The sequence below is a fragment of the Sitophilus oryzae genome, unplaced genomic scaffold, assembly GCF_002938485.1.
Source record: "Sitophilus oryzae breed Bouriz unplaced genomic scaffold, Soryzae_2.0 scaffold_649_pilon_pilon, whole genome shotgun sequence".
Lineage (NCBI taxonomy): Eukaryota > Metazoa > Arthropoda > Insecta > Coleoptera > Curculionidae > Sitophilus > Sitophilus oryzae.
In genome coordinates this window covers 77,424-149,512 of record NW_022147250.1, presented here as the reverse complement: position 1 = coordinate 149,512, position 72,089 = coordinate 77,424, and the positions used below count along the sequence as shown (strand labels likewise).

Here is a 72,089-nt window from a genome sequence, read left to right as displayed (position 1 = left end):
GTAATATGGCAACATAGGTAGAAGATTAAATTTACAAGAAAGAGAAAATCCAGAAAAGATCCAGTGGTTCTCAAAATTTTAGCAAAAAATACATTTTTTTGGGAATTTTTCAAAGTGAAATAACTCAATTATTTTGGATTTATTTGAAAATCTGAAATACAAACACTTACTTTGTTAATGTCACTAAAAATTTAGTGAACACTATAACTCCTTCCAGGGCCGGCGGAAGGGAAATATCGAGACCGGGCGAGTACCCTATCTGGCGCCCCCCCTAATAGTCATTATAACTTCTTTCTATTTCCTTCATTACTATACTTTAACTACAACTAAGCATATATATGCTACTTGAACAATAAATTTTCACTTAAAGATACTTCAAAATTCTTCTCTTGGTTCAATCGAGTCTGCGGTTGTTGTTTTTCTATACCAGAGGTGCGTTTCGAAAGTCTCAAAAGTGACACGCCCCTAAAACATGTTTATTTTTTTAGATAAAAACGAGATTCGGTATGTTAGTATATGACATAAATTAGGATTGATTGACGTAATCAATTGTTTTTGGTAACTTTCTGTTTCATCGGAAATTACTACAACTTTTGATTTTTAAATGATATCCTAGGTATATTTCTATTTTATTCGATAGAAAAGGACTCTGAGTACAATGACATATCGTATGTCAACTTTTGACATATTCGCGCTTAAAAAATTGTATTTTTTAAATTTCAATCTAGAGTGCCGTTGCTGTGTTAAAAACACTAATTTTTAAACAAGGAGATGTGAGAGATTTTTAAACATTTTTTTCAAATGGAACAAGGGTTGCTCATTAGCATATTTGGAAAAAGCATTTTTTATGAATAATATGGTACCACAAACTTGGTATTTCAAGTCAAATTGTTGTTATGAACCGCATTTTACAATTTTAAATAAACCATATGCGAAAATGTTAAAAGTATGTATATGATTACTGTGATATGATACTAATATGATACCTAAGTAATTCTATTCAGAGTGTCATTTTCTATCGCGAGCGCCATTTAAAAATCAAAAATTGTAGTAAAATTTGCGGTGAAACATAAAGTGACCAAAAACAATTGACTACGTCAGTTAATCCTAATTTATGTTGTATACTAATATACCAAATCTCGATTTTTCATCTGAAAAAATAAACAAGTTATAGCGTGCCACTTTTGAAACCCACCCGGTATATAGAGCTATAAGAACAGAATTCCAACTTCGGCACTCTCGTTCTGGTATAAGTGATCTTTGAAAACATTAATATTTAATTGCAAGTAGTTGCATTATTTTTCTATAAGAGTTTAAGAAAATTATAAGCGATTGCTTGAAACATAAACCTTCCGGATAGGTAAGTTGGAAAAATAATATATCTTCATACGAATTCAAATTGCCCATGTTCAAGCAAAAATATCACCAACTTACCTTACTTTACCCTATATGATCAGATACGGTTTTGTCGACTTCAAAATGAAGATCAGCCAGTGTTTGAGATGCATTCCTTTGTCTTGTTCTTATGAGAAAATTCTACGATTCTGCTACGTTTTTTTGGTGTATTACTTACTACATATTCAATCCGGAGCAATCAAAACCACCAAAAGATTGATATATTTTCCCACTACTGTTAATAAATTAATTTAATTAATGAGGCAAACTTATAAGTTTTTTTTTGATAATAAGGATATCGGGATCCTCTTCAGCTTCTTGCGAATAAATATTTGCCTCGTATAATTTTAGAGCATATCAGAGTCATAAAGTGCGATTTTGAGCGGTCTGTCTAAAATTGTCAATTTTGCTAGCTCTTGACCCAAAACAGTTTGTTTAGAGAAAAATTATAAAAACAATTATTTACAAAAAGTTGATAGCTTTTGAGTTATAAGTAAAATACCACAAAAAAATCAGATTTATAATTTTTTATTCTATTTTGTTTAAGATTCTTCCACAAAAATGTATTCGCAAATTCCAGTTTCGAATAGAGCACCCAGAAATCATATACCTACATAGAATAGGAGAAATCAAACCTATCGCAAAACTTTGGTAGGATTTTTTGAGTATAATTTCAGTAAACTATAATAGGATAGGCCTAGGATATAGTAGTGCTTATAATAATTAGGCAGATATTTTTCCCTATGTGGTGTAGTATTTGCTAATAATTTAATAGGGAAATTGATAGTACCGATTAATTATTGATCTGGCTATTCGTTACTATTTGTTTAGGTTACTGTTTTTAAATACCTTAGTTGTTGCCGTGGCGCCCCTCGCATAAGGCGCCCCGGGCGACCGCCCGGGTCGACCGGCCCTTCCGCTGGCCCTGACTCCTTCCCATGAAACACTTTCATATCTCCCTAAAGCAAATGAGAATTTACACAGTTCCTTCTTCACACCCGTAGCATTAGATGAGCTCCGTAGTACAATTAAAAGTATTAATAACAAATCCTCATCTGGGACTGATGATCTTACTCTCAAAATGTTCCCTGAACTTCCGGAATGCACATTAATCCATGTTACTATTTTAATTAACGAGTCATTCCAAAAAGGAGTTTTTCCAAACTGCCTTAAGACAGCAATAATTATTCCTCTATGTAAAGGAGGAGATAAAGATCAAGCTTCGAACTATCGCCCAATTGCACTCCTGCCCACGTTATCTCAGATAATTGAAAGATTGGTTAAAAAAAGGCTTCTATCTTTTCTCCTTAAATAGCAGGTTGTTAGTCGTGACTGACTAAGTTAAAAAAAAACTCAAAATTTAAGTGAGTCAAACAGTGACTGAGCCAGTCACTGTTTGATCGAGCTCGAAATAGCAATGTAGAAATTAGTTTAGTAAATTTAAATAAAATCTTTTTTGTTTTGTGTTTAAAAGAAAAGTAATGTCGTTGGATATGTATTTTAATATTTTATAAAGGAAATATCTTTGTATTCCAATGTCATACGATGCTAGTTTTTAAGGACTTTTTGTGCAGAGGATGTTTTTTTTTGCTAATTGACTCAGTCTCGATGATGGGAATAAAATTCTCGAAAGCTTGACAAATTTGAAAAAGTAGTTTTATTAGCCTATGTGGTGATTATTGACTGCATCCTCACTTAAATTTTGAGTTTTTTTTTCTCCTTAAATATAAAGTACTTAATACCCATCAATTTGGATTTCTAAGTAACAGTTACACAACTGATGCTATGTTCGACCTTATTAACAATGTATACTCTAGCCTGAACAACCATCACTATACAGCTCCAATTTTCTGTGATTTCTCTTAGGCTCTCGACTGTGTAAATCATAATATCTTGATAGTCTAGGTATATCTGTTATCTACAATATAGGTAATATAGTAAGAATTATAAATATGATTTTTATTTAATAATAATTACACAAGGGCGCTATTCTAAAGAGCCCGACATACTATTGTGTACTAATATAAAGAAATCTTTTCTTCAATACATATGTAGTATATTGGATTTAAAGACTTAATCCCTTATAAAGAATATTAAAGGCTTTTCATCTTTAGATTTTTTTTTATTAAAGTATGATGAATATGACGGTTGGAGAGAATTTTTCATTTTTACAATCATTATACGAATATAAGTTAAGCTCTGAATGGAATAAAAAGCAGCATCTTTGTTAGATTTTGAACGAATTAGTAATGCTATAGCGATTGGTAAAGATGAACTTATCATTTAATCCATGGTATTTTTAAAGCATTCTGCTCGAAAATCAAATTTTAGACAATGTCAAGGCAACACTGACAATTTTTCCATGGGTTGGTTGGTTGAAGTAGCGAATGTGACCGCTTGTCGAACTCCAATTAGCAGAATTGCCGTTTTGATACCACACACTATGAGTCCCTATCCCTAGGGATGGTTAAGTTGGATTTTTAACTGTTTATAACCATTTGGTGGCACTTTGATAGTAAGCAGGACTGTTTCTTTTTCCTTCGAGTCCTTGCAGCTTCGGCAAACTTCGTTAAAAGGGATTTATTCTCGCCGTATATACCGCCGTTCAGCCTAGTGATGGTTTACGTGACCAAAGACGTGATAGTTTTGAGGTGTTCAAGTGTACAAGGTGTTTAAGGTGAGCTGTTCTGCAGGTGCTTAAATTTTTCCATCTACTATTCACCATAGACAGGAAATGAGGGTAAATGTCTTTTTTATGGTAAAAAATGTTCCCTGAACTTCCGGAATGCACATTAATCCATGTTACTATTTTAATTAACGAGTCATTCCAAAAAGGAGTTTTTCCAAATTGCCTTAAGACAGCAATTATCATTTCTCTGCATAAAGGAGGAGATAAAGATCAAGCTTCGAACTATCGCCCAATTGCACTCCTGCCCACATTATCTCAGATAATTGAAAGATTGGTTAAAAAAAGGCTTCTATCTTTTCTCCTTAAATAGCAGGTTGTTAGTCGTGACTGACTAAGTTAAAAAAAAACTCAAAATTTAAGTGACTAGCTGAGCCAGTCACTGTTTGATCGAGCTCGAAATAACAATGTAGAAATTAGTTTAGTAAATTTAATCCGAGTATCGACGGGAATAAAAACTTCTTCTGATGCATCTAGCCCAAAGCACGTTTCTCGCCTTGCAAGTTTATCAGCGCGTTCGTTCCCTTCGATGTTTCTGTGGCCTGGAACCCAAAGAAAGGTTATATCATACTTGCTACCTAGGATAACTTGTACTTTTTTTACTATTTTGGACGATATGATAGATGAATTCCGCGCCGACATGGTTGCTTGGCTGCCAGTGATTATTGCACTTTCATCAATGAATCAAATCAAAAAATCGTCCTATTTAAATGTAATTTGATATGTCGATAGATTGGACCAAGGCCGTATAAGACACCTGTTATTGTGACAGTTAGTTTTGATGTAAGAAACGTCAAACGGGTGGGTTGCTATGCGAAACGACGGTGCACAGGGTCCCACCCTGCAAAGTTGGATACGACCTTTTGTTTACATCTTCATCAGGGTGGGAGTAAGGATTTGATATTGAAGAAAAATGTGGGTCGATTTCGGCATAATTGGGAACGGGCTACAGGTTGTTGCCCTCGACGTTTCGAACCGATGCCTCTTAATGGAAGAAATCATCAGGATTTTTCTTAATTATGGATCGATTGGAACCAAACTCTGCATGTGGATAGAGGTACCTGAATGGAGTTCTTAGAGGGACATACGGACGGAAGTAAGAAGAAGTTTCAGTTCAAATATGCGCATATAGTGCACACACAATTTTTTTTAAAAAACATAAGTTTTATCCAAACATTACGAAATTATTTTATTTCGTTGTTTGTAATTCGTCCACAATAAACTTAAAAACCGCATAAAAAATTTCGCATAAACATCTCACTCATACTGTAAAAGTTGATTTACTCTACTTATAACTTATAACGTAAATATCTATTCTGAAATAAGCTATATACAGGCCGTAAGTGATTATACGCCATAATACTTGATCGTCGTCAAGCATATATCACCGATATTACTCTTCGCATTATTTGCAGACGCACACCGCCAGGCAGCGGTGGCATATAAATATGAAAGGACGACAGGTATCGCGCCTCAAACGAGAATGATTCGTTTTTACGACAATACCCGATCTTCTCCATAGCCCCTTCCACCTCTCCCGCCCTCTTTTGACGTCTGGCACCCTCTTCGAAATCAATCACTCGCAAGATATATCCTGCACATTGAATTCTTGCAAGGATTAAATTACCAGCGGGTCGCGAGCGGCCTTTGAAAAACGGAGCCGCATTCAGCGGCTTGAATGAGACCCAATAAACTACCCGCTATACGTTTTTCGGATAGGGACTTCTGGATGGCGGGTGATTTTGGCGATATTTTGGGTGAGAATATATGCGCGCTGTCATTATGAAATAGGTATCTATCTGTTGTCGAGGATAAGAGAGGTGTTTTACTTATGGTTTCTGTACTGTTTGACTGATTTATTTTAAGTTAAAATATATTTGGATGGACGTATAAAAATACATAAAGTAATCGCAAAACAATTTCCGATGCACGTAATCAACTTCGAGTGACAAGCGATCGCGACAGCGCTGCCAGATTGTAATGGATTTATGAGACGAATATTAATTTAAAAGTGACCAACAATATCTTATTTGTATAATGTTTTAAAGATTTTTACATTTTATTTTTAATTTAATAATTACCCTAATATTTTAGTAATTAATTGATTTATTTGTTTTATAGATTATTTTACTTATTACATATTGGCAAAAACTATTCCATTATGAAGAATTATCTAAGCGTTATTATGGGTTATTTATTTATTTATTGATGTACATCTTGGAGAATGTAGAATGTTTAGGAGAGGAGTTAATCACCGCGACCTTATAGATCTATTGTGTGTTCCCCTTTCTTGAGTTATAACGAGTTATAACTTATCATACAGTCTCTGGACTTTAACAAAAGCCATTATCTGAGACGGCTCCACAGAGGCCAGCTCCCCATTCTCGACATCAGACGTACCAAGGTTCATGGCACGAATGGTCGTCGTCTCGGCGTACTCAGTGATAAGGTGTTTTGGTGTTTCCCCATTTTCCCCACAAAATCTGTCTTCGCCGTTGTTTCTCAGTTTCAGCCTACTGAGGGGTTCGTTGAGGAGACAGTGTCCTGTTAGAAACCCCGTGACAATCCGAAGATTGTTTTTACTTAAATCAAGGAAAACCTTTGATTTTTCTCGGTCGTAAGTTCTGAGGAACTTTTTCGAGTGTCTTAGACCGTTGGAGGACACCCATTCCAAGTTACGGATGGAGTCCTCCAAATTCTTCAGTTCTGCTTTCAGTTGGTTCCCGTTTGGAAAACAGAACGGTTCTGGTCCAGTTAGTGGAGTGTTCGCTCCTTTTCTAGCTAGATCGTTTGCTTTTTCATTGCCTTCTATCCCTTGAGGAGCAGGCACCCAGAGTAGGAGGACTTTATTTTCTTTGCCTAATTTGTTGAGCTTCTCTAGGCATTCTTTGACCAACTTCGAATTGATGGTTACTGAGTTGATCGCGTTAAGTACTGCTTGACTATGTATGTACATCTTACAACGCCATAACAAGTAAGAGGGTGCGTAAGTGGGAAAGTTTATCTCTTTCCGTCGTCGGAAACAAAAAAATAAAAAGAATAAAGAAAAAAAAACTATTTAAAATATTTAAATTCAGCTATTCGAGAAAACTTTAGTTTTTAAAACAGATAGGTATACAAAAACCGTTGACGTTCTGTTAAAATGACATTATATCAAGTTAAACTTCAAAATTAACAATTACTACCTGATAACAATTACTTAATAAAGTAAAACCAAAAAGCCCCAAACTTTCTGTATGTTTATTTTATTTTGTTTTTGTAAATATTAAGAATAATCATACAGAAAGTTTGGGGCTTTATTTTTTTTGTAAAACATTCCCATACTTGACAACACCGCTTTTATCTATGTTATGTATAGAATTTCAGGTTCATGGCTCTCTCTCGGCGGTATTAGAACCTTACCCAAGTCACGAGAACTTGTTTATGTGTAATTTTAGTTCGAGGTTGGGCTGCACGTTTCTTTTATGGTATTCTCGGAGCCTTTCATATATTCTCCTCATCTTACCATACAGGGCAATCGAAAGTAAATATGTACAGGGTGGGTCAAATTGGTCGCTTTTAAAAACGCCCTTTTCTATAGGAGATAGATGAAAATTAATATCGGTGTGTGGAGCTCAATTTTTATCAAAAACATGATGGTGAAAACCGCACAACGATATCTGTTACAGTTTGGGAGTTACGGGGTGTTCTTAAAAATGTACATTTTTAACAAATCGCTGTAACTTTTTTTCTATGGAAAATTTTGTATTTTTATGAAAAAATTTCCAAAGCACCTTTTTACGTAGAATTTAATGGTTTAAGTATATATTTTTTAAAATTTATCATTTAAGAATTATCAAAAGAAAAATTTTATTTTTTATATGGGACACCTGTATATTTTTAATTAATTGAAAACAAAAATAAAATTGTCTTTCCAAAAATATAGCATACTTGATATTTTGTTTCATTACTCTTCGATATATAGATTTTTTTAAAAGTTCGCTTACTTTGAATAAGTAGGCTTTGAACGGCGCCGGCTGTAATGCAAAGAAATTGTAGCTGTGAGCAGCAATTAAAACGAAAATAATATTTGCAATAAGAGGTGCAGAATTTTATAACAATTTAAACTATATTTCACAACATCAATACATTTAAACTATATCAATAACAATAAATATTAATATCAAACGAAGACATGAGATTTTGCTACAGATGTTCGGCATGTCGACCGTTTTCTGTTATGGAGAGACAGCACCATTTTTGAACATTTCTCGCGGAATTCATAAACTTGCTGGGAGTGAACGATAACCTGGCATAACCGCTAAGTACTTCTAATTCTTGTTTAGATTATATTTTAGGACAATAATTGCAATAATTGGGCAATAATTGAAATTATAATAGAATAAAAGTTCATATTTTTAAATTATTTAAAAACATGAACTTTTATTCTTCAGCAAAGATAAAAATCTATTGGCACTAAGTCCGGAGGCCTCGATGGCCGACGGCTGAGATTTTGGTTAGCTTCAATTATTCTCGAAATTGGCTGCAAAAATTTGCTGATAACTTCAGCGTTCTGAGACGATGCCTTGTCTTGCTGGAAAAATATGCTTTCCAGTTCTATTTTAGGGGCATTATCATCAATAAGGGGTCCAAAGCCTACTAATTACTAGTTGGTGGTGAAGGTTTTTAAAAGTAGTAAACTTTTAAAAATTCTCTATTTCGAATTAGACCGTAACAAAATATCAAGTGTGCTATATTTTTGGAAAGGTAATTTTAAGTTCTTTTCATCTAATTAAAAATACACAGGGTGTCCCAAATAAAAAATCATTTTTTTTATTGATAACTATTAAATTATTAATTAAAAAAAAATATACTTAAACCATTAAATTCTACGTAAAAAGGTGCTTTGGAAATGTTTTCATAAAAATACCAAATTTTCCATAGCAAAAAAGTTACAGCGATTTGTCAAAAATGCACATGATGATATCGATGTGCGGTTTTCACCATCATGTTTTTGATAAAAATTGAGTTCCAGACAACGATATTGGTTTTCGTCTATCTCCTATAGAAAAGGGTGTTTCCTTTTAAAGCATCGAATTTGACCCACCCTGTACAGATTATTTCCCTTAAAAATTATTATTCCGTTATTAATTATAATCCGTTGTTAACTATATATTAGTATATCAGCAATATGTTTCTATAGAATATACCGGGTGCGTCTCAAAAGTGGCTCACCCCTATAACATTTTTTATTTTTTTCAGACAAAAAACGAGATTTGGTATGTTTAGTATATGACATAAATTAGGATTGATTGACGTATTCAATTGATTTCGGTCACTTCCTGTTTCATATCCGAGGTCCGTATTAAAAAAAAAATAAGTTGGCCTCTGTATCTCACAAATTAGCAGCTAATTTGAAAATCTAAAAATACTCATCAATATCAGGCAATTAGTTTTTTGATTTTCTAAAAAGTAACGACAGGAAAAAATAAAATTGGTTTTCAAAAAATCCGTTCTTTCTCAATTCAGCAACCCCTGAAACTTTTTTGATGGTATCTTGATGAACATCCTAAAGCGCAACTTTGCCCCCTTTAACCATGTTCGTATCTGTTACAGTTATGGAGATCTAACCTAACCTAACCTAACCTAAAAACCTTCTAACCTGTACCTTCTCTGAAAACAGTTCTTCCTCCGAAGGTACACACCCTTCCACGGTTGGAGTTTAGCTCTCCGTGCCGCTCTTCACAGTCGAGGAGCTTGCCTCCGGCTGGGGAACCCGTGAGGTGGAGACTGGAGGATCTGTCTCCATTTTCTCCACCTCTTTAACTTGGTCTCTCCTTAGACCTGATACCGGTGTTGTCCCGTATCTATAATAGAGGATATGTCTCTCTTTCTCTATTGCCTTTTTGGATTTGAGGTCAATTCCTATTGTGAGGACATGACCATGACCCTCCTCCCTCGAGTTGATGACTCGCCAACTCGATGTCCTTACATTGAAGTTCTGACCTTGGATAAGGCTCAGCAGGTTCACAGAAAGACCGTTATGGCCTCCACTTTAGGGATGTTTTCTCACTTATGTTTATATTATTATCTATTTATTTTCCATTATCTAAAATCTCAGCAAAAGAGAGTACCTATTATAAAAAATGTAGCTTTTAGAAAATGACAAAAATAAGCAGGGTATCGGGTACGGAAATTCTGGAACTAAGGCGTATTATTTTAAATTAATGTTATTATTTTTTGATGTAAAACTCGGAGAAAGAACGCAATAAAGACGGAAATTAAAATTGAAATTTTCGAGTATACGTCTGACTGAGCCTGCGGAAAAACGCCTTTTACCCCTAGGGGACTCTCTCCTTCGTCAGTTTTTTTTTATTTTATTTTGAAGACAAGTTTTGAAATTTAATTTTGACAAATTTAATAAAAGCAAAATATACAATCAATTTTCATTATTAGGAATCGCTTTTATTGTACCTTTTAAAGACCAAGGGTGTGAGGAGATATTTTTCAATCTATATAAAAACTTGATTTACGAATTGAGTGTTGTCAGTCCTTGGATAAATTCCAACAATAGCACAGTCAGATTAGATTCTAAAAAATATACTGTGTAAATAATAATATCTCAATTAACAAATTGCAATATTATGGATTCAAGGGAGTGCTGCTTGAATGGCTTAAGTCATATCTTGGCAACAGAAGGCAGCTTCTGAGGATTGATGCGTCTATGTCTTCTTGTAAGCCTATAGAATGTGGTGTCCCTCAGGGTTCAGTACTTGGCCCTATTTTGTTTTTGGCGTTTATCAACGACATTGCAAATCTAGACATTAGCGGTAAAATCTGCCTCTTTGCTGACGATACTAGTTTCACTTGGAGCGGCCCAGATGTTACGGCACTATACAGGGTGAGTTTCCTACGATGTTCTCTATGGGTATCTTGGAAACTACTAGAGATAGAGAGTCGGTTAAATGGGGAAAGAATTGCAGTTTTATGGGGTCATAAATATGCGCCTTTCAGATTTATGAAAAAGTTCATGGCTTACTAGATATTTTGAAAAAAACAAATTTCGGCTATTTTAAAAATTGTCCCTAATTCTATTATAAGCTATTTTAGACAAAGTTTGCAGATAAAAGTTGTAGATAATCACATCCTTAATGAGATCGTGTCCTCTGTTTTTTTCTAAAGCCTGTCATTTTTGACATATCACACAAACATATGTTTTTTTAAATGGAAACCATAGTTGGCCATGACTTCATAAAAAGCGGCATTTTTTAAGCTTTTTAGCGATATAAGCTATAATATGTTTTCTTCGAAAAATTACTGAGTTATAGCCAATTCTTTTGTTTACTTTAATTTACAAAGTTTGGATGTGTTTACTTTAATTACAAAGTTGGAACATATTATAGCTTATATCGCTGAAAAGCTTAAAAAATTGCACTTTTTATAAAGTCATGGCCAACTATGGTTTCCATTTAAAAAAACATATGTTTGTGTCAAATGTCAAAAATGACAGGCTTTAGAAAAAAAACGGAGGACGCAATCTCATTAAGGATGTGATGACAGACAACATCTAAAATTTGTCAGAAACCAATTAACTTGTTTAAGTACTTATGAATATGAAAGATAACAAATTATAAAATATTATTTCGTATTAATATCTGGTTTGTGTTTTTCAAGTAGCACGAGGATCATTATACATAACAAGAATTTTTTTTGCGTCCGTGCTGGGATATTAAAAAGAATCCATCTTTGAAGAAAGATGCATTACCTACTCTAGATGGAAAGGAAATACTGCCATCACAGGAAGTCAAATATCTGGGGATAATCCTGGGTAGTAAACATCTATGGAACAGGGACATTAAGAGCATTACCAGCAAAGCCACACAGGGTCTCATGATATGTAGAAGACTGGTAGGAAATAGAAGAGGCTGCGCCCCTGATATTTTGTGCTGGATATGTCATCTGTCTATCTATTCAGCCTCTTCGGTCCATCGTTGGACATAGGCCTCCCCCAATCTCTTCCACTCTTCCCACTCTGTCGTCGTGCTCATCCATCTTGTGCCTGCATCTTTCCTCAGATCGTCCGCCCATTTCATCTGAGGTCTTCCTCTACTTCTTCTATTCTCCCAGGGCCTCCAGCCGGATATATACCATGATAGTAAGACTTCTAGATTACCTATGGAGCAGTTGCTTGGTATACAAAACTAGAGGAACGTACAGCAAGGCAAAATCTGTGCAAAGTTCAGAGACTAACATTAAACGGGATTTGGTTTAAGTATTTAATACTCATTTCCAACTACAGCCTATTGCTGCCTTCCCGTTACCCTACGCCACACATTTCGATTTAGAGTGTCATCAGCTTCTAGGTTACGAGCTTCCATTGCTTCTGTAGCCGTTCCGTTCCAGGATTTTCTAGGTCTACCTCTCTTTCTTCTCCCTGGGGAGCCCATTGTAAAACTTTTTTTGGCCACCTGTTCTCCGGCATATGCAGAACATATCCAAACCATTTTAAGCTGGCTTTTTCAATAGATCTAGTACTGTTTCCTCCGATGCATTCATGATACGCCTGAACTCGATGTTTGTCTTTTTTTCCATCCTAGATATACCTGCACTTCTTCTAAGGTAGTCCATTTCAACAACTTGGATTTTGCACTTCGCATCTGCACTCAGAGTCCATACCTCTGAACCATAGCAAAGAACTGACTCCACCAATGTTCTTCCAAGTCTCTTTTTAGTTGTTGCAGACAAGTTTCGGTCCCACCAGAGGCTATTAAGACATCCAATAACTTGTTTGCTCTTCTCAATTCGGGTTTGTATTTCTTCTTTGCCCAAACCCTCGTTGTTGATAGTAGCACCCAGGTATTTAAATTTGTCTACTTGTTGAATCTGGATGTATATTAAGAGCATTTGGTCTTCTTCTAGGTCTTATAAGACAACAATAAAGGATTATACTATATCCGTATTGTAGCACAATTTTAGACAATCTATTTATTTTTAAGATTTTGATGATCAAACATCAACAAACCTTCCTCCAAAAATTCCCTCTCTTTGGACTAAATTTTATCGAAAATAAAGACATAATTTAAAATTCCGTTACAAAGTAAAGATTTGAAGTTAACGTCTCCTTTTTGCTGCCAGGGCTAATCTGGACGGGGCCTACTTTGTTTACGCGGAATCCGAACCGCGGTCCTCGGCCATATCATGGTCAATGGCCTACCGACTTGGCAAGTGTCTAAATCGACTCTTACTCACAAGATATCCTATCACATCCGGCCTCGAACCGGCGTAAATGAGCAGTGTGTGTCAATAGATTTTACACTTTTGCCTTTACTGGACAACAGCACGATACAGAGTTTCGAACCGGTCACCCGTCCATCCACTAGTATCGCCTTACGTCGCTTAACTTCGATGTTCTAATGGGAACCGGTGTTTCGACGTAGCTGGGCCGTTGCCAGTTAAAGCTTTAAAATCAGTAAAATAAAATAAATTGCCATAAGTAAAAGTTGCAGTTGGGACAAACCATGGACTACAACTATTTATTGCCATAGATACATTACAAAAAATCCAGATATTCCCAAATGTAATTTTTACCTTCTGTTACAAAATATCTCTCGTATGTCAAACGCCATACCGGAAACGTTATTGGCTACTAATTTTTACACCCCCATAATAATGGAGTAACAAATACGCATTGCGTCGGAATGACGATATTACGTGTTCAATAATCATCAGTCTAACGACTGATGAGCGTCGTTCCAGAGGCGGCGTTGCCGTCTAGTTACTGGGCTTATTAGACCGGATAAGCCAGTAAAATTTATGCTCTATTATAAATGAGAGCGTAAAATTATTCGGGCGGTTTGCGACAATGTTAGATGTCAGCGACTGGTGTGTTCATTAGAGTAGTTTGGAAGCTGGCCAAGTTACCATTAACATGATAAAAACATATTTATTTTTTCGCTTTTGTTTGCGAAAATATTTATTGTTTTGCATACTTATATTATAAGAGTTTCTGAGTTTATGTAATTAACCCCGCTATCTTGTGACACTGGGTTATATCTGTGCCATACGAGGCTAAACCTAACCAATATTCTCTGGTTGTGTGATGGGACGAAATTTTTCATGCATATTTTTATCGATAGGTTTGTAGCTTCTGAATAACGGTCTAGGTAAAGCATCTAGCTCGTTTGCCAGCTCAGAATTAGAATTATTAGAGTTAGTAACTCGGATTTTCATTGGAGGACACAGTTATATTTATTTCTAACCAATAATCAACGAGAATATTCGTAGAATTTAATAAAATTACTGTAAATCACTATAAATAATGATAAATAAATAAACCAAAACAGACCACAGACATTCCAAAGACCACACAAATTGTTGGTTATATAGTAGTAGTCAGAGATATAGATGTCGTAGTAGTATTTTGGTTTAATGACCACAACTGCCAGGGTTATCCGGCCGGGTGATAAAATTACCTATCTACGGTTCAGGGCTTATATGATGACAGTTGAGGATCGCCATAGAAGCGAGTCTGGGAAATGGGAAATCCCATACCCCGACTCTCGACTGTTGAATAAATTGTTACCAAAGGAAGATCCTGGTAAAAATATCAAATTTAATAAGAATATTATAAAAGGTAGTAAGTGATTGATTAGTCTATCTACTAAAAAGCAGGAAATTTATTGCATTCAAAAAAATATGCTTTAACGTTGTTTAACGTCGACATTCGCAAAAGGTGTCTGCATTTACACCTAGACGATGTAAATGGAACGAAATTACATAATATCTACTTCTTAATCTGAAGAAGAAAGTCTTGTCTCGGTTTTGGCTTTGCTACTGGGCAATTGCCAGAGAAGAAAGTCTTTTTCTGGGAATTTTGTTTAATGATCTAAACCCTAGACAAGGAAAGAGAGGGGACAGGTGACACGGCAGCTGAAAGTGAGGCCACTTGTCACCACTCGAAATTCTCCAATGGCGTAGCATCGGAAATTAGCTTATACCTAGACGATACAAAATATTTATTAAAACGTAAACTAATATATTGTTCATTTTTGAGTAATGCATATACAATTTTGTGTTTTATAGTCCCACCTTTATAATATTAGAATATCCAAGTCGATAATGCAAACAGTGAACTGATCATCAAGACAATTATTTATTTATTAACGTGTGTATAATGTATAATTAAATAAAAAATAATGTAAATATATATGTTTTAACCTTATATATATAACCCCATATGATCGAAAAACAACGGCATCCTGTTTGTTTGGAAATGACGACTGATGACATTCCCCATATAATTTTACATATAAAATGACATAAAAACTAGTAAAAACTATATACAATGACATCGAAAAAAGACGGAGAGGACACTCATCGACAGTCATTCACAAGCCAACTGGACGCCGGTTTTTTTTCGATCATACCGTATAATAATGAATCTAGCCAATCCCCTTCACACTTGCCTACGGATTCAATGAATAATGTAATTTTTAATATTTGTTACCTTCAATCATAAGAATATCCTAATTTTCAGCAAAAAAAAACAATTCTAGAAGCTTTGTGTTATTTTATTTATTTATTTTTAAAATTTTATTAATTACTCACTGAAACTATTATTATACACCTAAATTAGCAAATTTTTTGAAAGGATATTTAAAAAAATATAGTAACAAGTAGCCGACCACAAGTTTGTCCACCCTCAGGAAATGTTGGCAGGTAAATTTAAGTTTTATATAACAACTATACATATATATTTTTATAACCAGAATTTTTAATGTTTTTTTTTAGTTTACAATTATTATTTTACATATTTGATAAAAATACTTTATACATTATCAAAGCAAACCTTTGAAGGAGGGTAAAAGGACAATAACTCACAATCTTTAAGTCAGAGTTATTGTCCTTTTACCCTCCTTCAAAGGTTTGCTTTGATAATATGTACTCACACTGGGTTAGAGAACGTTTACTTTATACATTTTTTTACATGTAAAATATATAAAAAATGTTTATTGCAGAAATTGAATTTCTTTGATTATAATTCCCTACGCCACTGGAGAAATCAAGTCTAAGTAGCATTATTTATAGTCTCAAACATTAATTATAATACAGAATTAATAAAAATAGTTTGCTTTGGATGTGGTACGAGACATATTAAAAGCATTTTACGTATTTTTACTGCTATAATGAAAAAATGTACATTTTATGACTACATAACAAAAGTTGTGTATCGACTTTTACCTGTGAAATGTAATTCCAGCCACTTTTTTCTCGCTTCAGCCTTTGCAGCCATACGCTGAACATCTCACCATACTAAACAACACAGTTTATAAATTTAAAAAACAGTTGTTACAAAAAACATAAAAATTCGCTCGGTGTCACTCGAAATCTTGTCACCAAAGTATGGCCGCCGATCGAAGTTTGGCCTCACAAACCGATCACGGGAGAATATGCCTGTTAACCGTCCCCTCTCTTTCCTTGTCTAAGATTTAAACCATGTGCTTTTGTAAGGAGTAACAATTTCTGCATCATTTTTTTTTCTTTTGTACGTGTTAACTCCTTCCATCTGTCTTTCCATAGTGATCAAAACTAGACCAAAACTTTTCCTTAATGATAGGTATTTGCATAAAAATGTATATTTTGAGTGGTATTCCGCTTTCGTTTTTTTTATTTGACAATATCACTTTTGTCTGATTAACATAAAATTGAACAATATAATATGATATTATCTTCAATTATTGTTAAATCTAAACCAGCATCAAAGCATCAATTAAGAGCTTATTACGTCTGCCTGTTGCTGATACACATCCGATATTCTAATAGGGCCTTGTCACGTGTGGCAGAGTAGGTCTGAAATTGAAAATCGTAATTGGGTAGCGATAAGCCGTGCAACAGCAACAAACATCTCCGAAGACGACAGTCTCGGATAACAATGGCGCTCGACAAAGAAGGCTTTATCTTACGTGTTCAGCGGCAAGGTGATGACTAGTGGAAGGATATATGTCAACAGATGAAATGTAAATAGGTACCTGCTTGTTTATAAATACGTTTTGGTATCGTCAAGAGCGTAAACTGATAGTTCTTCCTTCTATAATACAATGTTTATCTCGAGATTTAAAAAAAGACGAAATCATCATTTTACGAGGAATAGGCTCTTTATCTTTAAGAATATATTATTCGGGTCTTTTTCTGGCCGGTTCAAAGTTGCCACAATCGTATTCAAGTAATTTAAAAATAGCAAAATATAATATTTTAACATCAGGAAAAATATTTTCCAACGTTAAGGACAGGACTCCAATACTTAATCAGAGCTATGTTATATACAAAATCCCTTGTCTTGGTTGTGAATGAGGCTATATTGGCCAAACATCCGAGTCTTTAAAAAAAAGAATAACACAACACAAAAGTGATAGCAAATTAGGCAAACGTTCATGTGCTCCAGCAATTCATTTTCAGGATACAGACCATAATTTCGATTACAAAAATGTCTCAGTTTTAGACTGATTATAATAAAATTATAATAAAAGACTGTTCCTGGAAATGACACATATTAATAAAGAAAACTCCACGTACGTAGTCCACATACGTACTATGATATCTATTAAAATGAATATACAGGGTGGCGCACCTCATTCGCCTCGGTTGATTATACGGAAACGGACAGATGTAGAAACCAAATATTTTATGGGTATATGTGGGGAGACAATAATATGCACAGTTTAAAATTATTTTGAAATAAACAGGGTGTGTCAGAACTAAGATTCATACCAAAGTTTGGTTTGGTTTGGTTTGGTTGTTGGTATTTTTTCTTATGGAACACCTGGTATTTTATTTCATTTTTGGATTCTTGGGCCCAAAAAAAAAGCATTTATTATAAGGGTTAAATATGTTTAAAATCTTTGGTTTTTGAGATATTTAAAGATATTTAAATACGCATGCTACAATATAATAGATTATTAACACCCTGTACATTATTTTTCAGAATTAATTCTCGTGCTGAGTTTAAAGGTAGAGAAATAAGCTTTACTGAAAAATGTTATAACTACCTTAAATTTATCAGGGCTATCAAAATTTGTTGATCTATTTTATGGATATATTTTATATAAAAACTTCGTTATTTTAAACGCAACACCCTGTATTTTTTTAAATAAATCAAAGCAGATTCAAATGCTCTTTCAAACTATATTAGGGTTTCCTATACCTATCTAGCTCAGATTTTGATTAAAAAGCGATTTTTAAATAAAATTGCAATCAAGATGGCTGGTGTCGCCATGGCATTTTTCTAGTGACAGTTAGTAACTATTTTCAAAGTCGATATTAGTTTCTGGACATTATTTATAATTTGTAACAGTTTACTTGGCTCTTTTATAGAAAATCCATATATCTACAAGTCATCGTAAAATAAATCAAAGAATTACTTCTTCGTTTTTTTTGATAGAAAAATGAATACATATTTAATAAATATTATTTATTAAACTGTTATAAGTAAATTAAATAAAAGTAAACTGGTATAAATTCAAATAAGTCCATAAACTAATTTCGATTTTGAAAATAGCTACTGTCACTAGAAACAATGACGATACTAGCCTTCTTGGTTGCCATTTTATTGAAAAATTGCTCTTTATTCAAAATCTGAACTAGATAGCTGTATAGGAAACCCTAATATATTTTAAAAGAGCATTTGAATCTGCTTCGATTCATTTAAAAAAATACGGAGTGTTGTATTTGAAATAACGTTTTTATGTAAAATAAATATTTAAAATAGACCAGCAATTTTTGATACCCCTGTATAAATTTAAGGAAGCAATAATATTTTTCTGTAAAGTTTATTTCTCTACCTCTTTAAACTCAGCACAAGAATTAATTCTAAAAAATAATGTACAGGGTGGGTCAAATTCGACGCTTTTAAATGGAAACACCCTTTTCTATAGGAGATAGACGAAAATTAATATCGGTGTCTGGAGCTCAATTTTCATCAAAAACATGATGGTGAAAACCGCACATCAATATCTGTTACCGTTTCGGAGTTACGGGGTGTTTTTCAAAAATGTGCATTTTCAACAAATCCTTTGTAACTTTTTTTGCTATGGAAAATTTTGTATTTCTATGAAAACATTTCCAAAGCACCTTTTTACGTAGAATTTAATGGTTTAAGTATATTTTTTTTTAAATTAATAATTTAAGAGTTATCAACAGAAAAAATGATTTTTTATTTGGGACATCCTCTATATTTTTAATTAACTGAAAAGGATTTAAAATTACCTTTCCAAAAATATAGCACACTTGATATTTTGTTATAATCTCCTTCGAAATACAGAATTTTTAAAAGTTCGCCACTTTTAACTAGTAGGTTTTGGACCCCTTATTGATGATATGCCCTTAATGGAACTCGAAAACATATTTTTCCAGCAAGAACTGAACGCTGAAGTTATCAGCAAATTTTTGCAGCCAATTTCAAGAATAATTGAATAGCTAACCAAGATCCCAGCCGTTGGCCGTCGAGGCCGCCTGACTTAGTGCCCATGGATCTAATCCTATGGATATAGTTCCTTATTCCGTATAATCTAGACAAGAATTAGAAATACTAAGCAGTTATGAGAGGGTATCTTTCACCCCCACTGAATTAATGAATTCCGCGAGAAATGTTCAAAAACTGCCCCGTCTGTCCATAACAGAAGACAGTCGGTATGTCGAACATCTGTAGCAAAATCTCATGTCTTGGTTTGCTATTTATTTTTATTGTTATTAGATATAGTTTAAATGTGTTGATGTTGATTAAATATATTTTAAATTGTTATAAAATTCTGCATCTCTCATAACAAATATTATTTTCGTTTTAATTGATGCTCACAGCTTGAATTTTTTGCATTATAGCCACTACCGTTCAAAGCCTACTTATTTAAAGCGGGCAAATTTTTATATACTCTATATCTCGAAGAGGAATCGAGCAAAATATCCAAGTGTGTTATATTTTTTTGGAAAGGTAGTTTTAAATTATTTTCAATAAACTAAAAATATACAGGGGTGTCCCATATAAAAATCAAATTTTCTGTTGATAATTCTTAAATTATTAATTTAAAAAAAATATACTTAAACCATTAAATTCTACGTAAAAGGTACTTTGAAATGTTTTCATAAAAATACAAAATTTTCCATAGCAAAAAAGTTACAGCGATTTATTAAAAATGTATATTTTTGAAAAACACCCCGTAACTCCGAAACGGTAACAGATATCGATATGCGATTTTCCCCATCATGTTTTTGACAAAAATTGAGCTCCAGACACCGATATTACTTTTTGTCTATCTCCTATAGAACAGGGTGTTGCCATTTAAAAGCGTCGAATTTGACCCACCCTGTACAGGGTGTTAACAATCTATTCTATTGTAGCGTGCAAATTTAAATATCTTTATATATCTCAAAAACCAAAGATTTTAGACATATTTAACCCTTATAATAAATTACTTTTTTGGGCTCAAGAATCCAAAAATGAAATAAAATACCGGGCGTTCCATTAGAAAAAATACAAATTTGGTATGAATCTTAGTTCTGAAACACCCTGTATGTTTCAAAATAATTTTAAATTGTGCACATTGCCTCCCCACATATACCCATAAAATATTTTGTTTCTACATATTTCCGTTTTCGTATAATGAACCGAGGCGAATGAGGTGCGCCACCCTGTATAAATATATTTATAAGTTATAGGGGTGAATCATTTTTTAAAAACATCAGGTATATATCGTAACTTATGGAATATTACGATTATAATAAAGCGGCCCTCGCACGATCAATAATATTGTCAATATTTTGGATTATTGACAATATTATTGAGCGTTTGAGCGTACATATTGATGTACTTTCAATATATTGATGGATTTTCGAGATCCTGAAAATACTCGACAATATTAAAGGCGGAGCTAGTCGTATTGACAATATATTGATCGTTAGGTCGCATGATTGACAAAATTTGACTAGTTTATTCGTAACCATGGCGGAAGACGGAACATCACCGTCGTTGTTTTCACCAGTTTTAGATCGCAATCATCAGGCTCCCGTTTCTTAACGTACTTTAGAAGATTTAGTTGGCCGAACCTTTTTCTTTGTGGATATCAACGTCTTTTCTTAAATTTTTTCCTCTATTTTTTCCATATTTTTTCTCACTGACTGACACTCACTGCCAAAATGACACGCTTTTTTTTATTTTAATTTTTTTGCATAGGGTATAATTGACTGACTATAATAATTATACTCTGTTTTTTTTCTCAGGTAAGATTTCGACAGACGATGACAGAAGAAAAGCAGATGACGTCCCATACCAATCTATTTATTTTACTACAAAAAGTTTCTAATAATTTTTAAGTTAACTATGGATGGGTTTAAATATAAATCCGTCATGCGTCGTCTCTTGTTGTTTTTAACCAGTTTTATTGGTTTATTTCAAAAATGGCAGATCGTATTTCAATTTTATTGATTTGACGGAACAATGAACGACAAACGGATGCCGATGCGTATGAACTCGCCTTTAGATTTTTGACGCTTGTCAAAGTCTTGCCAAATTGTAGGTTATAATTTTGTGTCAACTTTTGTCAAATACCCTGCGTTTTGGAAGATGATGCATTTTGATTCGTGTTATTACGTGTGTTTTGTGTCTTTTGAAGTCAAGTGGAGGAAAAATCAAGTGAAAATTAACTGTAGACCCAGAGCACAGTTTATGGTTCATACTCGCTGCCCAGGCAGAAAGTCTTATACACCAATAAAGTTACCATTAATAAAGTTCGTATACCATCTCGTCGTAGATAAGTGCATCTCGAATATGGTAGAAGGAACCTACTAAACACATACTAAAAAGTGGAGTAGCTGTAAAATATCGACATCACACGATAGGTAAATAATGGATTTTAGTACTGCAGAAAAATAATATCAAAAGGTACTGGTTTAAAAAAATTAAGATTAAAGTTAAGTAATCAACCTTTAAGGTATAAAATTTGGTAAATGTTATTATTAATAAAATAGTTTGCTTTATTTATGTTGTTTTATTTATTCCTGTAGAATATTACAAATTTGTATTTGTACATAAGTTATATTGATAAATATAATCGTAAATGCGGGTTTCAAAGTTTCATAAAGCTTGAAAGTAAGAAATAGTTCTTTTTTATATTTTTTTGGTATGTGGTGTCTTGTTCTTGTTTGTTTTGTATTATAACACATACCGTTTTTTATTAAATAAAATAACTCGATTACATTTTCAGTTTTATACATTTTTTTCACAATATTTTGGAAGTAATCACTTGTCAGTCAAATTTTAAATATATTAATTTCCTGCTATGCGTTCCAGTTGTACCAACTTATTTCTTTGTAAAATAAAATAAACTACTTTGAAAAAAAAATGACAGACACATCTATCACTGTCAAGGATCTTCTCGTTGGACAGACTATATATTAATTGATAAACTGTACAATTAATATAATTATTATAGTGGTTACTTGTTGAGTAGAACTATATATGTAAATAATATTGAATACGTTCTATGAAAAGACTATAAAGAAAATACAATGCGTGTAACGTTATAGAAAATATAGGAAAAGTAGCATTACTTTATTTAAATTGTTAAATTTATACGGTGTTAAATCAGATGTGTTGCAACCTGTAGATTCTAGAATCTATCTCGTTATTCATCTGTTAGTATAGCGTAATAATAATGTCTATAGAAAGTAATACTATTACAATGCGTGATATTATGAAATCTAAAATCTAAATCACACTTTTACTACTGCATCGACATAAATATCCTTAATAATCTAACCACTAAATATAGTCTGTACGCTATTGTTTAAAATGTACGTTACTGTTTAAGACTGAAAACATTTTAGATGTTAAATGCAAAACTAGAACTTAAATATACACTTAGCTGTTCTTTTATGTAACCCTGCTTCAAACAGTGCAGCGCGAGGAGGTCTAGCATCTCTGTACTGTCTGTCGGCGATCCAGGCTTAGAAATGGGGGTGAAGCAGCACGGGGCTCAAGCCACATCCACGCTGGGGCACTCTATGTGTAAGACAAATCAATCCTACTGGGGACACTTGTCCATGGGACATCCGTCCATAAGATAGTGGCACAAGAGAACACTACTAGGACCTTGAAAAATAGTCCATACCTTGGACACTTGTCCGTAAGACAATGTCCGTCCGTAAGACCCTAAGAACACGAAACTCTTGTTTAAAATCAAACACCGTCTAATAAACAAAATGAACCTACCTCGAAATACTTCCGAGGGCTCAATAAATAATAAACAATCTGTCCTTTCTTCCAAATGACATTCTGGAGGACAAAAGCAAAGGGACGCCAACGTGCCAGCCAAATACAAATACAAGTTGGGACATCCGTAACTCTACCCTGTTGCTTTGAAATAGCAGCTGATTCAGATTATACAGCAAGATTTAAATAATCACCATTTCTAAAAGCTGGGATAAAACCGAGCGTCAAAACAAAGTGAGGTTAAGCACGGAGAGAGTTGACAGCAGCGACGTTGACAGCGCGCGCCTCCACAGAATAGTAACAGGGTTGTGTCGAACGATAACAGCAATGACTAAAGAATATAAGAACATGTAACGCCCCTGTACGGGCTGTAGTAGAATTTGTGACGTTAGACGCCATTCGTTTGATGCCAAACAGTGAGTCATCATCCAGTCACCAGCGACAATTTTACCGATTTTTAATAGTTTGTTGTGTGTAGTGAACTTTGTATAAACTTTGTTACAATGGTGAATTGTGCCTTGCTTTCAAGTGTAAAAGCCACAGCGACAAGAAAGAGCCAGGAGTTACGTTTCATAGGTAAATAAACAGTCCACTCCAACTTTTTAGCGTTTTCTTATTGAATTCGATAATTATTCTTCAATTTCAATTAACATCTATATGTACTTGATATGTAGCTTTTATACGTTGATACTAGTTTGTATCTTTTGTTAACATTTTAGTACGTTTTTCGTCGTAATTGTTAGATGATACACCATAGGCGTAGTCAAAACAATTATCAAAAAATATAAATATTGCTTCAAACAGCTAGGTTAAGAAAAATATGTGCCACGGCACTGTTTGATGCCAGCGTCACAATTTGCTGTCGGGTGTTATTTGTCCTTGGATTCTTTAGTCATTGGATAACAGGGTTGGCGACTAGGGAACGTAAAAATTGCGCGTCAAATAAACTATCCGGCTTGAACGAGAGGGAATCCGGTGATGATAGGCCAGACATCATATATCATATGTAAAAAAAAGACATGTAACGAACTAAAAACGTTACAATATCTGCACAAAACTTAATATTGATATATGTATTGACCGTGTCAGGCCAACTTTCAAATATTGATAAAATATTGACAATAAAAAACATTGACAATATTATTGATCGTGTAAGATGCGCATTTGATCGCCCAAAACACGGTTAGTGAGACCTCCGAACCTTGTTTAGCGGTGCTCGCAACAATGTGGCGTACGACGTGGAGCATCGGTCACATTAGCCCGGTAATGGGCCGTAATGGGCCGTAATTAACAGGGAACGGGATGCAGCGCGGCGCCACATGCTGCACACGCGGGACGTTGCCGCCAACAGCATTTTATGCCTTTAAGGCCTTAAAATGTTGGTCCCGTTCTTATTATTAATGCTACGAAAGTATGGTAAGGATGGCTAAAAATAAACGACTGCGGTTTTTCAAAAACTGCATCACAAAAGACGAATATGTTCTAATTTTTTATACGAATATTTCATTCATGTACAGGGTGGACCATTTTGGTTGTTTCTATAGGGTATCTAGGAAACCGTGAGAAATATTCAAATTTTGATACTGCAGTCTCGGGTTCTTTTTTTGAAAAAAATACAATGGCGCATACGGATCGTGGCTATCTTGATCGGTTTCGAAGCTACAGGGGGATTCTCAGATTTTGTACTTTTTGAAGATGTTCGATAGTTTGTTTATTTCAGCAACCACGGAAAAATGAATTATACATTCTAAAGGCACTTTTCTGTGTAGAATGCAGTGGCGTAGTCAGACTTTTTTCGAAAAAAGTATTTTTTGAGATATTAACTATACTTATGTTTTTTTTAAATCGAACCCCCTGTATATTTTTAAATTTTCTTATTCAGCTTGGCATGGGCTTCTCGAAAATATATAACACTATAAATATATTGATTTTATTTATCTTCTTTTTGATAATTTTTCGGACGCGGTTTTTGAAAAGATCCAAAATTGATTAAACTATTTTCTAACCTATAAAAATGGCTGGGTTTGGTTGCTCGCGCTCTGAATACCGCTCAAAATATAAATCTGCTGCCATTTGCTTATGGTTGTTAGACTCAATATAACATTCTAACATATTATATTTCTCAAAATTTTCATATTTACTAATTTTTTTATTATTTAAAATACACACACTTCAATCTGTAGAAATAAAATGTCCTGCATTCATCAAAGGTATGTTTCGATCACCATGACACCCGTTTACTTTGTTACACGGCGCGACCTACTATCTACTAAGTGAATATTTTAAGAAAAAGAATGAAAAGATCTTTTGAAAAGACAATAATTTTGTGCGATTTACAGGACAGGAGGCATTTTGAGCATTTGCTTTCATATACCTACCTAATTTTTGTTACATAATTATAGGCTTATATCTAGTTTTAATTCAGTAATAATTAAAATATGTTTTAAACGTGCATCTTATTTTTATTACCGTTGAGTATTTTACTCTGCATCCTTTTTTTTTGTTAAATTAACAAAAGGTATATCAAAGCCATCCTATATTTTTTCTTATCATATGAATCTACTGACGCAAATTCATAAAAATTAATAATATAATAAAAACCTTAATAATATTTTAAAGATATATAAATTCACAATTGAACACCGGAATAATATACTGGGTTTTCCATTTAAAATAAAGGAGTAACTAGCTTTTAAAAGTGACTAATGTTCTATATTAATTTTGTCTCACCCTGTATAACTTTTCGGGTCAAATTTCAATTTGGTTTAACATACAATGGTTACTGTAATTAAATATCAGGCTATATAAGGTCAAGAAAAGATCCAAAATTGATTAAACTATTTTCTAACGTATAAAAATGGCTGGGTTTGGTTGCTCGCGCTCTGAATACCGCTCAAAATATAAATCAGCTGCCATTTGCTTATGGTTGTTAGACTCAATATAACATTCTAACATATTATATTTCTCAAAATTTTCATATTTACTATTTTTTTTATTATTTAAAATACACACACTTCAATCTGTAGAAATAAAATGTCCTGCATTCATCAAAGGTATGTTTCGATCACCATGACAACCGTTTACTTTGTTACACGGCGCGGCCTACTATCTACTAAGTGGATATTTTAAGAGAAATTTGAAATTTTGAGGTTAATAGTGAAAATAAATATAGAGTGTTATATATTTTCGAGAAGCCTGTGCCAAGGTGAATAAGAAAATTTAAAAATATACAGGGGGTTCGATTTAAAAAAACATAAGTATAGTTAATATCTCAAAAAATACTTTTTTCGAAAAAAGTCAGACTACGCCACTGCATTCTACACAGAAAAGTGCCTTTATGTATAATTCATTTTTCCGTGGTTGCTGAAATAAACAAACTATCGAACATCTTCAAAAAGTTCAAAATCTGAGAATCCCCCTGTAGCTTCGAAACCGATCAAGATAGCCACGATCCGTTTGCGCCATTGTATTTTTTTCAAAAAAAGAACCCGAGACTGCAGTATCAAAATTTGAATATTTCTCACGGTTTCCTAGATACCCTATAGAAACAACCAAAATGGTCCACCCTGTACAAAAAATCCCATATGGAGCGGGTAATTTTCGGCGAAAATTGCCCGCTAAAATCGAAAATTACCCGACGAAAATTTCCCGCAGAATGTCTAGACCTAAATTATTTTTAATAGGTATTCTAAAAATGTCTCGATTTGGAAACGATTCTTTAAGTGCAATTGAAGAAAAAGTTGCCGAAAGTAAATTTTATAAAAGATAGAAACTACATTTTGGATGCGAACATCTCATATATCAATCTCTCTCTCAATTTTTTTGTCTACAAAAACTGTTGACGTTCTGTTAAAAAATATATATTTTTTTTTATAATATATTTTTTAATTATTATTTTTTAAGAGTTATAAAACAAATTAACCTGAAAATGAAAAAAAATAAAAAAGTAATTGGAGGCGCCGGGCATCGATCCCGGTACCTCTCGCATGCTAAGCGAGCGCTCTACCATCTGAGCTACGCCCCCTAATATTTTACTTTACGATTAATATGTATAAGAGAGGACACAGACCAGATAAAAACGACTGTTTGTATTGAAATGAAATTGTGAGCGTAATATTATGCAGACTAATTCACAGCACTTCTTAAAATATAGAGAGTTCTACAGTGTTAATTAATTTTCGGATTCTGGGAGAAAAATAAAGGTGAGTTTTATAAGAGAAGTTGCCTACCACCCAAACAAAGATTTTCGTAGATATTTTCATTTACTTTATTTGATGTGAGAATATCTTTATTATTTAGTAAAATCTAGGTGGCTGTGATATAGGTATCTGACGTTATTCCCACATAGCTGTCTAATTAGTCCAACAACTAGTTATTATTTTGTGTCAGTTAAAACAAAAAAAAAACTCACAAATTTGCCGAAAATGCAAACTTATCACACATCAGAGAGTATTTATATGATTGTGTAAGTTGGCTGCATTCACCAATTAATAGAGTAGTTAAATGCTCTTGATTTTATATAGTCTGGGTTTTTTATGGTGTAAGTGTTTACAAAACTCGACCAACTATTGTTGACAACATGAGAGAAATTATTGTAGCTGTTTTTCGAGGTAGAACTCCACATAAATGCCTTTTTAAATGAAAAGATCTTTTGAAAAGACAATAATTTTGTGCGATTTACAGGACAGGAGGCATTTTGAGCATTTGCTTTCATATACCTACCTAATTTTTGTCACATAATTATAGGCTTATATCTAGTTTTAACTCAGTAATAATTAAAATATGTTTTAAACGTACATCTTATTTTTATTACCGTTGAGTATTTTACTCTGCATCCTTTTTTTTTGTTAAATTAACAAAAGGTATATCAAAGCCATCCTATATTTGTTCTTATCATATGAATCTACTGACGCAAATTCATAAAAATTAATAATATAATAAAAACCTTAATAATATTTTAAAGATATATAAATTCACAATTGAACACCGGAATAATATACTGGGTTTTCCATTTAAAATAAAGGAGTAACTAGCTTTTAAAAGTGACTAATGTTCCATATTAATTTTGTCTCACCCTGTATAACTTTTCGGGTCAAATTTCAATTTGGTTTAATATACAATGGTTACTGTAATTAAATATCAGGCTATATAAGGTCAACTAAAATTTAGGTAGCTGTTATCGAAATTTAACATTTACTCTTCATTTTCACAAAATGTGAAATACTTATTTCAAAATCCTTATTAGATTCTTTAATAAAACTCACCTTTATTTTTTTCTAGTATTCGAAAATCAATTAATATATTGGGCGTTCCATTAGAAAAAAACACTACTTTGATGTGTAACTTTCTTTGGGGACACCCTGTGTAATTCTATATATTTTTATAAGATGCTTTCACTTAACCTACATATGCTGCCAAAATTTTCGATATAAACTACCATTGTTTTTGGAGCCTCCGCGGCATATGAGAGGTGCCACCCTGTATATCTATAGTAATATATAAAATCCTTAAGTGACTCACTGCTTAATCACGATCCTGCTCAAACCACTCAATGTAAGAAGCTTAATTTCAAGCTCAGTTCCAAGGGGGTGAAACCACCCTTCAAATATTACAATATTTTTTAATTAAAAAACAGTCAAGTTTCCGAAAAAAACGCTTAATAACGTATATTTTATTTTGTTTTTTTACATATTTTAAGATTTTTTAAAAATGTATACAGGGTGTTTCGAAAAATCTGGTCAATGATTAATCACGATCCAGCTTAAAGCGCTTAACGTAAAAAGCTGATTTTTGGAAAACGGATTGACTTTAGGGTGTAGAGGTTCGATAAGAAGGGATTTTTCGAAACTCGAATTCTAAGGGGGTGAAACCACCCCTGAAATATTAAAATATTTTTTATTTAAAAACCGGTAAGTTTTTCGGAAAAACTCTTAAACACGTAAATTCAATTTTGTTGTTTTACATAGTTTAAGATTTTTCAAAATTTATACTGGATGTTTTATAAAATATGAACATTGAGTAATCAGGATTTTGCTTAAACTGCTTGACGTTTAAAGCTGATTTTTAGCAAACGGATTGACTGTGGGGTGTAGAGGTTCGATAAGGATGGGTTTGTCGAATCTCAAATTCCAAGAGGGCGAAAACGCCCCTCAAATATTACAATATTTGTTATTTAAAAAACGGTAAGTCTTTCGGGAAAACGCTTGGACACGCATAATTTATTTCCTTCTTTTACATATATAGAATTTTTTTGTAAAATCATACAGGGTGTTCCAAAAAGTTGGGTAATTGATTAAACACGATTCTGCTTAAACTGCTTGACGTAAAAAGCTTATTTTTGGCAAACGGATTTTTTGAAAGTCAAATTCCAACGAGATGAAACTACCTCTCAAATATTACCAACTTATAATATCGCCATATTTTTTTTCTCATGCTGACATAAATATGAGAAAATTTTATTCAGTTTGTAAGTTAATGGAAATTCTTTAATTCTTCTGGGAAAGCGGAGAGGTACCTCAGGACTTTTGCAACGCAAATATAGTGAATATATTTAAGAACAAAGGAAGTGCATCAGACTGCGGAAACTACCGGGGAATTTCACTCTTGGCTATCGGCGGAAAAATTCTTGCAAAAATTATGTCAAACCGCCTGCACCCACACATAGAAAAAATCCTTCCAGAATCGCAAACGGGTTTTCGCACTAACCGCGGCATCGTCGATTCCATATTTTCCATCCGCCAACTACAGGAAAAGTAAAAGAACAGCAGTCTAAACTTTATGTTGCCTTCATCGACCTAACAAAAGCCTTCGACTCTGTGAACAGAGATGTACTTTGGGCAGTTATGAAAAAGTTCGGAGTACCAACAAATTTCTTACAGTGTGTCAAAGCCTCCATAACAACAACCAGTCAAGAGTGTCACATCATGGATCACTAAGCGATCCCTTCCTGACAAATACAGGAGTTAGGCAGGGATGTGTCTTAGCACCTCTCTATTCAACATATTCATGGCAGCTCTCTCCATTATAGTGGACAGCAAACTGCAGGAGAGGATTGGGCATTAGATACAGGTATGACTGTGATGTTCAACATAAAAGACTCAGGGCAAAAACACGTACAAAATTCATCACAGAACTTCAATACCCTGACGATTGCGCTCTAGTTGCAAATACGTTACATCAATTGCAAGAAATGTTGTACACATATACCTGGGCATACGGGACTTTGGGCCTTAAACTAAACATCGACAAAACTAAAATCTGTGCACTCCCGGAAGATCACAACAATACAATGCTATAAAAATCGGAGAAGAACTACTGGAATATGTAGCGGAATTCAATTATCTCGGCAGTTTGATTTCGGAAAAGGCCAATATCGACTCTGAAATTCAGCACAGGATTAGCAGCGTTTCAAGAGCATTCTGGAAATTAAAAGACAGGGTTTTTTACAACCATGACCTGAGCACAAAAACGAAACTTATCACCATGTTATATGGGAGCGAAACCTGGGTGCCGTACCGCCGACACATGAACGCATTAAACAAGTTGCAACAGAGACACTTTAGACAACTCTTAAGAATCAAATGGTTCCATCACGTCTCAAACGTATCGGTTCTTGAAAAAGCTAACTGCGAGTATTGAAGTCATGGTTACAAAATCCCGACTAAGATGGGCTGGTAACGTATGCAGAATGCAAGAAAACCGCATACCAAAATCACTGCTTTACGGTGAGCTTGTAGACGGTAAGAGGAGGCCAGTTGGACAACTCAAAAGGTACAAGGACATTTTCACGAAAATAAAGGGATTAATGTGCAGAATGAGTGGGAAGCAGCTCACAATAGAATGTAATGGTGAAGAATTGTAAGCTCAGTTAACAGCGAGAACCAAAAAGTTAAGAGGCAACAAAGCAATGAGATTTTTGAATGTCCGGAGTGCGGCAGACAAATAACATCACGTATTGGGCTTTTCAGTCACAGAAAGGCTCATGAAAGAAAACGCCTTGCGTGACCATCTTCTGATGCGTGTCAAATACTCGTCAGCGAGTAATGGCAGTATGTATGTATGGAAATTCTTGCTTTGCTTTATCATCACCATTACAAATGATTAATTCGACGCGAAAGAAGTCGCGGGTACACGCTAGTTTATTTATATATTTTGAGTTACAGCCGACATTCTCTAACATTTGACTACCCTTTACATGGTGCGTGTACCGCAAAATAGCTAAGGCCCGAAGAAAGTCCCCACTATACGGACCTGGATCCCCAGCCGGCAGCGACCGTGGCGCTTTTAATAACGTGGCCCGCGGCGGCGGCGAGTATCTTAATTAAACGAAAACAATGTGGTTACCTGGAACTGAAATTAATTTGGAACATTATGCGTGTGTATAAACGACGGAGGCTGAATTCTCTATGCCCTCCTGCCGAAGTTAGCCGGAAAAATTGGACCGGGGAGCAGGGGGGGACTGGAAGGATATAGGGATAACTTTTTCTCTCGGTTATAATGAATTTTTTTGGGCGGCAGCGACGAGCGATAAAGGACGAAATATTTTTTGTTTAAGCCTGTTATTAAAAAACTTGGTTTAATAAGAATATTCGATATATTCCTATATAGAGGCTTATAATATATTTCATTATTAAACTGCGTTATGCTGGAGGTTTTAAGTTAATATTAAATCATAACTGATGCATAGTTGCACACTACCGTTTCTTGTCAGTAGAAACGATAGATCCATTAGCACTGCTGTATATACCTACACCAAAGAATATTATACAGGGTTGTTCACCACATAAGACACGGAGTATTGTAGCTAAACGATGAGATTTTTACAAATTGTAAGTTTTCGGTTCGTTGCAGGACTATTAGAGCTACAATTTAAAAATATTTTTACAAGATACAGAGTGTCCGAAATAAATAAAAAATATCAAAGTTGTATTTTTTTAAACGGAACACCCTGTATATTATTACATTTTTAGTTTCTACGATTAAAATAAAGGTAAATTTGATTAAAGTTTATCACACTTAAACGTTACCGTTTTTGAAATATTTTCAATTTTGTGAAATTGCAGTCAAAATTTTAAGGCTTTATTTCACTAAAGGTATCAAAGTTTTTAATACTAAATACTTACTGAAGTCTATTTATTGATCAGTTATTGGGTTGTAATAATAAAAATAATACTACCTCATACAGAGTGTCTAAAAATTTATTTTAAATTATTTCTAGCTTTAAACGGCAATAACTTGTTTAATTTAAATAGAACGCCCTATACATTTTAGGAGAATCAAATGCACAATTTAATTGTCTATCAAATTGTATTACGCCACTTTTTACCTATCCCTTCAAGTTTTCGTATAAAATGCATTTTCTTATAATTTAGACCTCATTTATCAATATACCCATGGAATATTGACAGTTTGGAATTGTTTTTAAAGCAACAAATGAAGGTACAACATGTACAGGCTAGTAATATTATCGTTTTTAGCAAAATGAAAATATTACCAGCCCATTTGTATTCAAAAAGAAAACTATTTAAATCTTTATAAAAGTTTAATAAACGCAAAAATAGCACAGTATTTATAAGGTGAAGTTATAAAAATTTGGAAGAACTAATATTACTGACGTACACAAAAATCAAACGAATACTAAATTTCATTTATCAAAAGCATTCGATAGTCGTGGCTCAACGATAACCATTTAGTTGTACGGCGAGGTTGTCACATATGCTTTAGTATACAAATGAATGAATGATTTTATTCGAATAAAACCATTCGATGGTTGAAATCATTCATTCAGTAACCATTCGATAGTCTAATTCATTCGATAGTTCCTATCGCTAATTAGCACTGCTGAGTATACCTACACTCAGATGCAAAAAAAAACGCAACGGAGAAATTTTTGGTCAAATTTAAAGTGTTATATTTTTGTTATTTTTAGCCTTATTTTTATGATTTTTTTAGCAAGCTGTATATAATTATATCAACTTTAATTCATAATCTCAACTTTTTATGATGTCTCCTGAGCATTTCGTTTTTTGGATTATGTCAATATAAGCCTTGGTTAATTTTTAAGAGCGAACTGAACTTGCCACCAACAATTTGCAATTTTTTTAATTATAATTTCTTTTTAAGATTTTTTTTCAATGTGACTAGGCAGCTTTGGTGATTATTGTGAACTATATTAGTATACTACTATGAACTGCCCCATGGGCGCCGGACAGGGGGGGCAAGAGGGGGCATTTGCCCCCCCCCCCCCTGGATCACCGAAACAATAAAAATAAAAGCTATCTTCTTACATCCATCTGTAAAAAATAATCATTATTATGAAATATTTAGGTGTTACCTGTAAAATAATAAAAAATGTGGTAATTATTGGGAAAACTGGAAATCGTCCGATTTTCACCAAAATTATTATACACACTATTTTGAGGTTGTAGATTACGAATATATTTTTTTCTTGGCGGTCTCTTACCGTTTTTCAGAAAAACGGAAAATTATTTCAACATTGAATTTTTCTTTATTTCGGCCCTATAAAGTAATAATTTCACTATATTTTCATTATATTATAGTTTATCTAAAAGCCACATAGAATTGGGGATAGAAAAATGTCCAATATTTTACTGAAAAACACTTTTCTTAACAAAATAACAAAGAAAATTGAGACCAGATGGAAGTTTGACATTTGATATATCCTTCTTTCTCTCTCCTATGTAATGAGAGAGACAAATATATTCTAGACCTAATCTAGAAATTTGAAAATTTACAACGTTGCCATAACTTCTATTTTTTCGGGTGATTAGGGATATTAAATAAATTACCTATTATGAGACCGACAATAATTAAATATACACCTATATCCACAAAGTTACGCGGAAGAGTTTTGATTGCATTGGTTTAACTTTTTGCGGAGGGAGGTTAATCTTTTTTGATATAATATAACAACAAAAAATTAACACCCTCCGCATGGAAGTTGTAACGAATGCAATCAAAACTCTTTCGATACAACTTCGTGGGTATAAATAGTCAGATCTCGTTGGTAAAATAGCACTTATGGGGAAGGAGCCGTTCTTCTGACGACCCCCTTTCGTAATTCCAGGATGAGCGAAAAAAAAGCACACGCTAAATTTAGGTTTAGCAACATTGCTTTAAATGCCAGAAACACATAAGCTTACTTCGGGTTTCCCTTATTACCGATTCTGAACCGTCCTAGAACTGTGATGCGTATACGCAGAAGGAAATATAGTAATAATAATAATAATAATAATAAAGACTTTATTGCGAAATTTAAAAAAATCACAAAAGGCGAAGTTGAAGCTTAGCTTCCTAACTTAACCCTAATTAGTAGACATAATTAATATATATTATATAAAAATATTATAATAAATCAATAATAATTATAATAGAAAACTAAAGGGTAGAATAACATAGTTAGAATATACCGAAAATCAATTAATTAAATATTTATACATGAAACATGAAATAATTGATAAGTATTTATATATGATAGATACACAAAGAGAACAATTCTATGAGTAAAAAAAAGGCAACCAATAATTAATCCCGTATTATAGATAATTATACAGAAAGTAATTAACAAGTAAGTACATTAAGTAGATAAATAAATAAATCAAAACAAACTAAAATGGAGGCATGACGGGAGATTATAAGATCTGAACATTTAAATTGAAGAATTAAATATTAACTGTCGTATAGAACTTTTAAATTTCAAATAAGAGTTAATTTTAAGATTTACAGAAATTCTATTATAAAGATACATGCCTGATAACTGAATGATCTCTCATACAGAATTGTGCGATGTATAGGGGGAGCGATATTAAACTTGTGACGTTATATGAAGACATTATTTCATTTGCGCATACGCTGCAGATTTCTAGGACGGTTCAGAATTGGTAATAACAAGAACCCGAAAAAAGCTATTACCTAACATTTTCAGATTGTTTACAAATTTATTTTAGCAAATTTTCCTCTATTATGCATAAAATTGGTTAAAAAAGCAACAGAAAGTAGCAAAAACACCATTGATTATTGAATACCTAACAAAATATGTGCTAGAAAACCTTAAAAATATGAGAAATTAAGAAAAATTCGATATTGAATTATTTTCCGTTTTTCTGAGAGACGCCGAAAGGAAAAAGTTCAGATTCGTAGTCTACGACTTCAAAATAGGGTGTATACCAATTTTAGTGAAAATCGGACGATTTTCAGTTTTCCCAATAATTACCAAAAATGTGTTTCAATTTTTTATTCATTTCTACCTTGCCCCCCCCCCCTAAATTTCATTCTTCCGGCGCCCATGAACTGCCCATCATGTTCGACGTTTGGGAAATGCTTGGCAGGAGAGTTAGAGGTCTCGAAGCGGTACCATCTTCATTAAATGAACTTCTCATGGTTCTTAAAGAAGAATGGGAAAGCATAACGCAATATTATATACAGGGTGGTCCGAACTGAATTCCGGAAACTTCGGCAGCATATTCTGGAGATAAAAATAAAGAAAATAGTTCGTATAAATGTATGTCATGAAATGCTTCGTTTCGGAGATACAGGGTGTAGAAATTGCATTTTTATTTCGATTTTTTCCAAATAATTTCTGAAGTAACGTCAATATTTGGATAAAAATTGGTGTCTGGGAGTTTTTAGATATGAGAAATTAGATTGTGATGTCAATATTACTCCTACTTGTAAAGGGCGCCACCTACATATTTTTTTAACTGGTTTAAAGAGTAATAACTTTTCGTCCGTACCTGTATAAAACTAGAAAAGGTCTCTTGGTAAAAATCGTTACGAGTTTTCGAGATATTTGGAATCTAAAGTATCAATACCTGACTAAACATGTTGACTAAATAGTTATTACACTGAAATCATAAATTTGAAATTTTTTTGTGTCAAAAATTCAACAGAAACTGTTTTATCGTTTTTTCGCGGAAAAAATTATGATTAATTTAAAAAAATAAAAATCATTTTTTCAGTCTATCTATAGACCAGTCGACAAGCGGTTTTAGGTGGAAATAATTAGGGGCAAGCTGCAATAACACTTATTCTCTTTGTTTTGCTTTGTTGAATACTCTACTAAATTTGCACGGTCTATCGATCCCGGATTTGGCCGCCATATTGGAAAATCCTGTCAAATTATGACATTTTTATGTTTTTTTTTAATAACTCTGGTCGTTTAAAATAGGCCTAGGTGGTCTGGGTGCACTGTACAGAAAATTTGAAAGAGGCCAAAAAGAAAGCTATTTAAATTCTCAACAAAAAATGTCCTATTCACCGATTTCGTGCATGAACAGGTTAACGAGATACAAGCGCTTAAATACAAAGCATATATTTTCTAGTTGTTCATTTAATATGAGAAACTGATTCTATGTAAATTTGAATAATTTGCCAGTACAAATTTATGTTTTTCTTGTGCTCGTTTCCACACTACCTGGTGGTAGAGCACTCGACGCACTTTTTTTTAAGTGGTTTTCCCTATAGGCCTAATCCTAAACTTTTTCTTTTACTTTGGAATAGTATAATGATATAATGAAACACTAAAACTAAAAGTCGCCCGAACTGGTTTGGTTGGACCCATAGACTTAAAATAAAATATAGACTGAGCATCTCATTCATAAATAGCTGGAACATGCGGTCAGACAATGTCTTGTTATTGTTGTGTTATTGTTTTAAGTTATAACGAGTGCGACACGAGCGATAGATAGGTTGTCCCTGTCGTAACGGTCGTTCCCTGACGACTCTGCCGAGAAACACAACACTGTCTTTCGTTTCTCAAATACACCTGAACTCTCCGTATCATAGCCGGGTAATTTTTTTATTTTAATGAAGCTATAATTAAATTAAAAATATATCGTATTTAAACTTTTTTATATTTTATTAAGATTTAGGACAGGTTTTTTAAATAAAAGTTTAGAAAAAACGTCTTAGAGTCCAAAAAGGATAAAAATAATAAAACACACGTTATAGAAGAAATTTTATAATCGAAATTACGTAATTTTTGAAATTAATAATAAATTATTAATTTTAGTCAAACATTTACAACCCCTAATATTAATCAAAACAGGATCTATTCCACAGATATAATAGAATCGGCGACAGAGAGAGAAAAAAAAATATGATTGTTGTAATTTTTTTTCTGGTTAAGTGATGTCTTATTATGTAAAATAGAGAAAACATAAATCTGTTCCATTAAAGCAAGGAAGGTGATAGGAAGGGGATAAAATGAAAACTACATTTATTTAACTCGGTACTGTCTTTATTATACCGGGTGCGTCCCAAAAGTGGCTCAACCCCATAATTTTTTTATATTTTCAAATAAAAAAACAAGATTTAGTATGTTAGTATATGACATAAATTAGGATTGATTGACGCATTCAATTGTTTTTGGTCACTTTCTGTTTCACCGGAAATGACTATAACTTTTAATTTTTAAACGGCACCCTCGGTATATTTCTACTTTATTTGATAGAAAATGACACTCTGAATAGAATGACATATCATATGTCAACTTTTGACACTTTCGCATATGGTTTAATTGTAATTGTAACACGTGGTTCATAACGACAATTTGACTCGAAATACCAAGTGTGTGGTATCAATATATTCATAAAAAAATGCTTTTTCCAAATATGCTAACGAGTCACCCTTGTTCCATTTGAAAAAATTGACATATGTATGATTAAAAATATGATTTGTACATCTTTTAATCGGCCTAGACAAGACACGAAACCCATTAGACGATCAAAACTATTTTTCCAAGGCTCCTTGATTAAAACTTAGTGTTTTTAACAACACCATGGCACCCTGGATTGAAATTTATAATACGATTTGTTTTTAAGCGACAATGTCAAAAGTTGACATATGATATGTCATTCTATTCAGAATTCTATTATCATTTTCTATCGAATAAAGTAGAAATATACCGAGGGTGCCTTTAAAAATCAAAAGATGTAATCATTTCGGTGAAACAGAAAGAGACCAAAAACAATTGAATACGTCAATAAATCCTAATTTATGTCATATACCTACTAACATACAAATCTGTTTTTTTATCTGAAAAAATAAAAAAGTTATAGCGGTGAACCACTTTTGAGACGACCCGGTATATTAAAAAATATTGTCTCATAATGTAATATCATAATAAAATTCTTGTATGTTATTTTAGATTCTGAAGATAATTTTAGAATAAACCGGAATATATTTTTAATAAAAACATTATTAATTATTATCAGGGTTATAATTATAATTTTGTTACAATGTAAGTAAGTAAATAATGTAATGTAAGAGAAAAAATTCAGATTTTACATTTTACTAAAATATTATCTAAATAAGCGCCTTTCTACAACAACGCCACTGACTCCTAATGGGTAAATTGAGAGTTGCCTACCGGTCAAATGTCGTTTCAAGAATTAAATGGATTATTTAAGTCAAATTTCTTGCAAATTTGGCACTGGCGAACCATATTTTATAGTTCTTGAACAGAAAAAGTCAATAAAATGAACACTTAAGGACTACAAGCTAAGAAAATGCGTTAATACAGCCGGGGAGATAGCGGCAACAAAGCTTTACCGCACACGTGCGACACGTACTACAAGGTAATAAATGAATGAATAGGCTCCCTCGCCTCTAATCGACGTTGTCATATTGTAAAGAACTTATCCTTTTTAAACAGTATCCGACTTATAATTTAGTAGTATAAAGACTATTTAATACATCTATGGAATATTAAAACCTACTTTATTAAACTGTAGTATTAATATCTCAATATATGTTTATAACAAGAAAAAAAATATTGATAATATTAAAGACGTGACAACATAGGCTGGTTGAGGAAGGCTCGGTCGACTGTACCCAGAAGTAAACATGTGTACAAAAAATATAGTTTGTCCGCGTTGAGATGTAAATAGTGTAGTCTACATTTTATTTTAAGTCTATGGTTGGACCGCACCCCGGCTGCCATCTTGCGCTGTTGTCGAATAGATCAAGTATCAAATTTAACGTTAGCGCACATTAAAATGTATTTAAAAAAATTGGCGCTGGGACGCACGTATAACCGCCCATACTAAAATATGTTAATAAAAGGTTGGTAGGCAGTTCTTTTAGTTTCAAAGTAAAGGAATTTGCCAATTTTGGTCCGCGGTTATTTCCCCTATCCGCCACCTGTGGTGGCATCCGATGGGAGTTTGGAGTTCTCTACACGGATTTTTTCAAAAACGGACTACGGAAACACGGAATATCTCAAAAACTGCGACTTTGACTGATTTTGATGTTATTACAAATTTTGTTGCAAATATTATTCCTAATCTTAAATTAAAAGCCGCGTTTCACTAGCTACTGTAATTTTGGAGTTACGATTTTTAAATTTTTTTTTGTAGAGAATTTAATTTGTTTTATTTTTGGTTACCTGCATTTTTTTACAATGCACCCAGACCGACATATTTTAAAAAATCCATAAAAATGTAGTTTTTATATCGACTTTTTCAAAATGGCGGCCAAATCCGGGATCGACAGACCGTGCAAAATGAATATATCATTCAGCACATCAAAACAAAGAAAATAAAAAATAATTGAGCTTACCCCTAATTATTTCCACCTAGGCCTATTTAAAACGACGTAGCGACCAGGGTTGCCACAAGAAAATTTTTGATTGTGTAGAACTTGACCATAAAAATGTGTAGCATTGTGTAGCCATCCATGATCAATAATTGTAAACTATCCAATAAGACCAAGAATAAGACGTACGTTCGCCAAATTTTAAAGTATGATTACGAGTCTCACTTCCAGTCGTTTGTATACGTCAATATATTTATTTTCCATTTAATTTTATTTCATGCCAGCAAATATTGCAGTGACGCCAAAATTGATGCCGCGAAACTAACGATTATATGGACCAATTAGACCTGTTAAAAAAGTCTGTTTAAAAACTGTAAACTATTGAGGACTGTTTAATCGGCCAAATTTGTCCATAGGAACTGCAGTCCTTGCTGATATGGGAGGAAGTGAAATAGGAATCATAGATAAATGCAACAAGTTTAGATTGGAAAGCCCGTAAAAATTTTAGGTCGCGAAATTATTTTGGGTCGCGACCGTTATACGCGATCTGGCGCTGCTATAGCGGTCGCTAAGAACACCATCAAACAAAAACAGAAATAATTTTCTACCATGATTTTCTCTTGTCAAAGTCAGAATCTTCAAAAATCATAATGATCTTTCAAAATCTAAACCGCTCTCATTAAAGAAATTCCGAAAAGTGTTTATAGCGTCCATTTTCAAAGTAATTATTGTGAGTTTAATTCAAGTTTTATTTACTCCAACCGGTGATAATTGTGAAAAGTGGCATAAAAATTTAAAACCTGTGCTGTGAACTGCAAAATCATCGTGGATCGTGGCATAACGTCGATTTCCAATGTTTCATAGGTATTTCATACATGCGTCCTTATATAAAATAAAGTTTCTTGTATGCAACACACTGTATTTTATTTATAAAATTAAACGAACATAATAATAAATTTGAATAAACAATATTTGGCGATATAATTCCGGAAAATGCCGAACCGCTCCGAAATTTTAAAAAGTTTTGGGTCGCGACCGTTGCCAGAATAGCGCCAAATAATGTTTACATTGTCCTTATGGGCACTTTCCAATCTATTTGTTTCATTTATCTATGATAGGAATTGAATAATATTTACGTATGACAACGAGTACAAGAGTGACTGAACTACAGTGACGTAATTGAGCAGTGAAATTTGATCAAAGGACGTTTTATGTATTATTTAAGGAATTCCAATCTATTTACCGTTTTTGAATCGATCAATAGACGGTCCTTGATTCATGACCCAGTTCATACTCTGGTTCATACTCTGACATTTTACTGAACACCTGAACACTGATGACGGAAATTGATATTTGTCAGTTCAAAATTAAAAGTTCACTTGCGGCCCCTGTTAATGTAACTTAGATAACTTAAAAGCAAAAAAAAAAAACACTTTTTCTCACCTGATTTACTGTTCTGGTATTATATTTTATAAGAAATATGTAAATTCTCAAAATGTGTAGCACAGGCGATTGTGGTGTAGCTGTGCAATCATGGAAGCAAATGTGTAGCAAAATACACAATTGTGTAGCTTGTGGCAACCCTGGTAGCGACTGGCCTACTACTCAACGTGTTTATTTTTGTCAATAATGTCATGTATTGACTATTTCTATTGTAAATATCTTGAGGACGGTTGCTCGTAGGGATTTTTATCAAAAGACATTTTTTACGCAAAATGTCACGCGGATATAAATTTTTGCGCTCAGTAGTTTTATACAGGTGCGGACGAAAAGTTATTACTCTTCAAAACAGTTAAAAGGCATGTAGGTGGCGCCCCCTGCAGATCGGAGTTATATTGACATGAAAATCCAAATTTCCCATGTCAAAAAACACCCAGACACCAATTTTCATTCAAATATTGACGTTACTTCAGAAATTATTTGGAAAAAATCGAAATAAAAATGCAATTTCTACACCCTGTATCTCCGAAATTAAGTATTTTAGGAGATACATTTATACCAACTTTTTTACTTATTTTTATCTGCAGAATATGCTGCCGAAGTTTCCAGAATACAATTCGGACCACCCTGTATATACAGCCTCAATGACAGTATGAACGGACGTATACAGGCAGTTATAGCAGCCAGGGGAGGCAATACAAAGTATTAGGGTATTTAAAACATATTAGGTATAGCTATATCGCTCAAAAGCGTAAAAAATGGCGCTTTTTATGAAGTCATGGCCAACTGACGGCTTTACATTTAAAAAACATATATGTTCGTGTCATATATCAAAAATCACAGCCTTTAGAAAAAATCGGAGAACGCCGCCTCATTAGAGATGTGATTATCTACAACTTTCATCTGAAAACTTTTTGTCTAAAATAGATTAGGTATATTGGAATTAGGGACAATTTTTAAAATAGCCAAAATTTGTTTTTTTTTCGAAATATCAAGTAAGCTATGAACTTTTTTTAAAAATCTGAAAGGCGCATCTTTATGACTTCACGAACTGCAATTCTTTCCCCATCTAACCGACTCTCTATTTGCAGCAGCAGTTTCCGAGTTGCGTGCTCGGAAGCGTAGAAGTACAGGCTCTCATCTACCAATCTCAAGGTAGTGGGTTCGAATCCCACACCCGGCATTTCATCAGCCGACTATTTTTATTAAAATAAAAATAATTTGGGTACCTAGGTCGACTCAGCCTTAAATTAGTACTTGGGATTCACAATCCTGAGGTAATAATAGGCGGTTGAAGCGTAGTGCTAGCCACATTACCTTCCTTGTATACCGAACGGCTCTAGTATGGCAAGCTGTACCTTGCTACTCCCAAGGCGTTAAACGCTATATACGGGAGCTATTATTATTATATAGTTTCCGAGTTATATATAGTTGAGTCTAGTATAGTCCGAGTAGTTATATAGTTGTTAAGAGTATCATAAAAAAATAGTCATAAAATGTAGATTAGTAAAGCACGAGGCAATACTAAAGAGAAAGAGAAAAATAGATATCCAGTCTATGTATTCCACCGTAAATACGAGCTCATAATACAAAAGAGAGTAGATTAAATCAAAGTACTGTTTGAATTAATCTGGTAATGGACATCGGCACAATCTGATACAAAAGCAAAATTGGTAATGTGCCAATACGAAATCCTTTTTCAGCTGGTAAAAACAACAAAAGTAGTAGATGCCGTCGTTTAGTAATCAAATCCTTAATACTGCGAGTGTTTCGACGAATGACCACTTTGCAGTTTAATTAAAATGCGTTTCCGACACCGTGCAACTATCATATTGCGAAACAGAGTGCTGCCAGTTAAATTCCAATATACCTACATCAGAAATCAACAGGAAAATGATCCAAACTTACTAACTGAGAATATTACCTATTTTCTTTTGTTTTGTTTTTTTGAAGTGAAACTTCTTTACGCGCGATGGGAGTAAAAATTAAAGGCCGTGGCATTAACAGAATTTGTGAGGCTTTTACCTCACAATTTCACCCCAAAGTATTTTTGTGATACCCACACCTACAAAGTATATTTTGTGATACCTATAACCCCCCCCATGCAGAATTTATTTAATAAAAAGTATTTTTTTTTAGATAGAGATACACGCAGGTTTATATTGATAGAATTGTGTGATACAGTGTTTACTAGTTATATACCATATGCACTCAAGATACTAAAGAGTTTTTTGTAACGTAACAAATAATTATTAAAATAATGAAATCTGACGTCGGCATATAAGACATACAATGTATAAGTCATATGTATGTGTGATACTTCGTATCATAGTTGTGCCTACAGTACACACCTTGTAAAATTGTGACGTATACACATAATATAAATATCTATATAGACACTTTGTAATAGTGTACTGTTGTGTCTACATTCTAGCATGAAATGAAGGTGTGCGCATGCCCGGATAGCCTCAGCGTAGATACACCGACCAAGTGTATCTTATGTGTCCTCTCTCCTTTCTCCTTTCTAGGAGTGGTATATGTTTAGCAGCCATTATTGTTTTATCATTCGGAAGCTCTATATAAATGTTCTGTTTTTGTGTAGTTTAAAAGAGATTTTAAGGTAAGTACAAGTTTTTAATTACCTTGTTACATCTTCCTAAGAGTATTATTAATATTATAGCAGCGACTCTTCCCTTACTCGATACCCAATTTATCAAATTTTGACTCCAATGAATGAAAACTCCAAATACTCTCGTATAATGATAAAGAGGTTAGCTGAGTTGGCTCTGCAATATATTTTTTTTTAATTTGGAAATAATAAAAATCTAAATGGACCAGAGAAAGAAAGATTTAAACACTACAAAGAACTTTTTACACTGATATTCGGTAAGTTATTGATGGATTAATATACAGATATGTTTAATATTTAATAATCAGTTTCATATAAAATCAAAGGGTGAGATTGTTAATCTGGAAATAAAATACAACAAAGTCCAACAGAGTGCTCGATGAATGAGTATGCTAATAAACCAACTACTTGCAGGGAAAAGAGGAGAAAAAAATGACTAAACGAGGTCCACCAAATCGTGGAGATATACCAGTGTTTACTATTTTAGTATCTATGTTGTTATACTAGGTACTTATATTTTTAATACATTTTGATACAAATTCTGTTCTTTTACAGTGTTTTCTTACTTCTGGTTTATGCAGTGTAAATAATTATTATTATTGTGTTATTTGCGCTATTGCGTGCCATGATATAAAGAAATATAAGAATTTTATTTTTTAACCACTTAATCCATTTTATGGAAGAAAAATGGTACATTTAATACAAAACAGAAATGGAACAACTTTAAGGCTAGTTCTCTTGAACTTACGATCGAGATACTTTTGGAAAATACAAAATTTTGCCTTCCTAATTTTCGTTCTAAAAATATATAATGGGTATCATTGAATAAATATTTCTTAAAAAGAACGAAAAGTTAGGCATCAAAACTTGTATTATTTCCTAAATTCGTTCATAAGAAGTAGTTTTATCTAGCAGAAGATTTATATACGAAGCAAAATACATACGTATACACGCGGTAGTCACAACTGCAATGTATAAACATAGTTTAAATGTAATACACAAGCACTGTGTATCCTACGGCACACTGTGTATCCCTTATTTTGTGTATACGTAAATGCTATACTGTGGCTACATTGTGAGGCGGACGTTTAACCTTTGTGCATACGTGTTGAACTACAATGTGTAAACGTAGCATATTTACATCGTGTCACCCTGTGTCTACATCTAATAATGTAAACACATCGTAAATGTGATTTGATGTGCTGTATGGTATAGTACCTACGGTTAGTGTTGGGTTGGGCTGTATCAAGAAAGTTCCTGATATGCATTTTTGTAATTTAAAACTTGTTCAAATTAGACAAAAGCCTTAAAATTTAGGAAATGTATAATTTGACATTAACAAAATAATAAGTTGACAACTTAACCCTCAACTGACATGGTGGTGTCCAGCGGACTCCAAGCACTATTTAAACCTCTGTAGAATGTTTACGTTTAAGTATTAGGCCTCGCCGCGCCATTTACCTTTAAGTTAGGGTACCAATATGCAATTGTTAAAGGCGCACTAGATTTTATCAAGTATTGTTCCTACCAGCGGGGGCTAAAGTTTCATTGGGGTCTGTGTGGCACCACCACGTCAAGAGTCTTTCATTATTAGGAAGGTGGGTAGTCTAAAAAACAGGGGCGGCTTGTCCTATGAGGCAGATGAGGCAGTGCCTCACCAATACATATGAAGAATTACACGTATTAATCGATACATCTTTAATCACAATTTTATATTTTTTTCCCTATTTGCATCAATAATAATTGTATTTTTTATCCGTCATTCTACAATAAATTACGTCGATGGTATGCCTTTAAACGCGCTTCCTTTCCCATATGCGACAAACTCGACGATATATATATATCCATCTCATTTGTTCTTTAAGAAGTATTTGTGCAGAGGTTTGCCTCTCGCCTTTCCTTGTCTGACGTATTGTGGTATATCGCATTGACGGAGCGACAGCGTTCACTGGAATCTTAAATCTATAGAATGAAAAGAAAAAGCATAGGCAAAACCTTTAGTTGAAGAGAGATAAAATGTATGGAGTAGTAGCGCGTAAAAAGACCGTATTGAGGCGAGCCTCAAATGTAAATTTAAACCTTAAAAGCCGTTCGTTAAAAATATGTATCACTTCTCGATCAGTCCGAGAGATTTTAGGCGACAGGCTGAAAATGCAGAATTGCCTTATTTGGGAATTTGTATTTTTGTATTAGTTTGAATCACAGTTTGAATTAACTCTGCCGGTTATTGCACTGTTTTGTCTCTAATTGATTAATATACACGTTTTTAATGTGAATTGCATGTTTAATTACTCGTCTTACTAATTACGACGTATTAAGTAAATACCTAAAAAGTGGGCAGTGACTTGTTGATTGATATGATGATTTAGAGGGACCATGCATCATCAGAGGACTTCCCCAGGTAAAGTTTTTCGAATTCGAATCATTTCTAGATAAATTGTGTACTCGTATAGTCAAAAAGTAAAGCAACCTGTTACAGAGATTTCATTTTGTTTTACTTTTATAGGATGGGTAGAAAAACAAAATTTTACCATACAGAGTAAAATATAAGACAAAATATCCTGAGGTCGCTTTGATAAAAATTTACTGTTGCAATAGCCCTATGTAATAGGTACCGTATGATCGAAAAAAAACGGCGTCCAGTTGGCTTGAAAATGACGATCGATGACATTTCCCATATAATTTTACATATAAAATGACAGCGATCTTCATTTCATAGCCATCGCTGACGCCGTTTTTATTCGATCATACGGTAAAATACTGCGAATTATATTACATAAGGCAACTGCTAAAAATTTAGAAATATTTTAAATACAAAAATGTGCGCTGTTTAAGTCTGTATGGTATCTAAAATACTAAAAATAACATACAGTGTGTATTGCATTTAAAAATATTGAGATATAGCATTATAATATTGCAATGTTGGCCGTGCCATATAAAAATCCCTGTATAAAATAATGTAAAGTTTTCTCGGATTTCTTCTTTTGTTCTACATACCTCGCTATATACATACTTAAGCAATAATATATCAATAAGTTAAATTCACTCCAGGTTTTACAACTTTTTAAAAAATGAAAATTTTCAAATATGAATTATCATGGAAATCCCGCATATATAGTGCTTCAAATAAATCAATAGTGTCATGTATGCTGAATTTTATGCTGAACCCAATTCTGTACAGAAAAATCGTAATGCGATTGCAATTTTAAAGAAAATATTTTTTTAGAATATGCACTTTTTTCATATAGAACTTTTTTTTCATATATTTGTCAACTACGAAGATATTGGACTTCCTCGTACTAATGGTCACCCTATATACATACTAATAAAAATTCTCTTCTAATGTGCCTCACCATCTTCCAGTGCTACGAGCCGCCCCTGCTAAAAAGTGTGCCTCACTGTGACGCTAATTTTGAGGAAGCATTAATTGAGTGGTTTGGTGAACTTAAAGAGGTGAGAGTGAGATGAAGATCATCGAGGCATTGATTTTTCTCCGAAGAGTAACCATAACTCCGATTCTGAATCTCTTATTTATAGAAGAGAGAAAATTGAATAATCAATATCAGAAAAGAAAGAGATGCGGTATATGTCAACGAAGAAATTACAAAAAACAAAAATCTCATGAATGAAATGTGTACGATCCATGTGCGGCAAATGCAGATCCTATATTAGCATGAACTGTATTTGAAAAAGTTATGTACATTCAAGGTTTGCAATTTTGTTGAAAATAATTTATGTTTATTAGTTTAGCTTCACATTTTAGTTGTCTGTATTTTTAGTAATACGGTAAAATCATAAAATATATATGTTTTTAATTTCTATAGGTTTCCTAGCCAAGTTATATTTCTGTTTTTTTTTTGTGTCTGTTCTTATTAATTTGTTGAAAATTAATGAAATTGTTTGTTCACAAGTTTGAATATATTATAAACAGTGTTTAAATAACAAGCTTTTTATAATATCTCTTCATCAAGTATTTTTAACTGAAAAAAAAAATTGGGGTCTATCGGGCCCCAGCACGCCATAAGGGGTACAAAAATTCACCACGCCAGTTGAGGGTTAAGGTATGTTGTCAACTTATTATTTTCGTGTTATTATTTCAACTTATTATATTCCGTGTTCGGTTTTAATTTAAAATAGGTGCAGTTTTTCTTAAATTAGTTAAAACCAGCTTGCTCAAAATTGTTCGAATTTGGCAAATCTTTTCAGCATAGCCCAGACCTGTAAAAAATTATTCACGGCTTTGCTGTAAAATCAATAGAGGAGCCATTATTTGGACAGTTCAAAATTTGCATAGGATTTCCTATGTTTCCAACACTGATGCACCACACGCTATATTCATCTACAACTGAATACAATTTTTATTCTTTTCCTTACATGCGGTAGGTATTTGAAAGAAGCCCTTCACCTAAAATTAACTCTCAAACCAGCCAACTGATTCAAAGTAGTTTATCCCTAAAAGGCCGATTCTAAAAATACCGCGCGCTCTAATTTTCCTTCCGCGACTACGTCCTTGTCCCACCCTCGACGCCGCGGCAAATGCGAATTGATCGCCCGTCCTAGAAATACATCTCGAAAAACGATTTCTCCCATTTCCCGGCTATATCTGTCTACTTTGTTTTCTTTTGACGGGAACGCAGCTATTGTACGCTCTCGATACGGTTACGTATCATATATGCACAAAGAGAAACAAGTAGAATCTAATGTTTTGTGTTCGGCTACAAAAGGGGATTTAGGCAAATATGCTCTCGAATGAAATATGTATTCGGAAAGGAGAAACATTTTCGTTTGATTTTAGACGTTTGAAGTTGTGTGGAGGTGGTGCGTTGGAAAATACACGGAGGAAAATATTTGTCATTGTCAAATTCGATATCGCATTTTGTTTACAAGAATCTGTCCGGTTTGGAAAATTTTTTTTCTAAATTGGAATGATCATCTACCAAAGAATTAGTTGAGTTGAGAATAGTATTAGCTTTGTATGATTTATTTGTAATGAATAATGTTCATATAACTATTATTATATATAATATAACTCGACTATTATTATACAGGGTGATTCAGACTTTACTAGAATAACTTCAGGTATCTCGATAGAACTAACCGAAATAATGATAGTTTGTATCATAAACCATACTCCAAAATCGCTTCCGCTTGGAGTTAAATGGCGCTAAAATTAGAATTATTTTTCCGTTTTTATTTTATTACTCGTAAGCCAGAGGATCTATATACGCAAGTGTTTGGTTAAATGCAAAGGGCAACGTGGCTGATATGTGTGAAAAAAAAAATGGATTAATTGCTATACAGGGTGTTGTTTTTGTGAGTGTCAACTGCACGGAACCTTGTAGAACTTTTTTGTCGCACGCCACTGGATAAATTTGTATTTTTTTCTGATACTTTCCGTCTTTTTACTAACTTTTCTTGTTCTTTTTTTTTGATATGTCGCTTAGTTTTCGAGATATTCCACAAAATTCCGGATATAGCTCAGCTGCGTTCGAAAATTATTACTTAATTAGCAGTATGCCTTGGAGAACGTAATTCAAATTTTGGCGCAATTTTACTCTAAGCGGAAGCGTTTTTGGAATATCGTTTACAATACAAACTATCATTATTTCGGTTAATTCTATCGATACCTGAAGTTATTCTAGTAAAATCTGAATCACCCTGTGTATAAGATAAGTCGAGTATTATTACACCTACGGTAATCAACAAAAAATGAATCGATTAGTTATTCCAAAAGCTTCATTTTTGCTTTGACTTTTGCTATAAAACGCAAGGTTTTCGAGTTATTTAAAAAAATTGCAGAAAAATAATGCAGTTTTTAGATGAAAAATCAACATTTTCAATCCTAAATAACTCGGAAAATATTAATTTTCTGAAAAAACGTTATAGAACATTTTTTGCTTAGAATTTATCCTTTTATTGATTTTTGCAATTAACATGGCTGATTTATTTTTCACCCCCAAGAAGGGTGACTCACTCTTCTTTTTATTAATGACATTGGGCGCGTTCAGGGACGGTCAGCGGCTGAGTGGCTGAGTAAGCGATTTCCCTAAACGGTCTATTCTGACGAACAGCAACAGTCAGCCGCTGTGCATAGTTCTGAGCGGTAAATATTTAGGCTGAGACAAGTCAGCCCTAATCTATTTTCTTATATGTGGTCAACTAATGTAAAATAACTAAAAATAACTTTAATTTTCTCAGTTTATTGTTTACTTTTTATGGTTTGTTGAAGTTTGTAGTTAATCGTAGTTAATCGAATTTTTAAAAAATAGTAGATATTTGTTGCCAAAAAAGTTACAAAGCAGTAGGTTAATCTAAAACGTTCGAAAAATACTTTTTTTTTACTTAAATAGAGATCGAAGAAGTTAAAGAAATAAAGAAAATTCAACTTGATTTTCATCTCATGTCGAATTTTCTAAATACGATGAAATTAAGAAAAAATACTACTTTCTGAAAAATATCTAAATCAGCATAAATAACTTTTGATTGTAATTATAATACTGTCTGATCGAAAAAAAATGCGCCTAATTGGCTTAGAAATAACGATTGATAATATTCCTTATATATATTCCTTATATATAAGTTTACTTATAAAGTAACAGCAATCTTCACCTCCACATCACCCCTGACATCGTCTTTTTATTGTAGGGTATTTACACCTTCAGTAATTTTATTTGTACCATACCATCGAAAAAAATGCGTTAAAGGTGACTTGGTTGAACTGCCAGTTCCCGTTATTTTAAGTTGTTTTGTTTAGGTGTATAGGTAAAATTATTTTTATAAACTGTTATTTTTTAGAAATTTGATGTTTAATACTGTATTGTCAAATAATATATTTTCAATTATTAAATGATCAGCCAGTAATAATAATTATTTTTTCAAAATAATTTTTATTCCAAAGACTAATGGTGGGTTCATACAGCCAAATAAAATAAAATAAGAATAAAATAAAATAAGAAATAAGGAATTCTTATTTGTGTGCGTTCATACAGTCAAATAAAATAAAATAAGAAATATATATTTGCTCATGCGCAGTACGATGAGGCTGGATAAAAGTTAACTTTTACGATTGTTTATAGTAATTTTACTATTTATAGTATATTTATTTATTTGTTGCCTACTATATTATACATTTTACTTACGTGAAATTATAAAATAAATTAAATCCAAACTGAAAATATTTGTAGGTTAGAATTAAGCGTGCGCAAAGCCGTTTTCACATAAAATAAAACAAGAAGTTAAAAGATAAAGACTTCTTATTTTATTTGTTATTTTATTTGGCTGTATGAACGCATGTACGGTATCCCATATAACCAACTTTCTTATTTTATTTTATTTTATTCTTATTTTATTTTATTTAGCTGTATGAACCCACCATAAAAATCGATTATAGACCGATTTGACGAAGACGATTTATTTACATTTCTCTCAAATTTTTATAGTAGACAGAGAGCGCATGAGACAGCTACTGTTTCTTGTTCTTTCTGCTGCTTTGTGCCGTTTAGGGAATATCGTAAGCTGCTGGTCAGCGAAATTCTACGCTGAATGTCAGCGGCTGTGTTCCCTGAACGCGCCCATGCTAAGATAAACATCAGTGGTAAAATATGTCTTTTTGCGGACCACACTAGCTTCACTTGGAGCAACAAAGACGTCAAGGCACTTCATAGGATTATATCAAATGACTTAATCACCACCAAATCTTGGTGCGATTCGGACCTCCTGAGTCTCACCATTTCTAAAGTTTTGTCGTATAAAAACTCGCTGCAGCCTTTTGTACTTAATAACACCACCATTGACGCCGTAGAATCTATAAAATTCTTAGGGCTTGTTGTAGACAATTCTCTAAAATGGGACATGCATATCGACGCTTTGTCGAAAAAATTAAGCTCTGCCTGTTTTGCATTAAGATCTGTTTCTAAGGAGCTTAACTTGTCAGTGGCTAGAACTGTTTATTATGCATTTTTCGAGTCGCACCTCACATATGCCCTTCCATTCTGGGGTACGTGTTGTGCGACTCAATTTGACCGCATTTTCAAGCTCCAGAAGAGAGCTGCTCGATATGCACTGGGACTAAACAGCAGAACTCATTGCCAGGACTTTTTTAAAAAAATAAAAATATTAACTCTGCCTTCCTTATTTATATTTGAATCCGTTTGCCTAATACGTAAGCATGTATCAGCTTTTCAAGAAAGGCCATCTCACACTTATCCACTCAGGAACGCGAAGCAAGATCTTTATCTACCTACACCACGCTCAGAGTTAGTTAAAAGTTCAATATTATACAACTCAAAAAAAATATGCACAATCACCTGCCATTTGAAATCAAATACATAACTTAATTTTCCTCATTTCGCAAAGCATTGAAATCTTATTGACTAGACACGCCGTAAATGATTTATATTTTGATAATCGAATTTGATCTTGTAAACACTGGTCTAATATTAGCTATTACTATATTTACTATAAACTTACTAAATATTTTTGAACCTTATTTTTCTTTTTTTCTCTTTGACATTGTAAACATTTATAAATGTTTATTTTAAACAATAAGAGTGACAGATGTAATTTGTATACTTATTTTGTATTCTTGTTTGTTTACTTTACCTTTGTCTACAAATTGTAAAGTTTTTTGACATTAAACGCATTTATCTATTTAGTATTTTTATGAAACGAACGTAAAACATTATTAACACCTTTTTTACGCTAATTAAAAAACACTACACATTTCAATGGCGCCACCGGTAAAAATAGCACACCAAAGGGCACAACACAGCTATTAATTTTATATCGCTGTCGCGAATACTTTTTGACTTTGTTTGTCGTTTCAATGGCCGATAAGGATGCAAAGTTAAAACGTTTAGTCGGGAAGCATAGGGGCCGGGCAGAACGGAACGATGGGGGGCGAGCGCTTCACGATTGTCGCATTTGTCGAGTTGATTGAATTAAACTCGATGTTGAACATACACCGCGAGCTGGAAAAATAATCCAGTTGTTTTGACTCTACAGAATTTAAATTATGTAACGATTTTTAGAACTATTTTCAAATTTATAATAGTATATTAAACAACGAGTTTCGAAAACGACGTTTTGCACACGAGTTCGACGAGTGTACAAAGAAGTTTTCGAACGAGTTTTTTACGCAATTTTTTCTACGACTACAAATTAGCAGCAGACTCACTCAGTTTTTGCCAGTTTTGTGAAATAATTTGCGATCATAGACAAACAAATAAAAAGAGACTGACAAATCCCATGGTAAAGAGTGGGACCGCGTTCCCGTAGCGCAACTCAGAATAACAATTTTGAAACCAATTAGCAGGACCATGGCAGGACGTACGTCTTTATTGCTATCTTTCTTTATTATGTGTGCTTTATATGAAAAAGAAAGAGATAGGTATAAAACGTATCGTAAGACATTATCGCACATTCTGGCTGGCGGAAAATTTAAATTAACCATTATTAGTAGTATTCTTTCATTCTGAAACTGAAAATTTTCACTTAAACTGATTTAACGTGGTGTAGGGAATAAATCAGCTTAAGTGAAAATTTGCAGTTTCTTTCAGAACGAAAGAATACTACTATTATAAGGCAAATTATAAAAAAGCAAAAATTGTACTGTTTTATAAACATATTTATTTATACATAAAAATAAATAAACTTTTTATAATATAATAACAAAAAATAACTGTGTTTATTCCACCCACCTACCAATTTTAACTGCAGAAGAACTGACTGTTGCAGGAAACGATCGGCCAATTTCTTTAAAGGGCATTAAAAATCTCATTTTCGAAAAAACTGTCTAATTGCAATAACAAAGGGAATATCCAAGCAAAGAAGACTTTACGAGAATCATGATCCTGAACCATTTTCAAGTCCAGTTTTAATCCTAAAACAAAAGTAAAATTGGTATATTAATAAAGTTTCTGGTTACTATAAACCAGCTATAAACTACCTACCCAAAAAATAAAAAAAAATAATTGTATTACATAATTTGTTATATTAAGAGAGGTTCGAAATATTTTTGACATTACTACTTCTACTTTTTTCTTAATAAGATGATAAATATAACTACTTACTTTTATTTTACCGGGTGTCTTTAACATATCTATCAGAGAAAGGGGGCACCAATACATATAGAAAATAGATGATACTGGCTCCTGCAGCAAATAAAATAACAAATAGTATAACCTAAATTATAACAAATACAAATACCACATATGGAATAAAGGAATTTTGTTTCCTATCCATAGTCATAAGTCAATAAAATGGAGAGAGTTTAGAAAAAAAAGGTAAATCGCCAAAGAAAAATTAACAAACACGACGAATTGTCATGATGTTGTCATCTTGGTTGTCATGATGACGAAAACGAAAGGCGATTGTTCTAATTTCTATTTAGAAATTACGTTTTATATGGCTGCTTCTTTCTCTCTTGTTATATTAGAATGAGATAGTGGGCCCAATAGACGCAATGCGCAGACCAACATAAATAGAACGAAATTTTGCGTTCTGAGTTGCGCTACGGGAACGTTGTCCCTCTCTTTGCCATTTAATTTGCCAGTCTCTTTTTATTTGTTTGTCTATGTTTGCGATGTAATGATGACACTTTTCTGACGGCTGCGTTGCGTTTGGCGTTTCAGCTAAACATTGGAGGTTAAAAATGTTAAAATTGGCACGTGTCGTGTGCAAAATGACACATGTCGTGCGCTAAATTCTTAGCACATAACAGTTTGCAAAAGGCCAATTACAATAAAAGTTGGAAATCAGTGATTGTTAACAATTACTAGTAAAAGCTCACATTTACTGATTTGCTAAGACTACGCCAGTAAAGACGACCAAGAAAAATCAAAGACCTTCCTGGAGTTGAGTAAGAACAATCTTCAGATTGTTACGGGGTTTTTAACAGGACACTGTCTCCTCAATGAACAGCAACGAAGAGGTACCTTTCAAAAATGGCAAGAGGAGTAGGATGCATCCGACGAAGGTGGACTAGAAAGTTAATACACAAGGAGGACTGGACGAGTAGGAAACACGGAGACGTGGACTATTACATTACGCAGTTTCTTTCGGGGCATGGAGTCTTCATGGACTTCTTGCACAGAATAAACAAAATATCAAATGGAAACTGCATGTGCTGCGACGAAATCGACGAGGTCTTACCTTGATTATGAAAATGACCAAAACTAGCGAAATATGGGGAAAGGTAGGGGCATTTATGAAAGAAATAATAATAGAAAAAGGAAAAGAAGAAAAGGCAAGAAATGCGGAAGTATCCTAAAAATAAATAGGATAGAATATAGATAAAAAAATTAACATAGATAAGATATAAACCTCACACTGACAAAAAAGATAGACTTGAACTAAAGTCGTCATCGTTCTTGAAAAAAAAATTTAGTGGCAAGAGAGTTTATTTTAACGTAAAAGAAAATATTTTGCTTGAAGAAAAACTCTCTTAACTCAAGAAAACTGGTTCTCTTGAAAAATTCGAAAATTTCTCTTGAATCTATTTTCAGTCAACCAAGTGCAAGTTACTTTGTTTTAAGATAATAACAAAAATATGCTAGGAAGTATTTTATTCAAGAAACATGGCCATTTTTCCAATAGCTAAATACTCTTTTGATGAAAAATAATGACACGCAAAGACGATGACGAAGGACGGTATACAGTCGTACGTCGGCGTCGTCGCATTTCATAGGTCGCACATCATAGTACGCCCGGGTTTTGTTGGTTAGAATTTTTCACTTGAAATTTTGCATAATTTGCTTTTTAAACGCGTATCGTATAACAAATTAGTGATCGTTATTAACATGCATTTGTCATTTTTTATAGACAAATTTAAGGATATATGGATTCTTTAAAGGAGTTTCTGAAAAAATGGAAATTAGAGCATTTATTTGCTATATTTGAAGGTAAGAGACATTTACCTAATGCACCTGTTTAGATAATACATAAGTGACTATAGATAGAATAAGAATATAGGTATCGATTATTTTTTGCAAATAATGACAAAAATTTTAGAATTTCAAGTATTAAAAAATTCAAAATGTGACCAAAGCTTATAATTTTAATAATTTGTTTGCTTCAAACCACACCAAAAAATACCAAGGAGTGAAGAAGCAGAAATAACTACATCGAGGAAAATAATCTCACTTTACTTACTACAGACGAGGAAAACCTAAATTTATCAGAAAATAATATACCTCGTAATATGCCTGATGTATATGATGTATACATAGATCTGTATTGACTTCTCTTAGATCAAAATAAATTTTAGTTGAGTTAGTATTCGCTATTGGTTTAAGAAAAGTGTCTCTTTAATCAAGAAATGTCCCTTTTCAATCAAAAATTTTTGCATCAATCAAAGAGACTATTGTTCTTGTAGCAAGAACTTCTTTGCATATTAATTTTGGGTCAAGAGTGAAATACTTTGCACAGATAGATTCTTCTATTCCCTAAAGTAATTTTTTAAAGCTTAAGAAAAGATAGTTAATGCTTTGGGCAAAGAAACGTCGTTCTTGGCTCTATTGAAACGCGCCAATCTTTTGGGTCAAAGTCATATTCATTTCGACTGAGAGATCCTTTTTTTCAGTGCAAGAATACGAACGAACCCGAAGTTCCGGTGAAGGGGAGAGGAGGAGCTGACTCCTCGGAGGTGGACTTTTTTAGTGGGTAACAATTCGACCCCCACACTGTTTGGAATTCCTCTCTATGATCGTCTCTCTCGAGATGGTGATGGGAACGAACACCACTCGCCTATAAAAGGTTTTTTACCACCCCTCACCAAAAAAAAGGTCAATGTTAAATATCTCCGGGACAAACAAGCTACTGAGTTGGTATATAACCCTAGTTGTTTTCAACTTTATTGAAATGAAACTTTTTTACGCTTGCTGAGAGTAAACATTCAAGGCCGTAACACGACACGCCAGAGGAAAAGTGATAAGAACAACCTACGGTTCAGAAAAAAAACCTTCCGATTTAAATGAAATTTGATATGTCGATAGATTGGACCAAGGCCAACTTGGCCGTGTACGACACGTGTCACTGTGACAGTTAGTTTTGACGTAAGAAACGTTAAAAGTTGATATCGTTCGATTGCGACCAAATTTGGTGGGTAGGCTAGGTGAGCGACAGTGCACAGAGTCTCACTAAGGGCAGAATTGTAAACGACGCCGACGTTTCGTTTATATCTTAATCAGGATGGGTCTAATGATTTTATATCAAAGAAAAATGTGAGTTGATTTCGGCATAAATGGGGACGGGCTACAGGATGATGCCCTCGACGTTTCGAGGCGTTGCCGATGCCTCTGAACGGACGAAATAATCAGGATTTTTCTTAATTTTATGGATCGATTGGAACCAAACTCGGCACGTGAATGGAGTCCTCCCGAATGGAGTCCTCAAACGGACAGACGAGACGGCCAGACGGTCTGTTAATACAAATTTTGTGAGAGTGAATCAAATTTTTATTAATTTTTAAGTTACTTCTTTTTCAACATTTCAAACTACTATTCTGAGGCGATTTTTCGGGAAACTTTCTCTTCAACAGATTGCGGTATTAAAGTCAACGGCAAAGTCATTAAGAACATTAGATTTGCCGATGACACAGTTCCTATTGCCGACTCTGATACTGGTCCCAGAGTTTAGTGGAACGACTTCTGTAAGAAATACGGGATGAAGATCATTCCCCTAAAACTAAAGTCATAGTATTTGGAAAGAACCAAAATGTACCAATTCCTATTAAAATAGAAGGCAATACCTTAGAACAGGTCTACAAGTTCAAATATTTGGTGTCATGGATAGTTAACACCTTGAACAACGATGTGGAAATAAAAACCAGAATAGAACAAGCGAGAAATGCATTTTTAAAAATGAAGAACGTCTTCCAGAACCTCAGATTGGACCTTGAGTTCAGAACTAGGCTCGTTAAGTGTTATGTTTGGTCAATCCTATTATACGGAGCAGAAACATGGATACTGAAAGTTCAAGAGATGAATTGCCTCGAATCGTTCGAAACATGGATATATCGAAGAATGCTTAAAATTCCATGGACAGCCCATATCACAAATACCGAAGTCTACAACAGAATAGGCAGAGAGAGAGAATTGCTCAATATAATAAAAATAAAAAAAAACATCATACTTAGGGCATATATTGAGAAATGAAAAATACCACGTCTTACAATTGATAGTTAAGGGTAAGATTGAAGGAAAGAGAGGTCTCGGCAGGAAGAAACTATCTTGGTTGAGAAACATCAGAAACTGGACTCACCTAACTTTTGAAGAACGCATAAGGAAAGCCGAGAATCGTGAAGTTTTTGCCAATGTGATCGCCAACCTCCACGAAAGAGACGGCACGTAAAGAAGAAGAAGAAATAAGTCATTTCAAATATGCGCACATAGTGTACACACCATTTTTTTGGAAGTAAACTATTACAAATTAATACTTATAAACACCAATTCTAAAATAAAAAAGATCGTTAAATAGCAACTCGTCTCTATTTTGGGACACGCTGTACCCGCACAAATAAAAGGCCCTACGAATTAAGATCGTGCGTCCGGGCGTCCGTCCCTTCGTTACTAGATTATTATTCGTCCGGCTAGGACAGGCGAACGATATAGGGACGAAAGGAAAAAAAGGTATTTTAGAGCCCTCCATTCAGTTTGTGTTTATTTGAGTTAACGGGCGGCAGGTTAAAAGTTTGTCCGTGCGTCAAGGTTAGTTTGGTGCGCGATTAGTGTCGGGCGTTGCGTTAAAATTACGCAGACGACGGATTTTCCACGGTGGGATTGTGGTTATTAGTGCTTTTACATGGTTCATGAATGGAATTGGTTTATGTTGGACGAGGTAGATTATGTTTTTTTTTTCTAGACGCAAATGTAAATCGAATTTGCATTTTTTAATTCCAAATTTTAAATTCAGATGGTTTTATTTGTACGGAGCGACCAACAATGTTCACAACCAATACAGGGTAGTGTTGCACAAGACAAGAATTCTTGTCTTGAAAATCAATTTCTTGTCTTGTCTTGAAATTCAAGACAAGACATTTTCAAAGTCTTGTCTTGCAGATTTCTTGAATGGCAAAGTCCTGTATAAATTTGAAAAATTTTACATTCTAACAAAAAGGTAATAAATCGTATACAAAATGTAATACCGAAAAATTAACAACAACGATGCTAATTTTAGTAAAAAAATATCTTAACGGACCGCAAACGAACTATGTCAACTCGCCCGTATAACGAAACAGGAGCCATTACCAAATAAAAGCTGAATAATATTAAGTAAGGTTAAGTTCGATTCATGGGTTTTGGGTTATTATTTCGTACCTAACCTTGTGCGTTCATTTCTTAGTTCTAGTTGTTAATTCTTGTTAGTTTATTTATTTTCTATTTTGGTTACCCGTTTCTTACCTTTATTTTTATGGTATTTATTTTACTTATTTAATATAGAAGATTGGTTGGAAAAGTTTCACACAGGGTGTACGGAAAGGTCATGCTAAAGTGTACTATTTGCGCTATTTGATACCAATGACCTCTAAATAAAGTAGACCCGGCATTTCATTCATAAAAAGGAAAAGATCAGAATCAGACATTCGTTTCTTGCTCTATGCGAGTGGGAACAAGACGGGCTGATCGCAGTCATGAAGGATTCCCGTGAGAATGGCAACGCTGTTCAGAGATCTTGAGAAAGTGTGTCATGGGCGTAGTTACTTTGATTGTAATATATAATTTAATATTATATCCGCGTAAATACCGGGAAAAAAAGCGGCGTCCAGTTGGCTTGGAAATGACGATCGATGACATTTCCCATATAATTTTACATATAAAATGACAGCGATCTTCATTTCGTAGCCATCGTTGACGCCGTTTTTATTCGATCATACGGTATGATTTTTGGATACGATATATTGTTGTGCTCGATGGCTCTTCAAATTTTGAAAATGACTACTTCTGTACTCCAATAAATTGAAAATAACTAATTGAAATATTATGATATGCACATTTCCATAGTATAAAGTCTGTAAATTGCTCCAGTAGTAATATAATCCATCAAGCATTCAATGAATACGAGCCGACGACGACTTTTATAAAACATTTATGTGAATTAATGGTTATTATTTTGCTTGAAACAACGGTGGAAAATGAGAATATTTTAAAACTGTCGTGACTAATTACAATTTTATATTAGGTATAAAAATGTTACTATATAGCAACAATAATAAAGATCTTTGTTAAACAAAAGAAAATTTCTAAAATATTTACTTATTTCTGGAACAGTTTCTTCGCGGATAATCGGGACCTTGTACTGAATAAATAATTAACTTTTCATTAGAAATTACCAAACAAAAAATAAGTAATGCTTTATAAAACATATCAAACAAAGATGCATTCATCTTTTAAACTATATAATTTTTTATAGCATTAATAAACAAAACAAAAAATACATTGCTCTATTACCACAAACATTATACCATTGAAAAAAGAAACGGCGTAAAAAATGACAATCAGTGATAATTTTGGCGAGGTGACATGTCATGACCCCTACTCTTGTTTATTTTTTAATGGCACTTACTGGCAGTAGTAGGCCTTAAGGTTGTATTTGATTTTTAAATGGTGTAGTATAAATTCGAAATTTTTTTTTTGGATATCGGTTTGTGTTTCTGGAAACGTTCTATCCTTTTATAATTTTTCTATAATTAGTATTAGTTTTTGACAAGCTTTATGTCAATTTTTAATAAATGACATCTAGAAATAGACCTCGCCAAAATTATATTCGATTGTTATTCCCAGCAGTCTTCGATACCGTTTTTTTTTCGATCATTCGGTATTTAGTATGTAATATCCAACGTACTCTTCCCTTAACTTTTTCAATCATTATATAAATCTATTTTGATTTTACAATTAAAAAATCATCTTTAACAACTAAAAATCCTAATAACAATCAGTATGATAGAAAAAAAAGGCCTCCAGTTGGCTTAGAAATGAACATCGATGACATTCCCCATATAATTTTACATATAAAATGACAGCGATCTTCATTTCATAGCCATCGCTGACGCCGTTTTTTTTTTCTCGATCATATGGTATTTCGCTTATGAACATTTTTCGTAATTGTGGCATCTTTAATTTTTTTATATATCTTTTCAACAAATTAATCGCATTTGTATACTTGGTTTTAATAATTAAAAATTATGAGCAAAATATTCAATAAAACCAAACGTGACGAAACTAACTTAATGTAATTCATTACTTATAACGGTACATTCCAAAACTGTATGATTTACTAATACATATTTCCAAAGATTTTTCTCTATTTTACCTTTCGGCACCGCACTGATGTAACATAGCCTTACTCACCTTCGAAATGAAATTTCTAGGTTTAAATCGTCTCTATTTTTGCAAATTAAGCAAGTTCGCACCATTGTCTTATTGTTTATCAATAAAATCACTAAAAACAATACCACAAAACACTAAAATATCTGGAAATCACCTCGAAAACAAAACATTTCGAAAAACTACAACACATTGGCAACGCCGTAGAGCAATTTATGAACGAATTCGAACTGGATGTTTTGTTGGCTGCCTAAATTTAGTAGTTAAGATCAAATACGTTTTAATAAAATATACGGAGAGTGCCGCTTAAATTCCTGTCCCGATGTTGAAGGATGGCTATAGAATGTCAATGCATTTCCTACATAAGTCTATCCTTGTTCGGGAGGAGGTTTTCTGCGCTTGCTCGATCTGTAAGCAGTTTGATTGGACAGTTCCAAATCATATGATATGTTTTGTTTTGGTTTTATTTATTTTAAGTTGAGGTTAAAGACGTTCTAATAATTGAATTAAATCTTTCGAAAAATTGGAAGTTTTTTGTTAAATATTCTGAAATCAAATAAGTTTGATAATGTAACATTATGCGCATATTTATCAATTGAGATTGATAAATTTGATGATTGATTTTAATCGTATCCAACATGTTATGGCAAAACACTTTTTCAACCAAAAGTTTTCAGATATCTTCGATTTAGTTATTTTCGAATGTTTATTTTGTTTATATGTATTACAAACTCAAGGAGCAACAGTTTTTTACAAGTAGTGTTAATTTTGATGCTGGTGCAATACTTCTACTCGTTAAAATAAGTTTATTATAAATATTACAGACATTTAAAAAAATAGGCTATGGAATAGGTATATAAAAATTATTTTATATCTGTCTCTCAATGGGGGGCTCCTAGTAGCGTAATAGGTATCTGCAGTGCGATTCTGTAAACATTTCCCTGTCTCATCATCAATCGTATACAAATAGCATAGGCTCGATAGGAAATTTCTTGCTACAGAGCTTACAGAATCCCATTGCTGATTTCTAAAATTCTTTTTCTAGATAGGCTTCCCGCATCGTAAAAACTCCTATTTTATGGTATGTAATTAGTATTCTGAAGGTATTAAAATATTTTAATATCAATATAGTTTTTTCACTGAAACTCGAGTTAAATCTTAATATACATTATTCATATTGTCGTTTTAGAGATTGTGCTTTTATACTTACTATTATGTAAATTTACTGAATAAAATATATAGTTGCAATCCTTTTACTGAACTCCTTAATTTCTTGTTTTATGAGGGGATAATTTTTGCTTATTTAGGTACTAATTTTAATTAGGCCATTTTTTTAATGAACTCATTTATATTTATATCATATCGTTCTAAGTAGACTTTGTTGTGTTAGACAATTATTATTAAATAAAACGAATGAAAAAAAGTCACAGGTACAATATTTTTTTTAAATTCAAAAAATAAGTTAGTAAAACCACAATTATTAAGAAATTGTCTTAAAAACTTCGTAGTACAAATTGCATATCTATTTCACTTTTTTTAAAATTCAAAAAATAATTTAGTAAAACCTCAATTAAGGAAATGTCTTAAAAACTTTGTAGTACAAATTGCATATCTATTTCACTCGACTTAAAAATTGCAGCAAAACAAAGTATAACAGTACATTTTTTACTGTCTATTGTTTCTTTTACTGCCCATGGTATTTATGATCAATAATCAACATCAGTCCTGGTTTAAAATGAAACAAAAGTAATTCTTTATTATTAACATATTTTTTATTAAACAAATATAACGTACATATAAGTTTATACATAAATCAAGCTAGATACAAAAAATATAATTATTTACATTGTTGCATTGTAAATACTCTTTTATATTATGAAAAAAAAACAATAATAATTTACAATAAGACAGTCTGTGTGTAACTGTGTAAGCATTATAATTAGCCTTATGTAGTCTCTATTTTTTATTTATGTCTTTACATTATAATGTCTTTTTTATTTTAAAATAGTAAGACTAAATATAATGCTTTTAACAATTATTGATTTTTGAATAAAATTAGTTTCGTATATTTTTGTCTTATATTAACATCCCTTTTATTTCTGATTTTGCTTTCATGATACAAACGAACATCGAGAAAAATTTCTATTATTAATTTTGTTAGTTGGCTTCTACCACACAAAAAGCAGTAGCCCATTCCCATTGTTCTATTAATTAAACTACAGGAAAAGTCTTTAAAACTAAATCACAAAATTGTCAATAAACGCACAAAGATTAAAATACAAACGAAAACACAGTACACGTGGAAAACACAGAAAGTTAGAGAAAACACTAATGACACTAATGGCGACTGCCCAAGTCCAAACTGAAAACAAAATCCACGCCGACGACGCGTCCAAAAATAAATCGATAACCCATCTCGACACCATTCGGCCAATAGAAAAGTAGCATTTCGGCGCATGTGCATTACATCCAGCTACTGAACAAGGATGGACTTATGTCAAACTCGATCTTCTGTCCTTCAATCCTGGGACATGAATTCTCTCATTGCTCTTATGGGGAGGCCGCGGTATATGTAAATTTAAATGTATTTGGTTAAGATAGTAAAATACGTACGTTTTCGGCATCAGCTGGCGTTGCGACGTTGTCGATTGTTTTATGTTAAATTTCTTAATTTCTAAAAATTATAATTACAGAAGATTTAAACCTTTACTTATTAACTTTACTACCTTTAATTATTATCGGTTTAAAATATTCTACGACGTAATCTATATTTGGAATTATGGAATTCCTGGTTTACAATGTGGGTTAGCTATCCCCGTACGTATACGTAGGTAAGATTTCATTTTAAATGCGGCCGGTAGTGGAAATTTTTCATACATGCAATTTTCTAAGGCAATGATGGATTTCGCCAAAATGTAAGTCGCCGGGTCTAATTTATTTCGATGTCATTGTTTGATACTACCGTATGATCGAAAAAAAACGGCGTCCAGTTGGCTGGGAAATGAACATCAATGACATTTCCCATATAAATTTACATTTAAAATGACAGCGATCTTCATTCCATAGCCATCGCTGACGCCGTTTTTTCTCGATCATACGGTACTTTTTGTTCGCGGAGCAATTTCGTGCATGAAAAGTAGTACCGAATAGCGCAAATAGCGTGCTCCTCGAACCCACTATTAGTTTCAACTACCGTTAGTTTTCTTTTTATAATACCAATATACCAATATAATTTTGTGTATAATACCAATTACCAATATACGGTTTGTTGCCTCGACCACAGCCTCGACTTTATTTTATTCCATTCTCAACTCTAAAACACTGGCTATGATAGAAAAAAAATAATACTGGTCAATCGTCATAATCACAACGCAATTTTAATGTGCGTTTATAGAACACTTTCATAATCATAATTTTTATATCAGTGAAGTTGGGTAACATAATTAAAGGCTTAGTTCATTGTAGATGTCAACAGATAGTGGATAGTTTACAGAAGTGGATAGTTTAACTTTTATGATTATGACTATGATTGTGATTACGACTATGTAAATGTTGTATAAACCCGGCATAACTTGCGCAAAGACCTAATTATCACTTAAAAAGATGTATCAGTTCTAACTTTCAAGAAATCTTGAATTCAAGTAATCCTGCAAGACACTTGAAATTTCTTGCATATTAAAGTCTTGTTTTGTCTTGAAATTCAAGACAAGAAATTTTGAAAGTCTTGTCTTGAATTTCTTGCAACAGTCTTGGTCTTGCAAGACTTTTTCAATACTCTTGTGCAACATTAATACAGGATGCTACAGTTGGTAACTCTGTAGGCGTAATAGATACAAACATGGTTGTAATTGGGGAAAAGTTTGGATGTTCACCATGATGTCATCAAAAAAGTTTTAAATTTCGAGGATTGCTGACCTTTTTGGAAAAAACGGATTTTTTTGAAAATCAGTTTTATTTTTTCCTGTCATTACTTCTTTGTTTTTATGATACGTAAATTGTGCACGTGGTTCGTTCAAGTGAACGAATCGTAGGAGTCGATTCAATATGAGAAATTGAATCGTGTGATTCGATTTACTAAAAAGGATCGTAATGCCCATCACTACTTCCAAATACTAAATAAACAAATATTTTTTACATAACTGTAAACGAAACTTGAGCCGTATTTTTCTATACAGGGTTGTTCACCACATACGACACGGAGTATTGTAACTAAACGATGAGATTTTTACAAATTGTAAGTTTGGAGTTCGTTGAAGGACTATTAGAGCTACAATTTAAAAATATTTTTACAAGATATATAGTGTCCCAAATAAATAACAAATATCAAAGTTGTATTTTTTTAAATGGAACACCCTGTATATTATTACATTTTTAGTTTCTACGATTAAAATAAAGGTAAATTTGATTAAGGTTTATTATACTTAAACCCTACCGTTTTTGAAATATTTTCAATTTTGTGAAATTGCAGTAAAAATTTTAAAGCTTCATTTCTCCAAGGGTATCAATGTTTTTAATACTAAATATTTAATGAAGTTTATTTATTGATCAGTTATTGTGTTGCAATAATAAAAATAATACTACCTTATACAGAGTGTCTAAAAATTTATTTTAAATAATTATTAGCTTCAAACGGCAATAACTTCTTTAAATTAAACGGAATGCCCTGTATATTTTAGGAGAATCAGATGCACAATTAAATTGTCTATCAAATTGTATTATACCATTTTTTACCTATCCCTTCAAGTTTTCGTAGAAAATGCATTTTCTTATAATTTAGACCTCATTTATCAATATATCCATGGAATATTGACATTTTAGATTGTTTTTAAAGCAATAAATGTACAAAATGTACAGACTAGTAAAATTATCGTTTTTAGCAAAACGATAATATTACTAGCCCATTTGTATGCAAAAAGAAAACTATTTAAATCTTTATAAAAGAGTATACCATTAATTAAATATAGCACCATTATTTCCGCCCATATACTAATTAATTACATACTTAATTGTATTCGTTAATAAATTATTATAAATAAATGTGGATTTTTGAGTCAGAAATCAATATAATAATAAGTTATCAAATTAAAGCCTTTGTGGTTATAAATAAGCATTTATTAAAAAATGAAATGTCATTTTTAAGGTGTTACTTTTTATCACAGTGTCTAATGCCCACACAAAATTCAGTTTTTTAGTATTTGGAGCAATTATTATTAATCAACGCAAACAGTCAGTTAATGTAGTTTGAATACTGGAATCATATTAATTGATCCTCTTTAACAAATATTTAAACAGTTTTTTATATTTTTTAATGAAATAAACGAATTATATCGACAATATTAGTATCTGTACTCTTTAAAAATTTGGTACATCTTTAAAAATAATCTAAAATGTCAATAGTCCATGGGTATATTGATAAATAAGTTTTAAATTACAAGAAAATGCATTTTCTACGGAAACTTAAAGAGATAGGTAAAAAATGGTATAATATAATTTGATAGACAATTAAATTGTGCATCTGATTCTCGTAAAATATACAGGGTGTTCCATTTAAATTAAACAAGTTATTGCCGTTTGAAGCTAATAATTATTTAAAATAAATTTTTAGACACTCTGTATAAGGTAGTATTATTTTTATTATTGCAACACAATAACTGATCAATAAATAAACTTCATTAAATATTTAGTATTAAAAACATTGATACCCTTGGAGAAATGAAGCTTTAAAATTTTTACTGCAATTTCACAAAATTGAAAATATTTCAAAAACGGTAGGGTTTAAGTATAATAAACCTTAATCAAATTTACCTTTATTTTAATCGTAGAAACTAAAAATGTAATAATATACAGGGTGTTCCATTTAAAAAAATACAACTTTGATATTTTTTACTTATTTGGGACACTCTGTATCTTGTAAAATTATTTTTATATTGTACCTCTAATAGTCCTTCATCGAACCCAAAACTTACAATTTGTAAAAATCTCATCGTTTAGCTACAATACTCCGTGTCGTATGTGGTGAACAACCCTGTATACATATATGTATATTATAAGAACTTAATTATACTATAATCATTTACGAGATCAATAATAGAGTGACTGTCGTAAAGAAAGTGTACGAATTCAAGATCTTCCTTGATTTGTTGGACAGACTTTAATGAAACCAAATAAATGGTTTGCAATATTTTTATTCCAACGGGATGATATTTGGAGAAATATTCGAAATATAAGAATAAGTTCAATTTACTGAGTTTTTTATATTTTACTAAAGTGTTTTATCTTTTTAAGAATTAAGTTATTCAGAAAAGGAAGTGTTATTTCAAGAAGTGTTATATCTACAATTACTCTGAAAAAAATATTGTTCATAATATTAATGAACATTGATTATTAACTGTTCTTTCATTGGGACAATGATTTTTTTCATTATATTAAAGATTTGTTAATCATAGATCGATGCCTGATTTATTAATAGTATGAATCTAATTTCATCAATATAATGAAAATCTGGTTATAAAATTAATGCAAGATTTTCATTAATATAAAGAACGCGTTCATTGTCCCAATGAATGCGTTCTTTGTTTTAATGGTGAAACTTTAATGAACACATGTTCATTATATTAATGTACTAAATCATTGATTAATGAGTTGTACATTGTGACAATGAACAATGTTATTAATACACTACATTATATTAATGTACGCGATTATTAATATCATGAATAAAATATTAGGACCTAAATGGTGGTCATCTTGATCGGTTACTTTGGCACTTTAATAACGTCTGTTTGGTTGAGTTATTCAGTGAGGCTTTAGTTTCATTAGAGCGGTAAGTGTTCTCTCCAATATTTTAAATATTTTAAATAAAAGTCCTATCGTATTGTAGTTAATTTGTTGTGTTGTCAAATCAAATTCCGCTGTGTGAGATCTCTGGTGTGGGTATTCATTAAAATAGCGCTTTCCAAATATGTTTCAGAAGGTAAAAAACAAAAAGAAGAAAAACATAGTAACAAGTCGAGGCATGGAACTGATTATGGTAAATTCGAATGTTCTTTAAATATATGGCATTTTAATTATCTTGATATACGTCTTTTAGAACCGGAAGAAGATGTTGAGACCTGCCTTCAAGCCCTCAAATTCGACAATTTAACATCGGACCCACTTGATGCGACTTGGAAAGCGTATTGCAAATTCGTCTAGACGTTATCAAGTCTAAGGATGCAGCTAATATAATGAAGAAATGGTCTTTTTATAGAAATCCCTCAGGATATCGACTGGTAAATTAATTTTCTTATAATTTACCCTAAAATTAATAATAACATTACTATTCTCTTCGTCGATTTGATTTTTTTAATTTTTGTATATGCTATATCGAGTTTAATAAATTATTATTAGTTTATTGCACTTGTTTTTTATTAATAATCCCTAATGGAAAAATTTACTGTGTTCGTAAGTAAAGGCCTGGTTTTTCTGACCAGATCGGCCCGAAATATTTCGGTGAATATTTCCGTACAGAACGCTCTAATTTACCGAACTCAGTTCGTTCCGAAGTTTCGTCTGCGTGTGGTTTGTCGGAGATTAAATTCGTTATGATTAGGTGGTATATTTCAGTTCGGTCTATTCAATCATTAACATTTTGCGTTGTACGTACCTAGGTTCTTTTTACGCTTCTAAATGGATTTTTTTATCGCTATGATTTTAGAAGAAGAACAGGATGATGATGATGAGTACTATGCGTTATCAGAAGTATGTTCTGACCATAATAGAGTTCTGAAAATGTTTGAGAATAGGGACAAAGAAAGTGCTTACAAACTGTAAGTGTTAAAGCATCTTTCGGATAATGATACAAAGTTCAAAGAATTTTTCCGTTTAACTCCACAACTATTCCATACTGTACTAAATTACATAAAGAATGAAATAAATTACATAAAGAAAAAATAAACAGCCCAACTTTTTTAGAAACACCGTGAATAATTTTATTATTCAAATGCGTGACAAGAAAAGAAAATCGACGGGTCTAAATATGTTTTCGAGAAATAAACACTCGAATTTTAATTAATTTATTGATTCACTTTACACACATACTGTAAATAGTAATTTTATAAAAATAAATCCGCCGAAATTCACAATTTTTTTTCACAACCTTCACCTAACCTAACAAGTTCGGCGAACTATGCCGATTTGAGATCGTTCAAATCAAAACTAGTTTGATACAGACGAACTGCAGCTGTCCGCATACGTTCCCGAAATTTCGTTCCTAAATTTCGTTCCGATCTAGACAAACCACTGCTGCGTCCTACTACTGAGTTTGGCCGGAAACGCTAACGAACTTTTCTTGCTATATCACCAAAATATTTCGGGCCGATCTGGTCAGAAAAACCAGGCCTTAAGTCGGCACTATTAATAATTTTGTTACCTTTGTAGCTAAGGTCTTGTTCAAATGGAAATCTATTTATAGTAGAATTGTTTCAGGTAGTTGGCTGGGAAATGACTATCAATGACATTTCATATCAGTGACAGCGATCTTCATCATCGATTATACGGTATAACAAGAGTTACTAATAGTGTCGACATTTAAATGTATAACTAAATAGGTTATGAAATTATTTCATTGTATTAATGATACGGTTCATTAATATAAGCATTTAGGTACATTAAATTAATGAAATCTGTTCATTGTACCAATGAATGTGTTCTTCAAATTAATGAACACTGTTCATTGATTTAATGAACTTAAAGTTCATAGAGTTAATGAATTACTTTTCATTGTGCCAATGAAATCGTTCATCGGCTCAAAATTAATGATTTAATTCATTATATTAATGGACTTTTTCAATATATTTATGTCGACTTTTGGTTCAGTGTAGTATGGGAATCTTTTGGTTTTAGCTTTTAATTTAATGAAAATACATTTAAAAACAATTTTAATTGAAATATTTTAAGTACTGATATGTACCGTAAATTTATAAAAATTGCACATAAACTAGAAGTTTTTAAATTTTAGATTATGCGAATTCGCAATTAGTAACGTTACATCAATCATCTTCACCGGGCACCCAACCATCACAAAACGCTTATTCTAACTGTAAACTCCTTTCCTAATATGAACAATAGCCCGCTTCGTTCTATTAATTTTTCTATTGTTCTATGCAAAAAGCTAGCAAAAGACGTAAGAAAGAAAAAATGTGAGAGCCCGAGCACCTCCTTATAGCTCCAACGAGCCACTGCAAACAAGATTAATTTATTAATAATTCAGAAGTTTTTCTATTCTTGCGGCGGGGCATAAATTTAAGTAGTGCGCTGTGTAAGTAACCGTTTTATATCCTTTCATAAAAAAGAGCCCGTAAAACTTTATTGATCTTAAATATTTAAAACGCCATTATTTCAGATAGCGCCTATCATGGCAGGGTACTTCGAAAGCGCGAATTACCGATATATTGAATTTAAAGTGGCCGGTAATGGAGAGACGCTTATAAATATATATAGACGCCTCTTAAAATAGAATCTATAAACATTAATTGTTAATTACTGTGTCAAAGAAATAGCGTATTTAACTTTGGTGGGTGATTCTACAAATAGAACGAAAAGTTCCTATGAACATCTTCCTACTCTATATTAGGCAGATTGCCTGTTCATTCTTCACATCGTGCCTACAGTTTCAATCGATGGTAAGGTTATCACACCATTTTCCCGTGTTTCTTCTTCCTAGTGGTGATTTGTTTCGAGCTGTACTTATTATTCTTCCCTCGTCGATTTGGCTTATACCGGGTTTTGCATCGTCGATCGGGACATAGGAAATCCCATGTAAATTTTAATGGGGTCAATTATTGACTTCCCTAATTATTTTAGAGAATAATTCTATTTAGGTTTATTGAAGAGTACTAAAACGCACATTCAAAAGAATAACTTTAGATATTTTTGATTAGCCCGTTTACGAGTTATCGCCGATTTCTTTTTAAATAATTCTCCTTTCTTATGGCCCTGTATTTACTTATGAGCACCAGTCAAGGTAAAAGATAACTGTCAAATGAAGTTGTCATATTAGAAATTTACCTATTTAGTGCTTTATTATTATTATTAAAAACTCATACCTACATCGAAAATATTAGCCATGAATTACACTACCGAAGAACAAGTATTGATGATTAAATGGTATTATCAAGGAAATAGTTATCAAAAGGTGTCGGACATGTTTGCTGCTCTGTATCCGAATAGACCGATACGTGGAAAATCTACAATCGCAAGGAATATCCAGAGATTTTACCCTAATAAATAACTGCAGATGTGAAGCAAGGCAGGAACAAAGAAAAGATGCAATAAATGATACCGACTTGGAAGTTTTATTGTGCGTGGAAGAGAACGATGGAAATATCAGCACAAGGAAACTCGAGGATGAAATAGGAATAGATCACACTACAGCGTTTCGAATTTTGAAACGACATAAATACTATTCCTTCAAATATGAAAAGCACCAAGAGCTACGAGATGGGGACGAAATACGGCGGCAGGTGTTTTGTTTTGATATGATGGAAAGAGCAAACACGGATAGGGAATTTTTTAAAAACATATGTTTCACTGACGAATGCACGTTTACCTTAAATAATGAACCCAATGTTCAAAATTATCGATATTGGAACGAAGAAAACCAACACAGGTTTGTTGAAACAAGGACGCAATATTCACAGAAAGTAAATGTTTGGGCAGGGATATTCGGACACAATATTATCCGGCCATTATTTCTTACGCGAAATTTAAATGCAGAAGATTATTTGGAACTACTCGAAAATCATATTTTACCTGCTTTACATGATGCCGCTAGGGAAAATCAGGAAG

At 32.9% G+C, this 72,089-nt stretch overlaps 1 non-coding gene across 1 annotated transcript; it reads right to left on the bottom strand.

Annotated features, from left to right (window-relative positions):
• Positions 1-27,269: 27,269 nt before the first annotated feature.
• On the bottom strand, positions 27,270-27,342 carry Trnaa-agc. Its single transcript has one exon. It is a non-coding gene; the product is annotated as a tRNA-Ala (tRNA).
• Positions 27,343-72,089: the final 44,747 nt, after the last annotated feature.